The sequence below is a fragment of the Cupressus sempervirens genome, chromosome 9 (genome assembly GCF_028749045.1).
Source record: "Cupressus sempervirens isolate cs-2001-9-10 chromosome 9, ASM2874904v1, whole genome shotgun sequence".
NCBI classification, from domain to species: Eukaryota; Viridiplantae; Streptophyta; class Pinopsida; order Cupressales; family Cupressaceae; genus Cupressus; species Cupressus sempervirens.
In genome coordinates this window covers 551,857,784-551,929,872 of record NC_143126.1, presented here as the reverse complement: position 1 = coordinate 551,929,872, position 72,089 = coordinate 551,857,784, and positions in this window count along the sequence as shown.

Genomic DNA, 72,089 nt, shown 5'->3' with positions numbered 1-72,089 from the left:
GGTGCTAAGAAAATTTCAAGTGTCGAGTGATAAGTGATACCAAGTCACTATAGGTGCTGAGAAAAGTATAGATGTCGAGCAAGACAGAGTTACTATAGGATCCAAGCAAGACAGAAATCCTATATGTGTCAAGCATCAGCAATCAGCAAGTGTACAATAACACAGAATTAGCATATGAGTTTGTGCCTTCAAAAACTCAGATGTAAACCATTTTTGAGCCGACTCAACACACTTAAGAAAATTCTAAGGTTGATGCCGAGTATAATATAGATGTTGAGCTACAGTATGGGTTGAGCCAAAAATTCAACAGGTGCCGAGTTATTCAAGTGTCGAGTGACAATTAATGTTGAGCCAATATATGTGTCAAGCAAAGTATAGGTGTTGAGCAAGATAGAGTTACTATAGGAGCTTAGCACAAAAAAATCATGTATGTGTCGAGCATCAGCAATCAATAAGTGTCAAGTAACATAGAATCAACATATGTGTTTGTGCCTTCATGAACTCAGATGTAAACTATTTTTGAGCCAGTTCAAGATGAATCTTGAAGGATCTAAAAGATAAGATCAAATCTATTACATTTCCTATATAATTAGCATGCAACCAATCAGAAAAATGGAGAAAGCATGCAACCAATCAGAAAATATGGAAAAAATTGAGCGAAAAAGATGGATGAATGAGTGAATGCTAGCGAATTTTTAAGGGGTGTAAAGACTTAAAGGAAGAACAACATTGTAGAATCAAGTTGTTTAGAATAGAGTATCAACACTTTGAATAGAGTTATATCATATCAAGATAGATCATATTAGATTGGACAGAACAAGGATCTAGAATCAACAATTGAAGATTGTAAGTCATTTAGGTCAATACATTCTACTATACTTTCTAGTCATTGTATTAGGAGAATGAAAATCCTATGAAGATAGGTTGGTTTAGTAGCCATATTGTAAATCCTTACCAGGGTTGTAAATCCTTTAACAGGGTGACATTCCAAGTGAATTTTTTTAAATCCTTTAACCAGGTCACTTTAAACAGGGTGTAAATCCTTTAACAGGGCAGGCCTTTCACAAGGTAGACCATTAATGGTGGTCAAAATTTGTAACCTTAGCTAATTACATATTGAATTGTAGTGATAAGTTGTGGGTGTCATCCCCACCCTAGTTTTACCTTCTCATTTTGGAGGGTTTCTAGGTGACCAAATCTTGTGTTATCTATTTTCATGCATGCCTTTACTTTCATCTTAATTAGATATGTTAGATGCATGTGATTAATCTCAAATAAAAATTTTAGAGGTTAAATCTTGTTGCTTTTGATTTACCCCACCTCTCAGAAGTAAATCTTCCCACTTGTAAATTCCAACAGAAACTACCTCCTTCTTGATTTCAAAAGTGATGTCATTGACAGTGACCTTCGTATCATTTCATAAGTTCACAAATTGGGTAAAATAATTTTCACTATGTCCTTCCATAGATTTGATGAAAGGAATGAGGCATCCCTCTTTGATCCCCATCCAAGCACAATGGTCTTCCTACATGGTTTCCTCAATTTTTGGAGGCTCAACCCGCACTATATCTCCATCCATTTTGAACTCTTCCTTAGACCCCTTTGAAATCTCTAGATTGACTCATGTTATAATTCTCACGTCACATAAACCCTCATTCTAGAGAGATAACAAAAAGAAATCTATCAATAGTTCTTAACTCTTAAGAAATATCTTAAATCATCACAATTATTAGCAAAGGTGGTAATAAAGTGTCTATCTAATTACCAACTCAAAGCTACATGCAAGAAATTGTCTCCACTTTCAATTATCATCCACACACCCCTTTGAATTTTGTGAGAATTAATCCTTTCCATAAGAAAATATTAATAGAAATAAATATTTTAATTTCCTAACTTTTTATAATATGATCACAGAAAACCACATCCATAATCTTTATAGAACTAGAAATAATGGCCCAATAAATAATAAACAGAATCACTTTCCCATCCATCATAAAACCTTATCTTTTCATGATGATACTCAACTTCAAATTCAATATAAAAAAAGGTGTCCCATATAAAATGCAACACTACTCCTAACCTCCAATGAGAATTCAAAGAAACTAGGGAATTATAATAGAGTTTTGTTCCCTTTCAAAAAAGAATTATATGTGTTGATATATAGGCCATCTTTTGCCAACACATTTGCAAGCCCAAAACTTCCAATGAATCTGCCACAACATTTCCCTCTCTATAAGTGTTCTAAATGGTGTTGTTCTCACCCATGATTGTGTTGTTAGCAAGATGAAATATCTAGCTATCATGTTGAAACATGGAAAATCTCTCAGGTGGTAGGTTATCCTAAAATGAGAGATAAATCTCTGGATTTGACCAGTTACTAAATAGTGATCTCCTACAAACCTAATTTTAATGTGAGAAAGGGGATAATAAAATGAATGGTAAAAAAAAAATGCTAAATTGTAAACTAGGTGATACACCAATAGTTTGTATGCAACTTCAATTCAATCAACATGAATTACCCAAGATATTAAAGACCCACAATACTTAAACAAGCATGTTACAGAACCATTTCTAATGCAAGGATCCAAGATCTTTTTTTTTTAAGGAAAACCTAAGTTTATCCAATTTTCTACAAAAAAAAAAGGAGATCACGAGCATAGATCTGCAACTACAAGTATCAACATTTGAATATGCAATAAGGAATAAAGTCAAAGTGAAGGATAACACAACACAAAAGAACAAAATTTGAAATATTGCAAAAAATAATCAATGATAAGGAACCAATATATTTGTATAACCAATGCTGGAAAAATCTCTACTACAATTGCCCCAGAATAAAGCTCACAAATTTTCAATATGCAAAATGTATGAGCCAAAATGAAGAGACCTCAAAATGAGTTGAAAAATCAATAATATAGAAGCCTCAAACCCTAGATTAGATATCAGAAATATACTTTAAAAAAATGTCTCAAAACTCCTCAAAGTGTGAAGAAACCCATCAACACTTCCCTCAAGTACCTATCCAACTTATATCCAACTAAAATTTTCCTCTATCTACTCAAAAATATATGTGAAACCCTAGCTCAGATCTATCAAACAAGCCAAAAATATTGCATGTTCAACTGATCAAAAATATGTAAAAGCGTGCTCAATTAGGGCCCTCAAGGGATCTGCATGTATAACTGGCCCTAGCTACATCATAACTCATCTAAAATAGCACTTAGTTGCTCATTAAGTGCATGAAAAAAAGAAGCTACCCTTGAACTTCCAATGAATTCCAAGTGACGTTCAGTTGATTGAAAACGTCTTCCATTGCTGAAAAATGAACTCCATGCACTTACTTAAAAAGACTTGGAGTCTTAAAAAAATAACATTGTAGCTTAACTAATTTATTCATTCCCCCTTTTGCATGTAAAATAATTAATAAATATCAAGTATTTTATAATTTTAATACTTGATATTATTAATTTTATAATAATTATGCAAGTAATTCATATTTAGTTATTATTTTTATTTATGAATCACAATATTTTTAATATTTATCAAATAATTAGTAATATTATTCAATAGATACTAAATATATTATTATAAAATATAAATTGATAAATTAAAAAAATTATTAAAAATGAGACTTTAATATTTAATTTACATATACTAATATGTTAAATAAAAAGATATAACATATGCAAACTAACAAAAGTCCTTAAGAGGTGCAATACATCTTCCATTTGGGTGGACCCAACCCCTTTATTTGTTGGATTATAATTATATTAGGGCTTTGGATATGCAAAAGGGAATAGAAACCCTACATTTTTTTATTTTGTAAGTTTATTTTTTCTGGAACTTTCACCGTGTCAATGGCCATTGGGAAACAATAGTTTCATGTTCTTTTTTTCATGGAGATTGACCTTCGACCCAAAATCTATAGCTTATTTGGTTTTCATATTCATATTTTCACCAATTTTATTTTTCTTATTAAAGAAAGTTGATTAAAAATATAAATAAAAAATAGAATATACAATGTCAATCAAACAAAACCATGCTATAATCAGCTAAAACGCTTAAAAACTAGAAGAAACTAACAAGTTGTCTCAAATAATCAGTCGAAAGGCCTAAAAACTAGATGCAGCTGACAAGGTGTCTCATTTAGAAAGTAACGGATTTTACAAAAATATCAATCAAACTCAAAAACTAAGAAGTTGTCAAAGCTTCCTAGAGCATTTTATTTCACCTCCCTACTGCTGCAAAAGTTGTTACTTGATCTCATCCCATTGTCTCTAATATCTCACTCCATCTTTATGCTTAATCTTTAGTTATGAACATAGGAAAACTAATTCAAACAACATGTCTAAGTAAAACACTAGAATATCTATTTCCTGATGCAAATAATTATTAGTAAAAAGTGCTCGACATCTACTTTTCCAGATATGTAACAAATGCATTTCCACATAGAATCTGAAACTACATTCTTATGAAGACCAATCCCGAAGATTGCCTCCTTCCATCTCAAAGTATGGTAAAAAAATAGCAAGAAAATGTTGAAATATGACATTCCATTTCTTTCTAACTCTAGGACAACTCCAAAAGATATGTTTCAAATTTTCAAATTGATGAGAAAATGGGCATGAATTGGCTTTCAAGGACAAGAATGTTAATCTATCATCGACTAGTAATTTCTAGTTTAAAACTTTCTAAGACAAAATCAGTGCATTTGCCTCCGTTTTGGATTCCCAAATTTGTGAACTCAAGTTGATCCATTTCCTCTCCAAAAACCTACAATTCCACTTATTGTTAAGTCATGGATTCAATTTAAAGGTTGGAAGAATTTGTACGTAGATTTTTTTTAAGGGGGAGCTAGAAAATGAGAATTTCTCCAGCCACCGCCAATCCTTGAAAATTTTGCATTGCAAGGGAGTACATATCTTCATTAGGAGATCTTAAGGCACTAGTGACCTAACAAACATTAAAAATCCTTCAATCCTTTTATGTAGACTGAAGCAGTCCTTGATATCTGGCCAAGAAGCCCAGTCAAGAGTTTTAAATTCCCAAATGTCACTAAAATGTTTAATGCCTTTGTTGAAAAGATATTGTCCCTTTTTAGGAAAATATACAATTAAGGGTTTTCCATGGTAATGTACAAGCCTATTCCACCAAATTGAAGAACTGGCAAAGTTGAAACCATCTTGTAAAGAGTTTTTTCTCCATTCTAAACAATTGCAAACCAACTACCAAGCCTGCCAAATGGATTGTAAAGATAGAAAACCTATGATATAGAAAAAAGGGGCAAGTAGAATTTTATCCAACTAGCCCATGAAGTGCCACCTCCTATTCATATCAACAAGTGCAATTTTGTTACACACCAAGATCCTCCATAGTTTATCACCTGAAACAACTTTAACTATTCATTTGGTAGATAAACAAACCCCTTGCATCTTAGGATCCAATAGTCCCAACCCACCTCTAAATACAATGAATCCATGAGGAATCCCTAAAGCCATCCTTGCCATCCCACTTAGCCCACAAAATTTGGTAGATAAGCTTGGTAAGATCCTCATACGTAGACGACATCTAGCAAGAAGAATAATACATGTGTGATGCTAAAAAGATTTGATTAGTCACTTGTATTTTCCCAACTAAGGAAAGATATTTGTTGCCCTAATTTAAAAAAAAAATCTTCAATTTAGTAAGAAACCAATTCCACATGTCACAAAGAGTGACCTCCAAACCAAAGGGCATACCAAGATAACATATAATTTGACCATGTTTAATAAGCTTTCATTGATTTGGAATCCAAGGAGGTACATGATCAAGTTGTATCATCAAAAAATTTGTTTTGTGTTGCATAAGTTGAGAGCCTAACACAGAACAATACAACTCTAACACCTCCATCACATGCTCAATTTCAGATTTAGAGTTTTGAATAAATAGCAGGCTCTCATTATCGAAATGAGAATTGATTACCACTTAATCATTGGGAATACATATGCCCTTAATAAGACTCATTTGATTGTATTTATGCAAAAGATATCCAAGAGCATCGACAGCTAAAACATAGAAAAATGGAGATAATGGACAGCCTTGCCTTATAGAGCATTGTAAAGGAAATGGATCAGATAACAAGTTATTGACCCTTAATTGAGCATTTGCATCTCTAAATAACATTTGAATATGCCTCCAAATCTTGGGCCCAAGCCCCAACAACTGTAGCATCTTTATAATAAAGCCCCACCACATTCTGTCTACAATTAGATTATTCCTTCTATCTAATTCATACTTTAAAATTTGAAGATTAGTTGCATATGTAGAGCTATTTTTTTATAAATGCACTTGAAGTTCAACAATTAAATGGCAATTGAAATAAATTTGGGACTTTATTTATTCAAATCTTCTCAACCATAGGTATATCATGCATTATAATTTTGTTTCATGGTAACTTTAATAGTCATGTTCCTATATATAGTTGTGACTTTCTAATCAAGAATGTGGGCTTTATTTATAAACCCAAGATGGGTATTTTGTTCCATGCTGGTGTTTTAAAATGTAAGTTCTATTATTTGTATCTTGATAAGTAGTCCCCTTAATAAACTTTGTCTCGTTTTCTATCTCTTATACCCTTGTGAGGGTTTCAGGCTAGGTGGTTCCATAATTTTATCATTGTTACATGTCAAAACCCTATGCATACTTCCATGGGAAATGAAGTTTTTTTGTAAAAAGAAACCCCACATTTTCCTTGGGGTTTTAATATCTATCAATTTCCAATTGTAACTCTATTAAATGCACTGAACTTTTTATGAGCTTTTAGAAAATGGCTTCCTTATCGTTTGATGTATTTAATATTGTTGCTTTGTAATCAATTTTATAAGACTCAAATTTTTCCATATCTGCGAAAAATGCATAATTCATCCTATAGCATTAAGCATAATATAATATCTCCCTTATTTTTCTAAAAATGGCTACAATTCCATTCTTGATTTTTACATTATTTATCCATTTTGAAATTGTGGTTGTTTGTACATAATGTGTAGATCATTTGTGCCTTGATTAAAATTTTATATATATATATATATCACTCTGTCATGTTGGAGATCATTGATTTAGTTGTGTTGAGTATCTTTCTATTTTTACAATACAACTCCTTGTTATAGACTTGATGATTTTTGTTATTCTCAATAGATGTTTGCCTTCAACTTATTTGTGAACATGTTTGTTTCCCATCTTGTACAAACAACCTTCAACACAATTACTCATAGCATTTATTTTCTTTGTTCCCTTTTCATTGATGTGTAGATTTTATTGAAATGTTTTCCTCACATGTCCTAGTTTTAGGTATCATTGACCTTTATATTTTTTCATTTCCAACTTTTACCTACTTATATACTTTACTCTGTGATCTCGAAAATACATAAGAGCTTGAACTTCAGCTTCTTATAAATACTTTGATGTTACTCTATCTCCTCTAACTTTAGCAATGATAAAATTTATAACTTTAAGAGCTCCTTTATATATACAAATTGTGTTTCATTTATAAACCCATACTTATTTATAGTCAAAAAACTCTACTTAGAAAAGATATTAAAAAAAAAAAAATCTTGAGTATAGTATTTTTAAAATTTGTAATTATATGGCTATTCACTTGAGCACCCCTATTATGATCATGACTAAAGACAATATTTAATGGTCTTTAGTTCATGACAATTATACATTTCCTTGTGCTGATTATCACAATCTTCCATTACAATGTTGTCATTTACCTTTCTATAATCATGTTGTTCTAAATTAATATATAATTTCTTTTTAAGCTGAAGATAGGCTAATATCCTTTAGTATTGTGATGATTACACATGTTAATTAGTCTATAAAATCCTTGCATATTTAGGCATAAATATATTTTCTTTAATATCTTTTCCAAAAAGATGGAATATCTCTTATAGTTATTCTTGGTTGATTGTATTCTTACACTTCCTGTAAGATTGGCTTGTTCATTCCATGCTAAGAATGACCCCCTTACTAATCATGTTGGGCACTATCCTTATATATTCCAAATGTTACCTTTTGATTCTGGATTGTATTTAAAATGACATTTTCAAAATATAATGTCCACTTCAATCGTTCAAAAGGTGTGTATAAAAGAGTCTCACCATGAATACATTTCCTATTGAATGTGCTAAAAAATTATACATAGAGTCCCAAGTGGCTTTATAACTATGAGCATTTGATATGATGAACCTCAAAGTATTTTTATTTATTTGCTCACTGTTGAATTTGTAGAAGATCTACAACTTTAGTACTTCCATAAGAGTAATTCATATTTTATGTATTTCTCAATATATTTTAATGCACTTGCATCTCAGGAAAATTATAAATAGTAAAGTAGCATATCTCTGATTGAAAGTATTTACCTTTAATTGCTCCTACAATTGATTGATTTGAATAGGCTTCCATATCTTCTCTCTTTGGAACTAACTTGTGACCCTTTTGCTATACCAAGTTATCAAAAGTGTAGTCTTTTGCAATCTCCTTTATCATAACAAATTCTATAAAGTTTATCAGGCTCTCTTAACATGATCCAACACAATATAGCTTGGGTTTAACAATCTTTGTCCTTTTTTTTTTAAATAGTAATCATTGTGGTTTCTTTCAAATCTCTGTTTAGATGATATTTTCTATTAACGTTGAAGGTTGTTTGAAAAATAAATACAATATTGTTATAATAAATCTTGCATCTCAGATGTACTTCATAAGATCTGTGAGTTGTATTTTATGTAGGCTTTGAGTATTCTTCAAGTAAATCTTCATAATCCATTTGTTATCCTTGAGTTGATATAAGCCTTTGAATCAATTTTTGTTATGCATACTTTAAATTGATGTAGAATCTCTCTTAATTTTCATAAATTTGAATTCTCTTGAATTATTTTATTGATTTTTGATCATAATGAAAACTAATTTTCATGTATTCTATTTTTGTGAAGTCATGATCAACACTTGATCACATATTGAAATAATTTTAGAATATGTAGATGTAGTTTCCACATATTATGTAAACCATTATGCACCAAATTATTCACTCTTTTGATATTGTATATTAAAGTTGGAATATTCATTTCCTCTTCATAGTCATAATTTCATTTATGTTGTTATGCTTTTCCTTTTATCTAAATTGGCATCCTCTTTTAAACATGTTGATCTCTTTTCCAAAAGATAATTGTTCTCTATTTTATTTATACATTTGGCACCTTTAAAACCTGAATAACCTTTTTCTTGGAACTTTGAAGCATTAAACCCTTTGAAACATGCGTTATCTATGCTACAAAACCTTTCACATTTTTTGTCATTTTTTATGCACAAATTTATTTATGTTTTTAAGCAAGTTGCATTGGAACACTCACTCGAAATTTGCTTGAGTTTACAAGATATAGCTTGATGTGAAATAAAATGTGTATATATAATGGAAAAAAATTTGGAATTCCTTAATAAATTATTCGCAAAACTAAAAATTCCTCCTTGATTGAAATTTGCAACTTGTATGGCTAAAAGGTTTCATAATGAAATTTGTGTCCCTTCAACAGTCTTGTGTTTCATGTTTCTTCAACATCTAATTGATTTGATTAAAAGGTTTCATACCTCTAATGAATGTATGTTCATTCTTTATTTGACCAGAAGGTTTCATGCTTGTATTTAATGAATGTTCCTTCCATGATCTCCTCAGTATCTTCAATCAGATGCTTTGGTTCAACTGGAAGGTCTTGTACTCGTAACTTATGTATGCCCCCTCAATAGTCTCCCAAAAATATTTGATCGTCATACCTATATTTGAACATGAAAAAAATGTATTAGTATAAAACCTACTTTATTTTTAGGTATTTCTCTTTCCTTTGCATCTTTGAATGCATTTATCTGAATGGGCATGTTATAGATACACTTGGTATTGCAGACATTTTTGGAATGGTTTCCATTGCTCAGTTCATATGGAATGAATCCCCTCTTTATATTTTGCAGGTCTACTCAAAGTTGGATATGCAGGCCAAGGTCTTCTTCAAAATTTAAGTCAATGACCTTCCATTCAGGAAATGGAGGCTTTTCCCCTTATATCTCTAGTACTTTTCTATTTATGCAATGAATTTATTTAGATAGTGTATTAGGAGATTCTATGGTTTGTGTGGTATTCAAATGCATTTTATCAAATATTGTCTAAAATTTGAACATATTGTACCTCATAAAACAAATACTGAAATATATTTCAATAAAAATTTATTGTTTTTGTCTTTAGTTGTAAATTTGAATTAAAATGATCAAATTTCTCTTGTTTAATGAATTTTTTACTTTAATTTTTGCATCCAAATCATTTTGTAATATGTATGAGCAGTAACTCAAAACACGGTCCAATCTATTAGCAAATTAGGTGTAGGCTAAATTGATAATATTTTTTGAGACCTCTCGAGGGTATCTGTGATGTAAGAGCATCCTAGGGTAGTTGGTAATCATGCATGTTGGGGGGATTTTGGCTTTGAAGTTGTGGGCTTGGTCACAAAGGAGTGGTGTTTGGTCATTATTGGGTGTACAAGGTGTGTGATCATTGAAGGGGCTCAATTGCTGAAGGAGCTTGGCATATACTATTTATCAGCATATACTATTGCTCAACATATACTATGTTGTTTGATAATGCTTGTTGGAGCTCGGTGATGCTTGTGGTTTTAACTAATCCCTCAAGATAGGGCTGGTCATTTTGCTAGATCTGAATCTCTATTGAAGCTAAAGCATAAATAGATGTTTATAATTTCTCAGGTAATTTGAATCCTAAAGACTTGATTACTTGGATTGGAAAATTGGAAGACTACTTTAAGTTCAAGGATATTGGAGATCCACTCAAAATGAAGTTGGCACAGACTAAGCTGAAAGGGCATGCAACTTTATGGTGGAGAGAATGGCAAAATATCGAGAAGCAAAAGGTGAAATGATGATCACTCATTAACTGGATTTATTTAAGAGGTTGCAAAATCAGAAATAGAAGGATATGTCTATGAAGGATTATACTGAAGAGTTCTACAAGCTGACTATTTGGTCTAGACATAGAGAATTGTCTAAGGAGAAGGTAGCTCAGTACATTAATGGTTTGAGATTTAATATCCAAGATGAGATTGGTATTTTGAATATTTCTTTAGTTGAGGATGCTTATCAATATGCTCTAAAGGCAGAAGATAAGTTAAAGAGAAGTAATCAAGGTAGTTTCTAAGGGAAAGAGAAGCGGGATCACTCAAAAAAGGATAAACAAATTGTAGAAGATGAACCAAAACCTGTAGATCCAAGGAAGAGGATGGGTAAGGTTGTCTTTAAAGGTAATTGTATTTGTTGTGGTGAAGAAGGATGTAGAGCTTATGAATGTCCTAAGGCTGGTGATAGAAGAGTTGATATTGTGAATGAAGCTGAAAATTGTATCAGTAAACCTAAGGAGGGGGAGAGTTTTTTGGCTTAGCTAGTATTGTTTGGTAAGAGGGCATTGGAACCTTGTCAAAGGAGTAATTTTTTTAGGACTCATTATAATTCAAATGGTAAGATCTACAATGTGATTGTGGATGGTAGTAGCATTGATAATCTTATTGTTGACAAGATGATTCAAAAACTTGGTTTGAAGCAAATGAGACATACTTGTCCTTATATGATTGTCTGGTTACAAGATGATCATGCTTTGGAAGTGAGGGAGCAATGTCTTGTTGATTTTTAGATTGGTTAGTATAAGGATCAATTGTTGTGTGATATTGTGGACAAGAGTAGTTGTCACATATTGCTAGGTAGACCTTGGAAATATGATTATAGAGCTATGCATGGTTGTGTCAAGAATGTGATTAATATTAAGAGAAGTGGTGGAAAGAATTCCCTGATTCCTTTCCAGAATGAATTACTTGGTAGAAGGAACCTAAATATTAGTAGCTAAGATGAATTGAAGGATTTTGAGAGGGTCAAAGATCAGCATGGAAAGAAAACCGGTGGCACACCAAGGATGGATGTGAAGAAGCAAAAGTGGTACAAGGGAAAGAGTATGAAAGTTGAAGACTTGGAGGACATGTATGCAAAGAACCAGTTTGGGATTTATCTGTTGAATCCTAGAAGATTATCTTCCACCTACTAAGAACATATTTTCACACTTGGGGTGTTTGATGTAGGACAATCCTAGGGTAGTTGACAATCCTAAATGTTGGGGGGATTTTGGCTTTGGATTAGTGGGCTCGGTCACCAAAGGATTGGTGCTCAATTGTTACTAGGTGTAGTGTTCACTAAGGTGCTTGGACACTAAAGGGGCTTAGTCATTGGAGTAGATCGGCATATACTGTGTTGCTCAGCAATACTTTTTGGAGCGCCTCATTGATGCTTGTGGCTTTTGTTGATGCTTGGCAGTGGGGCTTGTGGGATGGAGTTCTCATGGATTTTCTTCGCTATCTTGGTGCATTTATTGTTAGGATTAAACACAAACAGAAATAACAATTACATGCAAATATAACCAATAACAAAATAATAATAGATCACATAGAAAAGAACACAAGGCACCAAGATTTAACATGGTTCGCCCAATCCCTGGGCTACATCCACCAAACAGCAAGTCCAATATTTTTATGATCCAGTGATTACAACCTGATTTCAATCCGTAATCCCTTAGAGTTCAATACCGCCACAAGAACCAATTTTGCATCACACCTTATGAAACAATCCCTAACCCTAAGACCTTTTATACAAGTATTTTAACCGCTTTAGGGTTATAATTAGTAATTACATGTCGGCCCAAAGAATTTATGAAGTATGTACAGTACTTTCTTGATCAGTCACCACAATCTAATAATCTCCCACTTGGGGACTGATCAGGCTCCACACTAAACAACAATCTCCCACTTGGAGACTGATCCTGTAGCAATACCACTACCACATGGGGCTCCCACTGGATCAAACCACTCTAGACTCTACTATTCTTTTATTCATATTCAGTCTAAAAGACCAACCGAAGCTGAAGAGGATTTCAGCTTCTCCCTTGTTACTACCTTTGTCAACATATCTACTGGATTTTCATTTGTATTTATCTTCTCTAGCTTTAACTATCCATCCTCCAAAATTGGCAGAATGAAATGGTACCACAATTGTATGTGTTTGGTCTTTCAATGCAGAGCTGAATTCTTTGCAAGATGAATGGTACTTTGACTACCTGTGAACAAATAATTATCCTTCTGAGGATGTCCCAATTCTTGCAAGAAGAACTGAAGCCATATCATCTTCTTGGCTGCCTCTATATCATCTACATACTATGCCTTTGTAGTGGATAAAGCATTAACCTTTTGTAATCTAGAAACCTAGCTCACGACTGACCCACCAATAGTAAAGACATAACTTGTAGTACTCCACCTGGTATCAATATCCCTTGCCAAATCTGAGTCAACGTAGCCTTGTAAATTAGTAGTAGAGCCCCCAAAGTGTAAACACTTATTGGATGTGCCTCTCAAATATCTGAGAATCCATTTGACTGCATTCCAATGCTCAATTCCTAGATGACCCATATACTTGTTAACAACTCCCACTACATGTGCAATATCTGGCCTAGTACATACCATAGCATACATCAAGCTTCCTACAGCTGAAGCCTAGGGTACCTTGGACATCTTATCCTCCTCTTCTTGTGTCTTGGGACACATCTCCTTAGTCAATTTCAAATGACCAAGTAAAGGTGTGCTGACAGACTTGTTAGGATTAAACCATGGACAGAAATAACAATTACATGCAAATATAACCAATAACAGAAAAATAATAGATCACACAGAAAAGAACACAAGGCACCAAGATTTGGCATGGTTCACCAAATCCCTGGGCTATGTCCACCAAACAAAAAGTCTAATATTTTTATGATCCGATGATTACAACCTGATTAGAATCTGTAATCCCTTACAGCTCAATACCACTGCAAGAACCAATTTCACATCACACCTTATGAAATAATCCCTAACCCTAAGACCTTTTATAAAAGTATTTTAACCACTTTAGGGTTATAATCAATAATTACATGTTGGCCCAAAATATCGATAAAATAGAGCCCAAAAAAAAAAATTTGGCGAACCGCAAAGAATTTATGAAGTATGTACAGTAATTTCCTGATCAGTCACCACAATCTAACATTTATTGTGTGAGGATTGAGATCATGATGTGGATCAATCATGGGAGCTTGTGTGGACCAATTTGGGTCTTGGTTATTTGTTCTATGTGTATTCAATTAGTGTTGTAAGCCTTTTATCTGTTGGAGGCTAACATGTGGCTCAACATGTATCTAATGTAAGGGTTAATTTAATTTGTAACTTGCTACGCAGACTTGTGGCTTAGTTGGGCATAAGAAAGGGGTCTTGTGGAGTCTCAAGTCATAATTAACCAACTTGGAGAAGAGGATGTGGAAGAGGAGAAATTTTTGAGAAAGCTAGTAGTTGGGGCTTGGGAAACAAAGAGATTTCTTGGTGGCTTGTGAGCACAAGTTTACATCTTTCTTAGAGGTTTTTACCAGTGTTGTGCCTCTACAAATCTAGACTAGCTAGGATTTTGGATTCGATCTTGAGGGATCTTACTGAACTATTACTTTTTTTGTATTTGGTCGTAATTGGGAAGGCCTTACATCTTGACACATTGCATGTAATTAGTTATTTTATAAATAAAGAGCTGTGTTTGGTATCATATCTTAAATCTTGTGTTCTGTTTCCATCGTGTGGTTATTTGTTGGGGCTAGGACATCTCCTTTGGGGATTCTCTTGCCTTGTACTGTGTCAGTTTGTTTGCTAAACAATAATAAGCTAGATGCCTTATGCATATCCATTGGGTACATAATCTTATTCAACATTAGAAAATGGAACCTTCTCAAACTTTTAGAAAACTATCAAACTTAGAAAGATTGAAACACTCATTTTGAAATAAACACACCACACCACACAAAATGAAATTAAAAACTTCAACTAAATTTGTAGGCTTCCATAAGATTTTGTAGTTGTTTATTTCATGATCATGATATAGTTGTATCATAGTAAAGAGATGTATACATTTCCTTCTTTTATGTTCTCTTTACTATGACATAACAGTTTTATCCGGGTTGTGAAGGCTAGTAGTTTCTAGCTATTATGAAAGCTTATAGATTTAGGTAAAGAAAAAACTCAAAATTATACGTTGTGACATAACAACAACCTAGTGTGTTGTTTTTGTTTGTATTTAGGTGATATGCTACTTGTCTTGGAGTGATCACACCTCATATTTTTTGGTATATTTTTTTTCTTACAGCGGTATATTAGTCAAGTATGAGTAGGATTAATTCATTAGATTGTTTGTGTGCCTCAAGATACAATTTTGAGACAATTGTAACTCAAAAATAAGATATAGTACTTTTTTTTAGAATGATTTAAAATAATTTGTACTATCAATATGCATGATTTTTTTCTATTTCCTATATAGCTGAAGGGCTGAAAACTTGACCATGTCATTGTGAACTTGTTATGAATTCATAGGGTATGTATGATTTGAAGTGTTAGAATCTATTCCATGCTTTGTGTGATATGTATTTCATGCATTGATGGTAGATTGATAATGGAGTTTTATGGTTTTCAGATTTATTAATGGCAACTAACAAACTGAAATTTGAATCTAAACATGTTGAAAAAATACTTTATTGAAAACTGAAAACTTATCAAACTCTAATCTAATGTGCAATTGCACTTATTTGCAAATCTTAAAAATACCTTGAAAGCAATATTTGAGGTGAAATTCCATTGATAGGGATTGTCGATTCCTCTCCTTCAAGTGTAGACAAATGGAAATCATTGTGTGGCATACTAGCTATTATGGTATATGGACAAACCCACATGGCATCAAGCTTAGTATTATTTTGAGTCCTACTTTTCCATTCATTGCATTTCAATACAACGTCTTCTAGCTGAAAATTCTTGGGAGAATCTTTCTTATCAAAAGTTATCTTCATTTGATCTTGATGAATCTTAATTTTTTCTAAGGTTTCTTTCCATTTCTCTTCTAATTCATTGAGTTGAGCCAGCCTTACTACCATAGGCTCCTCATCAATCATCCAATTGATGCCTAAAATCTAGTGCTAGAAACTCAATTGAAATAGGTAATCTAGCTTCCTTGCCATAAACTAGCATCTAAGGAGACATACCAGTTGATCTGTTAGGAGTTATTCCATCAACCCACTATGTTGATTTCAACTTCTCATGCCAAGAGCATTAATTCCCCTCCAATGTTTTCTTTATCACACAAATCAGGTTCTTATTTGTGGATTCAGCTTGCCAATTACCTTGTGGGAAATAATTTGATGAAGTATTCAGAAACACACCTCTTTCATATAAATGCAAGTGTGTTTTCTGAAATAATTGAATCTAGTATTCCCAATCTACAAATTAAATCATCATACAAAATTTAAAATTGTACTCTCATTTGCATCTTTGAGATAAATTGCTTCAGTCCACTTCGTAAAATAAGTTGTGGCCATCAATACCCACTTATGACCTACAATTGAAGGTGGATTAATGACATCAATAAAGTCTAGACCCCGTTTCATGAATGTCCATTTGAATAGGTTGCAAAGTCAGTGTTGCTAATTTCTCTTTACCAACAAAAATTGAACATTGTTTAGACTTTCTTACCTAAGAATGTACATCCTTAAACACACTTGGCCAATAATAGTCTACGTTCATCACTGTAAGAGTTGTAGCTCTTGGTGAGAAGTGACCTCTAGCTGGCCCTTCATGAAACTAATGTAAAATACACTAAATCTGATCTATTTTAATACATCTCAATAAAACACCTTGCAAATCTTTCTTAAATTAAATATCATTCAATAAACATTGAGGAATAGCATGCAATCTATAGTACCTTCATTTTGACCTTTCCAAACCTTTAGGATAGCATCCTTTTTATAAGAAAATAAGCATATCATCCACCCATTCATTTTGAATGTTTGGAACAACAAGTTGTTCATCATCAATTAAAGCAAAAATAACATTAGCATCATCATTTAAATTATCATTTCCATTTCCAACAAGTTGTTCACACAAACCTTTACCTTTAACCAGATTAGTCACCTTAATTTCAATATCATATTCCATAGCCTTGGTAATCCAACTTGTTCTTTTGGTATTTAATCTTTATTTAACAAGAAATCCTTAACTAAAGGATGTGCAACCATTAGCTTTATTTTATTGTCTAAAAGCATGTGCCTAGATTTCTTCAAACTCCTTATGACATCAAACACATGTTTTTCAACAAATGAATAATATAACTCATAATCCTTAAGTCCTTGATTGAAAAATGCTAACACTTGCTCAAAACCTTCATTATTTTGTTGTACTAATATATAATCAATACTATCAATGTTCCCATTGTTGATTGATGGAGGAATAAACAAGATAAACTAGATATTGAGAGGGGGGGTGAATCAAAATCTATAACTTTTCAAAAATTCATCCACATCTATCAATAACTTATGCCTGTAAAACGTGTAATGTAAATTTTTTGTAAAATATAAGTCTGATCAGTCACATGAATGAAATTAAAACATATAAAATAGTATTGGTTACCTAGAAACCCTCCATAGTGAAACTAAAACTAGGGTGGAGACGACACTCACAAATCTTTACTACTCCAATAATAAAGTTAACATGTTAAGGTTATAATGTTTGACCATAAAATATGATCTATCTTGTGAGGGATATGTCCTGTTAAAGGCTTAAGAGACTACTAGGTCTCACCTTGCTAGAGGATTTAACACCTACAACAAAGTAAGGATTGCGTTAGGAGATTTGCATAGTCCTATTAGGATCACTTTGTTAATAGATTTACCCTATCTTAATTAAAAAATAATTGATTCAGTACTTGACTCTCAATTTTCTCTACAACTTGATTTTGAGTCTTCTCCTTGCTAAATGATCCTCTCCTTTGATCTGATATGCTTGTTTTTCCCTTTCACTTTATTGCCATGATAAGGTCACTTGCTCTATTAGATGATAATAGAACCCTTCGCTAATTATTTCTAATATGTTCTCAATCCTTCTTTTATTTAACACTTCAATTTCACATGCATATACCTCTCTTCATTTGCTCTTCATCTGCATGCTTTTGATCTAGGTTAAGATCATCGCTATCTAACAAGTTTTCTAGATGGTTCCATCTTTTGCCTCTTCATCTTGATTGATGAACACACAACATAGGGATATGTGACCTACGTCATGTAAATGTTATGTAATAACCTATGTAGGTATTAAATATTCTGTAACAACCTTGAAAAAATTTAAATGTTCCTTCCAAGTCGGCCTAATAATCATTTTGCCTCAAATTTTGTTCCATTCTAACTTATATGTAAACTCTTCATTTCTCGGTCTTTAATTTTTTGTAATGCTTAGCATTGTTGTTTCTTGGTTTATTTTACTCTTCTGATACTTGGCATGTGTTGTGCGTAGCACACATACTATAACTTAGCACCTGTATACTTGGAATTTTCTCCATCGCTGATGAGCTTAGCACATATAGAAAATTACTCTATGATCAAAAACTTACTTGACTCCTATAGAGCTCAGTACATACTCGTTTATGTACATAACTCAGTCTACATAGTGAAGCTCAGTCGCAATGATGATCATCTGACTCTGCCTTGTATATGACTAAATGGTTGAAACCAAAAGACAAAAATAGTTAGAGATATCAACATCCATAAGCGTATAAAATGAAATTTCTTGAAATTAAGATTTAATAATGTGGGAGCAACAGCTAATGATTCTTTTATAAGATCAAAACTACATTTTCTTTCTTTCGTCCATCTAAATGTTATCTTTTCTCTAAGCATAGTTGTTAATGGCATTAATAATTTAGCAATATTTGGAATGAATCTCCTCAAAGAAATAATCCTACCCAAGAACTTCTAAAGGCCTTTCTTATGAGCAGGTAATGGCAATGCAAGAAGGACACTTATCCTTTCAAGTTCAATTGTAATACCCTCCTTAGAAACAATAAATCCCACTAACTTACCCTCATGATCAAAAAACACACTTTTCTTTGGATTCAAAGAAATACCATATTCCCTACATCTTTCAAATATAACTTTTAAGTGTTGAAAATGATCTGATGCATTCTATGAAAAATAGTAATATCATCAAGATAAACAAGTACAATCCTATACATTAAGTTTATGAAAGCCTTGTCCATTTCATTCTGAAAGGTCACACTCGCATTTGATAAACCAAATAGAATATTTTGATAAGCCATTGTGCCCCATTTGGTTTTAAATGTTGTTTTAAATATGTCTTCCTCTTTTACCAAAATCTAGTTATAACCAAAGAAACCATCAAGTAATGAAAATTGTTCTAAACCTAAAACAACTTGTAAAATTTTCTCCATTAAAGGCAAAGGATATATTTCCTTCAAGGAAGCTCTATGTAAATCACGGAAACCAATACACAATTAGATTTCTCCATTCTTTTTCCTAAATGGAATCAAATTTGAAACCCAAGAGGTATGTTTGGTTGGGAACATTATTTTGTTCTCAATGAGTTTATTTATACATTTGGCACCTTTAGAAGTTCAACAACCCTTTTCTTGGAAATTTGAAGTATTAAACCCTTTGAAACATGTGTTTTCTATGCTAGGAAACCTTTCACATTTTCTTCCATTGTTTATACATAGATCTATTTTTATTTTCAAGCAAGTTGCATTGAAACACTCACTAAAAGTTGATTGAATTCACAAGATATAGCTTGAAGTAAAATAAATTATGTATATATAATGGAAGAAAATATGGAAGTCCTTAAGAAATTATTAGCAAAACTGGAAATTCCCCTTGATTGAAATTCGCAGCTTATATGGCTGAAAGGTTTCACAATGAAAGGTGTGTCCCTTCAATAGCATTGTATTTCAAGAGTTTTCAAAAGCTACTTGATTTGATTGAAAGGTTTCATACCTGCAATAAATATACATCCCTTTAACAACCTCCTCAAAACCTTCATCTTCACCCCTTCTTGATTTGACCAAAAGGTTCCACACTTGTAATTAATACTTCCCCTTCTATGATCTCATTTGTGTCTTTAATCAACTACTTTGGTTCAATTGAAGGTCTCATAATTGTAACCTATGTAAGCCCCCTCAATGTTCTCCCAAAAATCATTGGTCTTCATACCTATATCTATAAATGAAGCAAGCTTATTAGTATAAAACCTACTTTGTTTTCAGATATTTCTCTTTCATTTGCACATTTGAATGCATTTATCTGAATTCGCATGTTGTAGGAACACTTAGTATTGCAGACATCTTAATTTTGAAAGGTTTTCATTGCTAAGATCATACAAACTGAGCCCCCCTCTTCACATTTTGTAGGTCTACTCAAAGTTGGAGATGCGGGCCTAGGTCTTCTTCAAAATTCAAGTCAATGCTAGTCCATTTAGGCAATGGAGGTTTTTCCCCTTATCTCTCCACTACTTTTTTGTTTATGCAGTGTGTTTATTCATATAATGTATTAGGAGCTTCCACGACTTGTGTGGTATCTGAACACATTGTATCAAGTACTATCTAAAATCTAAACATCTTGTACCTTTTAAACAATTCTAAAATATATTTCAATAAAAATTTACTGCTTTTGTACTTATGTATAAATTTGAAAAAAAAAATGATCTAATTTCTCTTGTTTACTGAATTCTATACTTTATTTTCTACATTCCAATCATTTTGTAATATGTATGAGTAGTAACTCAAAACACATAGTCTAATCTATAGGCATATACAAGACTTGACAATTTAAGTAGGCTAAATTGGTAACAGCCTGTATATCTCTCCATGCTTGCAAAGAAGCATCCATATGTCACCAAGGATGTTGGAAATTGACCAACATGGTTCCATATTTCTTCTAACTAATTCCACAATAATTATAGTCTTTATCCCGTAATGACAATAAATTTGAGACCCCAATACAAGGCTAGGGCCTCTCCTACATTGTTAATTGTGGAGCCAAAATTCACAACATATGCTATGAGAAGAATACCAACAAATTTCCTAACCACTCCTCCACTAGCAATACAATCATCTCTCACAACACCATTTAAATTGAGTTTCAACACAAGCAGGGGTGGTGGTAACCATTTGGTGTTTAACCCAATCCTAATTGTAGAATTATCAAAGACCTTGAAGGAATCTGAGAGGTCCAAGATAAAGAATTTTTCTAATCACCAACAAATGGGGGGTTAGGGGGAATTATCCATTTTCTTACAATAATATTCTCTTGCAATAGGTTAACAACAATGCAGGCCACCACATCAGTTGTGCATTCTCCTCTCTAAAGGCTCAAGTGTTTATCTCCTTCCAAATACCCCAGCAAATATGTGGTGGGATCATTCTCCAAAGAAATCTATTAAGAGGGTGGGTAAAATGGTGAATCCCATTTAGGATAAACTACTACAAATTGTTCATAAAATCCCATGACATATATATATATATACATATATATATATATATATGTATATATGTATATATATATATATATGTATATATGTATATATATATATATATGTATATATGTATATATATATGTATATATGTATATATGTATATATATATGTATATATGTATATATGTATATATATATGTATATATGTATATATATATGTATATATATATATGTATATATATATATATATGTATATATGTATATATATATATATATGTATATAAATATATACATATATATATATATACATATATACATATATATATATATATACATATATATATATATATATATACATATATATATATAGATGTATACATATGTATACATGTATATACATGTATACATATGTATACATGTATATACATATATGTATATACATATATACATATGTATACATATATATATATACACATATGTATACATATATATATATATGTATACATATGTATACATATATATATATACATATGTATATATATATATGTATACATATGTGTATATATGTATACATATATATATATACATATGTATATATACATATGTGTATATATATATATGTATACATATGTATACATATATATATATATGTATACATATGTGTATATATACATATGTATACATATGTATATATATACATATGTATACATATGTATATATACATATGTATACATATGTATATATACATATGTATACATATATATATATATACATATGTATACATATGTATATATACATATGTATACATATGTATATATACATATGTATACATATATATATATATATATATATATATGTATACATATGTATATATATATATATATGTATACATATGTATACATATGTATACATATATATATATATATATATATACATATGTATACATATATATATATATATATATATATATATATATATATATATATATATATATATGTATACATATATATATATATGTATACATATGTATATATATATATATATATATATATATATGTATGTATGTATGTATGTATGTATGTATGTATGTATATATGAATGACAATATCCCACACTCCCTAGCAAATACATAGGAAAGAAAAATGTGATTAATTTCTTCCTCCACGGCTTTGCATAGGTAACATCTATTAGGTATCTAGAATCCACTTTTCTTGAGATTGTTAATAGTTAAAATCTTACCATAGAGAGTAGCCCACCAAAAGAAGTTAATTTTAGGGAGTAACTATCCAATCCAAATATTTTTTTCACCACTAAGGGTGGTATCATTCTTAAACAATTAGAAGTATGCCAATTTGACAATGAAATTTCTAGAAGCATTTTTATCCCACACATAATTATCTTTCTTTGAAAAATTCATTATTCTTGTTTCCTTTGGGGGATTCTAAAGTTTATCAGCTAGAGGTTCAAGATGTCCAGGCATAAGGACCCCTTCTAAAATATTTCTCCACTTCCTTCCTAGGGTAAAGTGGTCACTTATGTTTTTTTGGACTAGCCATGATATGACCAAACTTACTCATCATTAAAGGATTCCACCGAAGCCAATAGTCCTACAAAATCTTATTCTATTTCCTATTCTCGTCATCCACCTAAGACCTACCATTAGGATATTTCCTTTTTTTATTGAATTTTTCATATTTGAGAGCCTGAGGGAAATCCATTGCCACTTTAGTAGTACACAAAATGAGTATTATTAAGATTTTTTACTTTGATGATATCTCCCCATCTAACTAATTCAGTAGCGAGATGCCACCCAATTTTTGTGATAAGAGATATATTAAGATCATTGATTATTTTGATTCCTAGTTCTCCCTTGACCTTGGGCATGTACATCATCTCTTGATTTACCAAACTAATATAGTTTTTTTCTTCATTTCATATGCAAAGGAAATTCCTCTAACTTTTCTCAAGATTCTCCATGATGCCACAAGATATATTAAATAAAGAGAGAAAGTAAATAGGAACACCTTGCAAAGAGATGGAAAGTAGTTGGAGCTTGCCAACACTTCTTATCACTTTACCCTTCCACCTAGCTAACTTCTTATGCATTCTCTCAAGGATGGTGTTCCAAAATCAGGTGAAACTTTTTTCACTGTGAGAGGGAGGCACATGTATGTGTCTAGAAGACCAACAGATTGACATTCAATCACAATAGTAAGTATTCATTGCAGATCCATATCAGCGTTAAAAAAAATATTTTACTCTTATCATAATTAATTTGTTAACCAAAAGTAGAAACATAATCATCTATCAAGTTGTTCCAATTCATAACAGAAGAACAATGAAAGAGAAAGGTATTGGACAACCTCAGGAGTTAGGGAGGTGAAAGTGTACTGAAGGATCTTCTCAACATCTCATCCAACATAATGAAGAGGTAGGGGGATAAGGGATGTCCCTGTCTAAACCCATGCCAAGCTTTAAAAAATCCCCAAGGAGTACCACTAACAAGAACTAAGAAGTTAACACATTCCACTGTCATCCTAATTATTCTAGCAAATTTATTATTAAATCTAATTATAGTAAGGACCTCATAGAGAAATGACCACTCCACTTTATCATAAGCCTTTGAAATGTCAAGTTTCATAGAAACTCTTAGGTTTATGCTCTTCTTCATTGAATGAATAACCTCATGTGTAGTTATAGCCACATCAAGAATCTGTCTTGGGACAAATCATTTTTTAGCAGGCCTAATAATTTAATCCAAATATGGCTTGAATGTGTTAATTAAAACCTTGGAAAAAAATTTGTAAGTAGTTTTATAGAGACTAATGGGCCTAAAGTCTGAAAGTAAGTTAGAGTTGGGAACTAGCACAATTCAGGTGTTATTCAGTCTAGTTAGGAATTTACCTATTATGAAGAAGTCCCTAGTAGCTCTAACCAAATTTGTCTTATTAAGGTCCTAGAAATGTTAGAAGAAATCTAGCAAAATATCATCTAGACCAATATCTTTGTATGCGTTAATGGAGAAAATCACCTTCTTAACCTACTCTTTGGTGATATGACCAACAATAAAATCATTATCCTCTTCACCAACAACTCTGGGTAGGGATATAATTATTCCATCCTTGATATTACTGTCAATTATTCTATTTGGTCTATAGTGTAATCCTTAAAGAAAAATTGAGCAACCCATCTACCAATATTCTCTTGTTTTGTCAGCTAGTTGCTATTATCATCCATCAAGGAGTTGATATTATTCCTCTTTTTATGTTTGTTGGTGGTAGAAGATACTCTATTGTGGGTGGAGCAATATAATTGGTGAGTAGTGATGAGAGCCAAAATATTGGCTACTACCACCAAATATAGTTAAGCTCTGTCAATGCACCCCTGGTGGGCTACCAAAGCTAAGCAAGGGTCAAATAATAAAACATGAAATTTTTGATAATGCAAACCTCAAACTAGAGCCAGTTTCACATGTAGGGATGAAAAATAAACATGGGGAAGGCATCTCAACTTAGCGTACCAAGGTTTTAGGGTCAAATTTTAGAAACTTAGGCACCCAAAGTCCCAACTCCATGCTTCAACAGGATGTAGGGAAACACACAGAGTGCACACAAAAATGTGCTCTATGACTTAACTAGCTAGGGTATAGGGCCCTAATTAACAACAACAAGAAAAAGAACACCAAAAAGTGGGGATAACAGTTATCTATAAAGTGAAACTAGGTACCATGAATTTGAGTTGATGAATGCGCTTGAATTTGTGGTGTCTAGTAATTTACAGAGTGAGATTCTTCTGCTTTTGCCAAAAGATTCATGGAGCAAAGCTACACAGTGTTAGGAAAATTTTAAAAATAGGCAAAGACAAAAAGAATGTCGAACAAAGAAAACTAAAAGATACAAGGTGAAAGGAAACAATGAAACTCAAAATAAAATGGAGGTAGAACACCACCAACCTCTAAACCAGCATTAAGATCTTACACGACCTTGTAGAGGAGACAACCAACACTCTGAACCCCTAAACCTCCAATTGTGAAAGCACCATGAATTGTGAAATCTCTAGGTAAAAAGGATCATGCCTTGCCTCCCCATATTGTTGAATGTGTAGCTGATAAAATGTAGAAAACCTTAGGGTAAAGAAAAGGAGAAGACTACATATATAGGTAAGGAGAAGGAACATGAGGTAGAAACACAAGTGGCCTCTTCCCATACTGCTAATGTCACTCTTTCACCATGAGTAGGATGCCAAAGTGTGTAAGAGTTATGTATTCAATGGATAATAGAGCCAATTCTCATCATTTCAAGCCACGATGTTTTGGGTATGGCAATCGAGAAGCTTTAATTGATCCCTTCTCTCTATTTCAATGGATCTTTTGTGAAATTAATGGTTTGAAGATAAACAAAATATCTATTGTAAGTAAACTTGAAGTCATGGAAAATTCAATTTTAGGTCACCCTAAGGATAATACTAAGGGGATACTTCTAGGATATGCATTACTAGATGGGACAAAATTTGTGGATGGAAGAGGAGAATCTAAGTGATTTATGTAGACTATCTAAAAAAGACTATGCATTCCCTTTAGAAAATTAAGAAGGATCATGAGAAAAACATGTTTCCATTGGAGGAGAAGGTCTAAAAATAGTGGGAAAGACATCCTTCACACTATCTTGAATCAAATCCACAAGACCACATCAAGCTCATAGCATAAGCAATGAACAAGTTAGTGGAGAACTTGGATAAGATGCATCAAGAGAAGAAGATCATTTAGTTGGATCAAGACAAAGGCTAAGAGGCATCTCGACCCAACAATAGGACCAATGATAATCTAAAAAGAAATGTTAATAATTCCAGTTCAGAGCTAAAGGACCTAAAAAAGGTTCTTGTGCACCAAGTTAGAGGTGGAAGTTTCCAAGGTTCTCAAGAATCTGACTTAATATACATCCTTTCTTTTCCTTTATTTTTCTATTCTAATTGTTGTTGTATGTTTGCTAGCTTCATACTACCAATTTCACTGTCTATCTTTAAGGTAGCTATTTTGGTTTTTTTTGCATGTTATGTCTTTGGTACTTTTGATAGTGTATATTTAAATATTTATATTCATCTTTTGTTAAAGGGTTTTTGGTCCCTTCAAAACCTAATAGTTTGACAAATGTTGTACAATATTGTTGATGGGTTATATTTGACCATGCTCCATATTAACTACTCTTAAAAATGTCAAAGTGCATTACAATATGTCTCTTATGTATTATGTTTGTGTAATTATAAATTTTAAGCATGTGAGGTGAATTATGTATGATAATAATGGTTTACATTTGATTGTGATCAATTTTCACAAATTTAAACAATGTGTGCTAAATTGTAGGTTATATTCGACATGTTTCATGCTAACAAACCTTTAAAATGTCAATTAATTTCACTATTCCTATTATACATTACATTTTATTGTGATGTATAATTAAAAAATTTATGTATGTCATGTAGATTAGTGCTATGGAAGCCCTTTTTTCCCTTGGAGACATCACACTGGATGTCATGTTCCACTAAGACTCTCCAATAGTAATAAACATGACATAATACAAACATAATGATGATAAATAAAAGTACCCAATCCCATATCGCCACCCACTTCGGATTGTTCTTACACTATTTACTCCCAGATATTTAAATACATTTCATTTGGGTTTCCGGGTCCAAATCAAATAGCAAAAATCCAACAAGTTAATCCACCCACTTTCTATTGTTCTTACACTATTTACTCCCAGATATTTAAATACATTTCATTTGGGTTTCCGGGTCCAAATCAAATAGCAAAAATCCAACAAGTTAATCCACCCACTTCGGATTGTTCTTACACTATTTACTCCCATATATTTAAATACATTTCATTTGGGTTTCCGGGTCCAAATGAAATAGCAGAAATCCAACAAGTTAATCCATCCACTTCGGATTGTTCTTACACTATTTACTCCCATATATTTAAATACATTTCATTTGGGTTTCCGGATCCAAATGAAATAGCAGAAATCCAACAAGTTAATCCATCCACTTCGGATTGTTCTCACACTATTTACTCACAGATATTTAAATACATTTCATTTGGGTTTCCGGGTCCAAATGAATTAGCAAAAATCCAACAAGTTGTGTTGGCATGTGACTTAGCAAAGCAGGTTTGAAAAAAGTAGCGAAAAAGATGATGCAAGTGTGAATACCAATGCAAGATGAGATGGATTCAAAACGCTGCAGGTAGGAAAGGGGCCCTTCAAAAAGTTTTAAACAGGAAGAGCTATTTCACAATCACATCAATCGATAAAAAGGTCAAACGCAATTCGCAAAGGATTCAACTGTAGAGAAGGGATACAAATAACTTTAAGATTCAAATAGACAAAGATCTGAGTCTTCCCAATAATTTTCGCTGACAATATTTTCAACCACGATATTGGCATGTTTTATAAATCTGTAAATAATGTATTGCCAATAAAATCGAGCATAATCAGCGGACCAAAATCAATCAACGGTTGGCTTTGCCTCTCAAAACGCTAGTATCATTAAAGGCTTTTATTTTCAGGATTAAGGAAGAGATCTAGTAGCGGTTTCAGGACTAGGGAAGAGATCTAGTGGCTGTTAGGGGTTCAATAATAATCGAAGTGTTAAATACTCAAAGTTGACTTATCTTTCTTAAACTTAATTTTTTTTTTAATGTGTGACGTTTAAGGATGGTCTTTCTAATAGTCAATTACATATGTACTAATAGTTGATCATTTTTTAGCTTTTTTAGTTGGTATCGATCAATTTGTGCACCACTATTGGGACATTTCATAACAGGTATAAGGCGAGTGTTTCAAAATGACAAGTTTCAACCACTTTGCACTCCATGGCCTCTACAAATGTATTCCTAAATGCCCAAACGTCAAAACCATAGCTTTAAGCTCTTGAGTCACCAGAGATACATCGAAAAATTCAGCATAATTCAACTTATAGTTTAGGAGATCTAGGTGCACAAAGTTAGCCTGGACGGCTAATAGGACTTTTCCCTAAATTAAAGACTCAAAATAAAATCGAAGTTGGTTAGTATTGAGGCCCTTTTGGGTAAGCTAAGGCTCCAATACAAAACATATTAATTTTCATTTAGTGAGTGGATTTTTAAATATGGTGGTTGTTACTCTTCATACAAACAAGATATGCGTAAAACTATAATTTTGTATAATATAGAATTTTGTATGATTTTTATTGGTTTAAAAATATAAAAGTTGATTAAACATATTGAATTATGTTGATTTGTATTTTTAAGTCTTGTTATTTTTTGTGAAGAATAAGTCAAAATTAACAAAATAACATCTTAGATTTCTAGAAACTAGATGTAATGAGTATTAGATAAACTTTACGTATGAATTATGTATAAATATAATGAATAAAATATTAATTGAAATTACATAGATAAAACTTAATCTCATTACAATTTTAAGAAGAGGGATAACTTTTGAAATAAAATAAGACGTAAAAATTTATTGACGGGTAATTTTTAATTAAAAATATCTAGATATTTAACTATTGGTATCTTGTTTTTAATATGTTAAATGTTACTTTATATGTATCTAATGTTATATTTCATATGTTGATTATGAGTTTATTAAATATGCATGACAAGCTATTGTTGAAGTTAGCAAATGCAAGTACAAGGAGGAGGAGAAAAGGATTAAAAGAGGATAAGAAAAGGTAGTAAAGCAATAAGAGCTTCGAAAATTAGAGTCTCAATAAAAGGGGGTCTAAATGAGACACAAATTTAAATATATAATATAACATATATCAGACTATATAAAATAGATGTCTAAATAATAAACTAAAATCTATATCTTACCAGTTTGATATCTTTTACATTTTAATTTGTTAGAGTCACTACCTACACAATGCTCCTAAACACTTCCTCTTTTCAAAAAGTCTGAAAATACAATTTCTCAATTACTCACAATTTCTATCCACTTTATTGACTTGCTTTCCAAATTTTAAATAGTGTAACATATAACATGATACAAATTATTAACATTTCATGACTCATAATATGGACTTGTACCCTTATGCTCATGCTTAAGTGTGTAACTTGTAATTCGATCACACTCACTCCAAAATCATAATATAACATGAGTAGTTTGTAAAAAATGCGAGCTAAGATGTCAATTTCCAAAATGAGTATCTAGTGGGGGTGATGACCAACATGAATGTCTTATCATTCCTCCTTTTTGAATTATGTACATCAAATATGATCATATAGAGATTATCTTAAGTGTAATATTTATTTGAATAAAAACTTTTTTATTGTGATTATTTTGGCAAGTAATCTATTTATAACGAAGGTTTCAAGGTCAAATCATAAAATATGGTACTTATTTCACATTGCTTTGGTGTCTAGATCCTTAAAAAATAGTGACACAAATGCTTATACATTTAAGTCATATTTTATTGTTGTGTTGATATGACATCACATGATTGTTCTATTTTTTAGATTATAACATTTCAGTAAATTATACATAGTTATTAGCATAACAACTTTAAAATGGCACTCCTAACAATTAGTACATGTGATATCACAATTATTAAGATGTGCTCAATTAAATCATCTTTTATGTATATATATTTGAAACAAATAACACATTTATATAAATTATATATATGTCTTTAAAGATGTTAGTTTAGTTAGCTTTGGAGAGTTGTTTGTCCATTTGTTATTATTTAGCAAGTAATTGTTTTTCTAACTAATTGGTTAGGTTAGAGACAAATATTTGTTAATTAATTGACCACTTTTGGAAACAACTAGAAACCAACTTGGTTAGGGTTGTTAAGTTGTTTTAATCTGGACCATCGATTGAGAATCAATCTCGGCTATTGGTTTACCAACAGGAGTAGTATAAAAGGAGGTCAGGGGGGCATTTGGAAAACACGAAGTTTGGAGAAACATTTGCAGTGCTAGCAAATGAGTTTGTAAGTTTGCAGTGTTAGTAAATAGTCTTGCAGTGTTAGCAAGGGCGCAGTATTAGCGTGGGAATAGCAGTGGGGAATATTAGCGAAAAAAATTAGGAGGTTGTCAGAGTTCTGCCAGTGAGAGGCAAGGAATTTTGTATCTCTTGATTTGTTGAAGTTTAATATAATTCCTCATCTGTAGAACTGGTTTTCCATTAGGGGTTTTTCAAGGGACAATTTGTCCAAAAATATTGTGTTCATTATGTTGCACATTTCTTTCCATATTTTATAAGTGAAGTTGCAATTGTGTTATTTTTCGATATTAGCTGGTAATTTATTTTCAGCAGTTTAATAATCATTTACGATAGGAGATTTATAATTAGTGACTGCAATAGTTAATTTTTCACATGGTATTAGAGCATTGTTAAGGGTAGAAGAGTTTTACCCTAGGAAAGAAATTTTGATCTCTTTAGATTTATTATTGCTTTAATCCCTTGAGATGGCTTCAGCTGGTTTGAGAGATCAGGATAGATTGGATGGTGCGTCAAATTTTGGTGTCTGGAAGGCTAGAATTTCTTTATTGTTGGAAGAGAATGGTATCAAAGGTCATGCTACCACTGTTGTACCTATACCAACGGATGCAACACAACTTGCAGCACATAGGAAGGATGATGCCAAGGCGAGGAGGATTATTCTTGATGGTGTCAAGGATCATATTGTTCCACATATTGCAGAGCTAGATACAATGAAGAAGATGTGGGACATCATTCTGAATCTGTACCAGAATGCTACCACCAACAGGAAGTTGATTCTCAGAGAGAAGCTAAAGAATACCTGGATGAACCAGGGAGAAGATGTCACAAGTTACCTCACTAGGCTCAGACTTGTCAAGGACGAGTTAGCAGCTATTGGAGATAGTCCTAGTGATGATGAGCTAGTGAGAATAGCCCTAAGTGGGTTTACTAAACAATGGAGTGTCTTTGGTCAAGTTGTTAGTAGACGAGATACTTTATCGAGTTGGGATCGACTATGAACTGATTTCACTCAAGAGGAGTTTAGACTAAGTCTTGTCAATGGGGCCAACAAGAGTCAAAAAAATGAGGTGGAACAAGAGAACGTTGCCCTAGCAGGTAAAGGGAAAGCAAAGAAGGGATCTAGCAAAGGATTGAATTCAAAGAGTGAGAAGAAGAAGAAGGACCTTTCTAAGGTCAAGTGCTTTGGATGTCACAAGTTTGGCCACTATGTCAGTGATATTCCAAAGAGGAAGACAGGTAAGAAGCAGGTGGCAGCTTCAGCAAGTGCGGAAGAACTCTTTAGTAGAATGGAAGATGAGTTTGCACTCATAGCTTGTATGGTTAGCTCAACCTCACAGTGTGTTTGGTATATAGATAGTGGGGTGTCATTTCATATGACAGGAGTTAGAGAGTACTTCTCTAGTTACAAGGAGGAGGACACCAACATCCAAATTTCTATGGGAAACCTGTCCAAACTCAACCCAGTTGGGAAAGGGACTGTTCAGTTTCAGAGGGAGAATGGAAAGATAATTTCACTTCATGATGTATTACATGTGCCAGGCTTAGGTATGAATTTGATTTCTGTATTTTTTCTTTAGGATAGGGGGTATAATGTACTCTTTAGAGGGACAAATGTGTTGATTAAGCACAAGGATTGAAAATCACCCATAACTATTGGAGTTAGGAGTGGTCACCTTTATAGTTTGTAGTTTGATACTCCTAAGGAACTCATGAGCAGTAGTAATCCTAGAGATCTTGGAGAGCTATGGCATAGGAGGATGTGTCATATTCATCATGGAGCACTTAGATTGCTTCGTGAGACGATGATAGTTGTTCCAAAAGTGAGCACAGAGCATGATGATGTATGTAAGGGATGTGTGTTGGGGAAGTTCGTGAAAGCATCTTTTCCAAGGAGTGACACTAGATCTAAGAGTGTTCTTGATCTAGTACATTTAGATGTTTATGGATTGATGTCGATGAAATCTCTTAGAGGAAATGAGTACTATGTTACTTTATTGATGATTTCTCTAGAAAGACCTGGATATACTTCTTGAAGACTAAGGATGAGGTTTTTAGTCGATTCTAAGAGTTCAAGGCTCTTGTGGAGAATTTGATAGGAAAGAAGATAAAGGTTCTTCGGTCAGACATGGAGGAGAATACAAAGGAAATATCTTCCAGGAGTTTTATACCAGAGAAGGAATCAAGAGAGAATGGACTATTCCTTACAATCCATAGCAAAATGTAGTTGCTAAGAGGAAGAACCATTCTATTTCGGAGGCAGCAAGAGCTATGTTACATGACCAGGACATGCCTCGTCACTTATGGGCAGAGGCGTGTAATATAGTAGTCTACATCCAAAATAGAGTTCCACATAAGGTACTAGGGAAGATGACACCAGAGGAGGCTTTCAGAGGGAAGAAGCTAGATGTTGGTCACTTCAGGATATTCGAGAGTTTGGCATATTGTCATATTCTTAGAGATACACATACAAAATTAGATCATACTGCAAAGAGGGGGTACTTTGTTGGGTATAGTGAGACCTCAAAGGCATATAGTATTTTCATTCCAGGGACTAAAAAAATTATTGTCAGACTAATGTTAAGCTCATGGGGGACAAGGCATTCAGGAGATCCAGAGATTTGCCAGCAGATGATCAAAATGAGCAACCAACAGAAACTCCAAGATCGAGTCAAGGGCAGCAAAGCTCAAGTACAGTTACCAATATGAGTGTAGACTCAGGTAGTGAAGATTCACAGAGTATGGAGCAACAAGTGCAACAGGAAATGCATCTAGAGGACTCAGAGGTTGACATTTTTTTCCTCTACAATTGGCAGCAGGAACCATGAGGTTCCAGATACACAAAGGGATACTCAGGAGTTTGTGGGAGCTCCTAGGAAGAGTACTAGACAGCAGAGACAACCAGCCAAGTTCAATGACTATGTGTTATTAGTTAGTGAATTGTTAGATAGTGAGCCTTCTAGCTATCAAGAGGCTACAGAGCATCAGGTATGGAGAGATGCTATGGTTGAGGAGTATTCCTCAATAATGCAAAATGATGTGTGGGAGGTAGTTCCTAGACCAACAGATAGAACAGTTGTTGGATCACGTTGGATCTATAAGATAAAGCACGGTGCAGATGGTAGCATTGAGAAATACAAGGCGAGGTTCATGGAAAAAGGGTTCTCTTAGAAAGAGGGAATAGACTATGAGGAGACATTTTTTCTAGTTGCCAGGTATACTTCTATATGATCTGTAATCTCACTTGCAGCACAGATGGGATGGCAGATCCATCAAATGAATGTCAAGACAACATTCCTTAATGGTGAGTTGAAGGAGGAGGTATACATAAAATAACCAGAAGGCTTTGTAGCACACAGCAAAGAGACCCACGTGTGCAGATTGAAGAAAGCATTGTACGGACTCAAGTAGGCTCTTAGAGTATGGTATGGCACATTGATACATACTTGCAGAAAATGGGCTTTATGAAGAGTGAAGTAAATGCTAACCTCTACTACTTGATGGTTGGGGGTGAGATTCTCATTCTTGTTCTTTATGTGGACAACCTATTTCTTACAGTTTCACTAGGGTTCATAGTGAACTACAAGAGGAACCTTGCAGAAGAGTTTGAGATGAAGGATTTGGGACTTATGCACTACTTTCTAGGCATGGAAGTGTGGCAAACATATGGGGAGATTTTCCTTGGTCAAGGAAAATATTGCATTGAGATCTTGAAGAAATTCGGGATGGAGGATTGCAAAGCCATGTCTACACCCATGATCACAAATTGGAGGAAGGTAGATACATCCAGGGAGAAGGATGTAGATCCCACTTTATATAGACAGTTGATTGGTTTGCTTATGTATTTGGTCAACACTAGGCCAGATATAGCATTTGTAGTTAACTCTCTTAGTCAGTTCATGGTTGAACCAAAGAGAATGCATTGGATAGCGGCCAAGCATGTATTGCATTACTTGCGTGGTACAGTTGAGTATGGGATTAAATATGTTTGAGGTGAAGGTATCAAGTTGATAGGCTATATTGACGCAGATTGGGCAGGAAGTACAATGGACAAAAGGAGTACTTCAAGGTGTTGTTTCAGCTTGGGATCAGGAGTTATTTCTTGATTCAACAGGAAGCAGAAGTTTGTGGCTCTGAGTTCAGCAGAAGCAGAATACATAGCAGCTAGCATGGCGACATGTGAAGCTATATGTCTTCGAAAATTGTTAGTAGCTTTGTTTGGTTAGAAGGTTGAGACTACTGTGATACATTGTGATAATCAGAGTTGCATCAAGTTGTCTGAGAATCCAGTGTTTCATGAGAGGTCTAAACATATAGATATCAGATATCACTTCATCAAAGATTGTGTACAATGGGGAGTTGTCCAGCTACAGTACATACCTACGGAGGAGCAGGTAGCAGTCATTTTGACTAAGGCATTGGGGAAGGCAAAATTTATTTTCTTTAGAGATAAGTTAGATGTCATGCAAAACAGCTTCCTCGCTAAGAGGGAGTGTTAGTTGAGTTAGCTTTGGATAGTTGTTCGTCCATTTGTTATTATTTAGCAAGTAATTGTTTTTCTAACTAATTGGTTAGGTTAGAGACAAATATTCGTTAATTAATTGACCACTTTTGGAAACAACTAGAAACCAACTTGGTTAGGGTTGTTAAATTTTTTTAATCTCGACCGTCGATTGAGAATCAATCTCGGCCATTAGTTTACCAACGGGAGTAGTATAAAAGAAGGTCAGGGGGGCATTTGGAAAATACAAAGTTTGGAGAAACATTTGCAGTGCTAGCAAATGAGTTTGTAAGTTTACAATGTTAGCAAGGGCGCAGTATTAGCCTAGGAATAGCAGTGGGGAATATCAGCAGGAAAAATTAAGAGGTTGTCGGAGTTCTGCCAGTGAGAGGCAAGGAATTTTGTATCTCTTGATTTGCTGAAGTTTAATATAATTCCTCATCTATAGAACTGGTTTTCCCTTAGGGGTTTTTCAAGTGACAATTTGTCTAAAAATATTGCGTTCATTGTGTTGTGCATTTCTTTCCATATTTTATAAGTGAAGTTGTAGTTGTGTTATTTTTCAATATTAGCTAAGAATTTATTTTGAGCAGTTTAATAATCGTTTACGATAGGAGATTAATAATCAGTGACTGCAATAGTTAGTTTTCACAAAAGATCAATGAATAATGAGTATACTTTAAAGATAGATGAATAATAGGGATGGAAAGAGGGAAAAAATTGATGCATGTTTGTTGGATTGATGATTGACCTAGCTCGCTTCCTTCCACTGTATCTAGGTTTGTATTTTTTTCTGTTTTCTTTCCATTTGTATTTTTGTCTGGAAAAAACATATGCTCAAAAGTATTTTTAGCTATCATAATATAAATATATAAAGAGAACATACAAAATGAGAGATTGGGAGTTGAAGAACATAAACCTAATATATGAAAAATAGAAGACTGATATACTAAGAACATAAGTCTGAACTAACTGATCTGACGAGATATACAATTACAAAATCGTCTCTTATACAAAATATTTAACCATTACCTGTGCTCACTAAACCGTATTTTAAGAATTGAATCTGTTTATATAATTTAAACGTGTAATTTGATCTGATAGAGATCATAATCTAGTCTAAAAGAGATTGCAGTCCTAATAAATCTTTTAAATGGCTAATGTGAAAGGAAACAATCGATCAACTATCAATTAGAATCAATAAAATTTATATTTTTTAATTTCGATAGCATCACAATCTGATGAAAATTTTATTTTCAAAAGAGCGTGACTGTACATATATATCTTCATGAAAAGTCGACCCAGTAAGCTCTTACATATAGTCTATTTATACCAAACAATTGTAAATTCCTCGCTTTTACAATTAACAACTATTTTCCTTATTCACTACTACTAGAATGCCTAATGAACTAATCTTGAATCTATTAGCCTTTCAGGGAGTGTCAAACACAACAAGTTTTCATAGAGCCATCTGCATGATTGATCTCCTAGCTATGAATGAAGCATTGCTTGTGACATAAGAATCAATGTTAATCCACATGGATATGAAATACATTTTAATAAAAATGTCTGATGATTACTTCAACAAATCTCAAACTACAGTCCTTTGCTACAGAGAGATATTCTGAAATGATGTTTCTTACAAAGCTGTGAGATAGACATAATTTACTTAGTAGCCACTGCAACAAAACAAAATGAATACTATTGAAAGGTGAGGAAGATAATTCCGAATAATGTAGATAGCAGCGTGGAAAATGATGAAAGACCCACCACATAGTACACTACATTCAATCAAGCAGCATTTGTAGAACGTAATATAGTTATAAAAGGAACAGCCAAAAAAGACAGTCTATAACGTGATAAGAAAGCATAGTAGGGCCAAGGAGACAAAGGAGGCCATAAACCCAAGGCCAGTACTGATGTGAGGAGCAGCACAAAGCACTGTAATGATGATTTGAGTAAGATATGTAAAGGGGAAAAATAAATGGTCTTAAACTCTAAGAGACATTATGTATAGTCTATGGAGGATATTTCATTCATCAAGTCTTTTAGCTATCTCTTAGCTATCTAATAAGAGGGTATATGTTTAAGGATCTAAATCATTTAGGCTAAGAGTTCTTGGATTAAGAGTCAAGGAGTGAGAGATATTCGTTCGGTCAAATTTTTCAAGGGTACAATCTCAGTCTCATTTTTTAGAATGTTGGAATCTTGAACTATGAAGACTTCTTTTCTAGTAAGTTTGGTATAGTATATAGTCTCTTAATATAAAAATTGAGATATTTGTTCGTTTATAAATATTTTATATTAACAATAAGTTACTAGTGTTTCAAGAAAATAGGGAAAAAACAAAGGTATTATAGATGATAAATTTCAATTTTCTTATTTCTAGAGAGAGTTCAAATTGTTTGGGCTGATTTAAAGAAGGAAACTAATAATAAATATGGTTATATTTTATAGGTCAAAATGTCTTGAAAGATTGAAATTAATCATCAAAATGATGTCTCCTCCAAACGTATGTGTTAATGCTTCAACTTAGTATTCATGATCCAAGTTGTAGGCTCCAAATCCTTAAGGCTTGATAATCTCCAAGTGTAGGGGTGTCATGTTGGCGAAATAGTCAGCGCTCTCTTGGGATTCACTACAAGGGACTAAGTTCCTTATGTGGATTCTGTAAGTCTAGTGATTGTATCAGGTATTGATAGGTCAAATTGCAACCACACTTGTAACATGTCAAACCTGGCAAGATCGCTAGTCTAACAAGTATTAATGTTAGGCAAGTGAGGATCAAGGGTCACGATGGATTAGAACTTAAATTTTAGCTATGCATTTGACCAAGGTGGGTTTCCCTTCAATTTAAAATTGAAGATTACAAAATTAAACACTTCCCTATGAGAATGTGCACAAGATGTTGAACAAAAATGGACATATAAGTAGTCATTTTTTTCCTCTAAAATCGACTAAACCTGAACTTAAAGGAGCAATTTGAAACCCATGCACTGAAATATTTGAACATACTAATCGAACATGAATATAGTACTCTAAATCTAGTTTCTAAACTACTAAAGTTTTAGAAAATAGATAAAGATTAAGGGGGTCAAATCCTAGACCAACAAAAAAATTGGCTCTATTTTTTCACAAAAACATAACATAGTGTTTTATGTGTGTTAAAAAACATATAATTGTATATAGTACAGCATGTATCTGATTGACTAGCCATCCAAACCGATGAGTATATCAACTCTAGATTTGGTCTATCTTTCTTGTGTTGCAATTATGTCATTTGTGTAATTGGTTTTATTGAGTAAATAATTTAATTATAACACTCGAATAATTATATGATATTTGGGATAATTAAACAAATAAAAGAGAACATTAAAGTAAAATGATATCTAATTAATTGAGAATTAATTATATATGTGCATTTAACTCTAAATATAGAAGTTGAGAAAAAAAATATTATTAAAGGAAGAGTGATTTTTTATCTATAATTATTTGATTTATAATAATAAATTTAGAATTGCACATAACTAGTGAACTATAAATATTATTATTAAGAAAAATAAAAATTATGTTATTTAAAAAGTGTTTTGCACAAATAAATTGGATAAATAAAATAAAGCAATATGAAAAAATTTTAAAACACTTTAAGTGTGCATAAAAGAATTAGTATATTAAATATTTAATATTTAATTAAAGCGAGTTGCTTTTTATAAAATTGCAACTAGAAACCCTAACTAGGGTTAGGTTTTCTTTATTAGTGTATGTTTCATGTTTTGAGCACACACAAGTTTTGGAGAGAGAACATAGTGAATTGAAGTTAAAGAAATTTATGAAAGCTAAGGAATATTTTGGATCGCATGATTCAACAAGGTTACTCCATAATTCAACTGTTGGTTTTGAGATAGTGTTTGAGAACCTCTCTCTTTTGTGTCTGTCAAGGTGTTTATAAATTGATCGTTAAAATATTATTTTGATTTTAGATCAAAGAATATGTTTGTGCAATTTGGAAAGAGAAAATTCGTTTGATCTTGTTAGAAATCAAACTTGATTGGAAAACCAACAAGTCCACGAAAGTGTAGAGGAGTTAGAAAACTATCAAAATTGTATTCATTTAAAAATCCTATTCAATATTAGAAAATTCAATAGTAAACAATTGGAGCTAAGCAAATATTATACGAGGTAGGGTTTCAATTAAAGTTCTACCTTTGATTTTAAACATAACAATTCTTCAATGGAAAATTGGATATATTGTCCTCTCTTTTTTAAATGATTTTCATTTGCTAAAGAAGAAGAGAAAATTAAACGAGTCTATAGAAATTACCTTATCATGCACTATGAACAACAAACTGATTTAAAATTATATGTATAATTAAATTATATTTTAAATTACTCAATTTTTTAAAAATAAAATAAAATAATGAATGGGAGGGGAACATGGCCCCTCTTGGGGCATGTATGCCCTTGGTCACACACAACTATTAAAGGTAGCCTACGGCTACCAAAGGCATTTACAATTGTCAAGGTTACCACATGGGTTTCATACACAAGCACCCCTTTATTAGGGGTTAAATATTTTTTTAAAAATTAAATTAATTTTAAATTATAAAATAAATATAATATTTATTTATTTATTTTTAAATTTCATTTCATTAAGATTTATTGAGAGTCACTACTACATTTGGGCTCGAATTGTGATGGCAAGCTGTCGCAATTACGATGGTAACCCATCAACCAACTGACATCAAGAGGAATTGGCTCTCATCAAACAGGCGTCAGACTTTTGTTATCGTAAGTGGTGACAAAAAGGGCAACCATCGCAATTATGACGGCCATAGGTGTCATAAATTGAGCTAACGTACTAGCAAACTGATCATTTCCACTGTCATAATTGTGACAAAAATCTATCAAAGACATCGTCGCAATTGCGATGTCTGTGTGATAGAAATGCTATGGATCTCACAGAAAGTCATCAAAAATGTCTATCATAATTGAGACAGGCATTTGGCAGGAATACAAAGTTTCTGTCACAATTGCGACAATGTGTTGTATTAATATAAAATGGTTGGCAGCAAATGTTGAGTAGCTATAATGCAATTATAGGTTAATATTGAGCTTCACTTGGTTTCAAGAATAATTTAATATTCTCTACTAATCAGGGCCAACCACGTGAAGGTGGAAGCTCATTTGGCCCCACCCCCCGATGCCCCCCCAACATCTAAATTGCCCATTAACATCTAAAATCTTTAAGAAAGGATAAATCTTTAAAGTACAAAAAAAGTTCTAGACCTGCAAAAGTGACATCATTTTTCCATCTTCTGGTGCATGTCATTTTTCCATCGCATTCAAAATAAGATTCTACCACTCTGAATTGAGAATGCACATGCAAGTGCATTTTGTATGCATGGACAATAGAAGGAGCTGAAAAAACCCAGCACGTTTACATTTATTTAATAGGTCTATGCAAACATCTAACAAAAATGCAAACTTGTTGGGTGTTTTTAACTCCACCCGATGTTGTATGCATATGAATTGAGATTGCATATTGAACTATGGCATCCTTCTGCATTGCCTGAAACCAATAGATTCACATAGTTAGTTGTCATACAATCATAGGTTAATGTTGAGCTTCACTTGGTTTTCAAAATAGTTTAATATTCTTTACTAAGAAGGGCCAACCACGTGAAGGTGGAAGCTCATTTGGCCTCACACTCACCCCCACCCCCCAACATCTAAATTCCACATTAACATCTAAAATATTTTTAAAAGGATCAATCTTTAAAGTACAAGGAAAGGTTCCAGACCTACAAAAGTGACATCATTTTCCCATCTTTTGGTGCATGTCATTTTTCCATCGCATCCAAAATAAGATTCTACTGTATATGAGCAATGTTAGTATGCTAATAGAAACCAAATTTAAATAAAGCTTCTACAAACTAAACAAAATTCATAAACTTCAAGATAGACTAAGATGAACTCTCAATTGAGAATATGAGCTATTAATGGACTCTCTCAATAAGAAGCTCTCTTGTTGAGTAGCTTTATCTAAATGGATAGGATGTATGCTCAATATGCTTCCAAAGGCTTCAATGGATGATTGTGGATTTTTAGTCTGGATAGATGGCTTTAGTATGGATTTGGCTCTCAAAATAGAATTATAACTTTACTTCATGGATTGTGTTATTTTGCAAAGGGGAAGGATCCAATTTATAGGCAAGAGGCTTGAGGGATTGAGGGCTAAGATGCAAGGATGGGAAAAAGCTTATGGAGGGCTCAGATTGCATGAGAAGAGAGCACATGGATTGTGCTTCCTTATAGCCAATCAAGGAGTGACACATGTCACAGGGTGAGAGGATGGAAGAAAGGGGAAGGATGAGTCAACAAAGGAGGCTCAAGGGATAAAATCTTCATAAAGACCCTCATAATGGCTTGTAAGAGCAATAAAAGGGCTTGGAAGAGTCATTTATGGCCTAGTGGGCTTCATAAAGTTTTATGGTTGAGATATTTTGAGGGTGATGAGAGCAATTTCGACTTGGACTTGATTAGAAGGGTTTTAAGCTTGCTTAGGATTGTGCAAATGATTAGAGGATGGATTAGGATGGTTTAGGATTGGCTTAGGGATAGGCAAGTGGATGGCATTTAATGAGGGTGGGTGAAGGAGGAGATATTTGTTAACTTTGGCTTGGGTTAGTAATTCTTAACCCATGTTTAGGGAATGTGACAAGGTTAGGAGGGGATTAGGATTGGGTTTAAAGACATCTTCTAGAAGAGTCTAGACTTTGGATGAGGATAAAGACTTTCTAGAATAGTCTAGAATTTCCTAGGATGAGGATGAAGACTTTCTAGAAGAGTCTAGAACTTCTTAGGATGAGGATAAATTAGATTTTTAGGAAATAAATAAAGTTTTATTTATTTCAAGGGTTTGGGTTGAGGAGATATTTATTAAAACTTTTTTAATAAACATGAGGATTAATATTTAATCTTAATTAAATATTTTGAGTTGGGATTAGGGGTAGGAAATGATGGGATTAGCCTTTAATCAAAATTAAAGAAGGATTAGAAGATTTTGGAAGAGGTTATTGGTCTTAAGGAAATTGGCCAACTTTTGGGAAAAAAATAAATAAATAATTTATTTTGGGATTTTTGGTCAATTTATTAATTAAATAATGTTTAAATAAGGAAATAATGTTTAAATAAGTTTTAAACATTTTTGGGAGGGATTCCTTAATTAAATATTTTTAATTAAGATAAAGGGATTTAATGGCATAAAAATAAATTAATTAATTAAATAATTAATTAATTAATAAATGATGATGTCATTAGGAATTTTTTAGAAAATAAAAATACTTTATTTTCTAAAGGTTTTTTAGGTGTCTACATTTTGCCCCTCTTTGATGTGATGCCGCAAGTGGCATGACATCAAAGATAAGAAAATAAGATGCCCAAGGCTAGAGCAGAAGAGGAGAGAATGGACTGTGAGATGCCCCCTCAAGAAGGCGGTGGGGAGAGAAAGCGAGGCTCGATGACTTCTTGAAAAGTACAAGAATCCGAGATGAGTAAGAAGACTCAAATTTGCTTAAGAGAAGAGGTTTGGTTAGCTCAAACTCTCACTACGGGAGAATGATAAAGGGAGAATCAGAGGCACAAGAGGAAGCAAGCGTAAGATCTCAGGGATTGCAGAGGATGAAGGAGCAGAGCGCTATAAAAGGAATCCAGGATGGAGAGATGGATGAGGGGATTAAAAAAGCTGATGCAACAGGATTTCAAAGAGTCAGATTGGCGGAAGATGGGTTTCGGAGATCCCTAGGACTAGGATTGTGGATCTCGAAAGATGAGGCTTGGTGGATTGATTTGGATTGGTGGATCCCTAAGACTAGGATTGTGGATCCCTAAAGCTAAAGGTGAGGAGTGATTCAAAGAGATATTGATGCATAAGCTGGGGTAGGAGAGACGGATGCTGGATATGGATGGGGGATAATGGAGATGAAGGAAAACCATTGAAGCTTTTTGAGCGGGCAGGATACTTCAAAGAGAAGTACCACCATGTAGTTGAGCACTAGATTTGCTATAGGACTGTTGGTTAATTGCCAAGGTTACCAAGAACATCAAGACCTTTTCACCAACTGTCCAGAGGACTGACGAACTGACTCAAAACAAACACGTAAGGATTGCCCCAGTATCACACATGAATCCCAGAGGAAGCAGTGTGGAAACGACACTGGGTAACCCACAAGAAAAAAAGAAAACAAGCAAAAGACATGATCAAGACCTTACGCTCTGATTGCCCCATTCATAGTATACCATGATATGGAAGATCATGGCAACCTTGAGGAGGGAACAAGGAGATTGCTTGGAAAAGATATTTCAAGACCCAATAGGGAAGAGTCCAAATCAAAAGAAAGCGAAAATCCAAAAGAGAACCGTTTGCCAACAAGATGAGTAGGATGAGGTACTAACGGACCAAGATCAGACATGAGGAAAGCTATATCCTGCAAGGACCTATCGGAGAGCACCTAAGCTGGTGGATTTGGATGAGTGATGCGTCTGGCAAGCTGAACTAAGAAAGATAACACTTTGGTGATAGGAAATCTAGCTAAAGGATGCATTGGAATAGCTAACCAAGATGTGCGATGGGTGCAAGATGCTGATCAAGGACGAACTGACACGAACGCTGGATAGATGCAATGGTACTAGGCTAAAGAGGATGTACAAGCTGACAGACCAAGATATTTAAAAGTGAGCTAATCAAGATATGGTACAAGCTAACGGACCAAGATAGTTACAAGCAGGCAAAAGCTCAGGATGATAGGATAGCGAGATGGTTCAATGTTGTGCAAGATGCGAAAGCTAAGGGTGGGGTGATAGCGAAATATATGGATTTGGCAGGATGCATCCAATGATGATGAGAGATTTTGTGACCAAGGATAGCTAGAGGAGCAGGATGAGATGGCTGGATAGGATGGTAGATAGTTAGGATTATGATGGATATAAAGAGATGACATTGGGTTTGCATGAGGATAGCCTAGAGCTAGATACCAATGACAAGGGAGGATGGACAAGACAAGATCTCCAAGGAATATAGTGCCCCCAATCAGAAGATAACATGCGGAAGGAGGTCTTATGATGGATGTGATAGGATTGAAGCTAGGATGGAAAAAGCTGAAGGGGCTAGGGAGATGGATGATAGCTGAGATGATTGGTTGAAGCTGCATAAGATTAGTGGATGGTGTGAGATGGAAGCTGGAGGATGGAGGATAGGTGGATAGATTGGAAGATGGAGTTGGATATCAAGAGATGACCAAAAGAATTAGGGTGATAGGCTAAGCTGGGGATGGCGGGATTACGCATGATGCTTGTCTGCCAAGTTTTCATCATGGTACTTGTCCAAGGCACTTGAATTGCCAAGTTTTCACCAGTGGATACTTTATTTTTCTTTTCTTTTTTGACTTTTTGACTTTGGACTTAGTTGGAATGATTTTGGCTTTCTTCAGCTATTTTGGCTTTTTTGGGATTTTTCACTGGCTGTTGGAATGTTCAATTTTGTTGCTAGCTGTTGGTACACCAGATGTGTGATTTACGCAATAGATCGGATTAGATGGGATTGATGGTAGGAGATGGAGGGATGAAAATGCTAGAAAGGAGCATGAGATGGGGATGCTTGCAAGAGCAACATTGGCACATGTTGGAACGGGTGTGAAAAGAGCATATGGGGGATAGATGGTAGATGCGAGCGTGATGGAGGATTTTTGGAAGCGTGCTTGGGGATATAGGCACCCAAGATGGAGTTAGGAGATGGGGGACATGAGTCACTAGATGGGGGATTAGCAATGGTGGATGCCATTATGCATTGGGTTTCAACTTTTTTCTTGGGGATCCACATGGTTTTGGATTTTCTTTTCATAGGCTTTTGCATTGTTTTGCATTCTTTGATTGAATTTTGCCTTTTTGGAGTATGTCTTTTAAAATAGACATATGATTGCCTAGGATGTGGATTTTTAGCTTTATGCATTTTGAAGTTGGCATTCACATTGTTGTGGTAAGCTTTGGGAAGATGGTTAGGAGAAGCTTTGTGAGATGGAGAGGATATGAAAGAGCATGTAGGGGGATGATGATGGATGATGTGCCCTGATATGTGCTTTTGTTGATCTTGCATAGAAATGGATGGAATAGGATTTTTATGATGGCTGATAGGAGGATGGAGGATGGTAGATTTTGGGACATAGGGACCCAAAATGGATTTAGCGGATGAAGGGGGGATATGGTAGGTTGTTTTGGGTTGCAAAGATGGTGGAGGGGGGATGACATAAGATTTCTTGAAGGAGTGATGGGAGGCTGGCATGGTGGGCTTGGAGATAGGCTTGGTTTGGGGGTGTGGTGTACCAACACCTTTAGATGGTGAGCCTTTGGATACATATCCAAGACCATGAAATCCTAGATTTTTTTGTGCAATAATAGGCTCTCTGATTCCTTGCTCTTGTTGTCCTAAACCTTGACCTTGATAATGCCATCGATTGAGCATTTGAACAAGCTGAGGAAAATTTTTGCTTGCAGAAAATCGTAGAAGTGATTTATTAGGTGTATTGCAATGGGGAGATACTGTTCTTAACTCTTTTGCTAAGAGAGGGCCACCATGGATGAATGTAAGTGAACCAAGAGGGTAGATTATAGATGGTGGAATAGCTTGGATAGGTGGTAGGATGGAAGCATGGAGCGGGGGAGATGGAAGGACAGGATCTTGATGTAGCTAGTGGGATGACAAGATATCTTGTAGTGGAGGAGATATGGCTCGAGGTTTTGGAGATGGAGGAGATGGTGACTGCACTATGGATGGAAGAAATGGTATGATGATATCTTCATTTATGCTTTGGGGGATGTCAACATGCTTTTGGGCAGGATCTTGATAGGATTGGTTTGGAGTGGATGGTGCGATAGGAGGTGAAGGGATGGATTCTTCAAAGGCAGCGGATGGATAGATGGGAGATTCAGTAGTGGAGATGGGTGAGTAGAAGATGGATGCATAAGGGTCATTACGAGAGATTTGGGAAATGCTTGGAGGTGATATGGATAGGATTTGGAGGGATTTGACAGGTGGTATGATTTTGATGCTTGCGGGAAGTGGAAGGATTTTAAGCAATTTGATGGATGGTATGGGGATGATAGCTATGGGAGATGGAGGTGATATTATAGATGGGGAAGCTTCATCACTGACTACTTCACATGGTTGGATTAGATGACATGGCCTATCGACTGTTGGAGGTAACTTTTCTTGTATTTCCTCTAGGAGATTCCTTGGAGACTCTTGTGTCGAAGGTGGAGGTGGATTGACAAGAATAGCTAGTGTGATGGGGGTGGAAGATTGGAAGCTTGGTTGATGGGGTGATGGAGGGGAAGCTGGAATATCAGATGGCATGACTAGATAGTTTGGAATAACTCTTGGATTTTGGGGGATGCCTGGGGGAATGTTTCTAAGGCTTTCAATATACCCATCATAGTCAACAAGATTTTCATCATCATTGGAATAGGAGGTGGCAGGAGCAAGGAAAATGCGACCAAACACATCATGATAGGATTGGTACTTCATGCTTTGATGATGAGTTTGATGGGGATGGGGTCTTGCATATGGATGAACACGGAAGCTCATGGTTGGATTTGGGTTAAGCACAGATTTTGGATTGGCTGATGAAAGATTTCCTAGGGAGAGTCAAAGCTACATGACAGACCTAAGGAGGATTGGCTAGAGATTTTTGGCTTTCCTGTGGATGGACGACTTAAAGGATATGCTATCAAAAAGTGAGAGTTTTGCTTTCCTATGCGCTAGATTTGGTGGTGGCTATGTCAACTTGAGGATAGAATAATGATCCTATGGGCATGACACGAGATTGACCACTTGTGGATCCCAACCTTTAGCTCAAGGTGATGAGGGATGCAAGTGACAAAGCGAGATTACCTTAGACAATGCTCTGTCAGAGGGATAACCTTGGTGAGATTGGTTGATTGGTAGGATTGATTGGATAGAAAACTCTGGCAAAGTAACAACAACTCTTTAAAGGCTTGGGTGATTTTGGATTGGGTTGCTAGCTGGCTGGGGGGATGATTTGGATGGACTTTGGATTTGGGATTGTTCTAAGGCAAAGAACTAGATAGATTCGGTTGCAGCGGGGGAGCTTGGATGATTTTCTGATGAGGCAGTGACTACGCTAAGTATCCCTTGAGCTGGAAGATTTTTGCTTTTCTGGGATTTCGACCAAAATTGGCAAACATTCATTCAAAAGCTATGAACAAATAAGTAGACAAAAGTTTTGAGCAAGCACGTCAAACACACCAACATCCTAGGAAGCTTTCTACAAGGATGAAATTTGTTATAGCTAGGGAGTCCTCGATATACGCAAGGTACGTGAGGCCCAAATCCGTAGATGAAACCAAAAAGATGTCACACAGCCGAGAGGAGTGGTAACCCACTTCTCCTCTTTCACTTCTCAAGGGTATAAAGTTCCTTGAGGCTTAGCCCGAGTGACAAAATCTTGATCCCAAGAGAGGTGTCTTTGGATTCACCTCCCGATCTTTATACTCCGCCGGAACGCTAGAGTTGAGGTCGTCCCAAGGGGTGATGAAATCCCCAAGCAGGCCTCCTAAAAAGCTAAGACAAGATTTTGGATCCTAATCTTATGCACCCAAGATGGCCTCGAAAGACGACAAGGGGAGAGAAGACTTGGATGATCTTGGGCTAAAAAACACGCTTGTTCTTTTACCAATTGACGCTTAAGTTTTCTGATCTAGACTTTGCAAGCACTCATGTTTAAGATACAATGTTTATTTCAACTTTGAAGCGTCGAAAAAAATAAAATTGATCGAAGAATGCGAACAAGAAGAAGAGTTAGGGTCAACAAGAAGGTAAACCCGTGCGCCCGAAGGCCCTCCACGTCAAGTATCGATTGATTTTTCTTTAAGGCATTCAAGATTGAGTGTGAGTTTATTTTAAACCAAAAACAAAGGTGTGTGAGATTCGATTTCAAGCGCGCGCCCGGAGGCCCTCCACGTCAAGATTTGTCCAATTTTTATGCCCAAATGAAGTGTGAGCGAGATTAATGCGCATTCAAGGAATTTTCTAACTTAGAAAAACCACTAAAAACCCAAGTGAGTGGAGTTTGATTTGCGTGGAGCACTTAACACCCTCTTACATGGACCCATCCCCATAGATGGCACTGAGATTGCAACCAATGGTTAAATTGATGGGTGATTAAAGAGGGTGAGTCCAACGACAAACTCACTCAAAGCATTTTTATTTGTTTTTATAACTTAAAAGATTACAAAAATGTAGATTCTTTTTATGCTCCAAAAGATGATTATTTGATCTATGGCATTCAAGATTGGATTTGTTGTTTTAATCATGCATTCATAAAAAAACAAACTTTGATTTTAATCCATGGCACTCAAGAGTGATTTTAGCAACATGCATTCAAAGACAAGTGATTAAACATTCAATTTTTTTCCTTTGAGCATTCAAGATTGAGATTTTTTGTGTTGCTTTAAGAACTTTGAAGTGCTTTGTTTTAACCTTAGATCATTCAAGATTTTTTTTTGGACTCAAAAGTGAAAATGACTCTTTGGACTTTGCTTTTCATTCAAGATTTTGTGTTCTAATTTGCATGTTTTAAGCCCAAAAATGATATTCCTAGATTATTTTGATGCATAAAAAACCTAAGAAACATTCAAGATTTTGCAACAAGACATTTGTTTGGAACAAATAACAAAGCTTTTTAGGACAATTTTGGCAACCATTTAGGACTCTTAGTTTTCATGAGATTTTTAAAAGAACTTTAACATATTTGCAAATGAGGTTCATTTTATCTTTGATTGATGATTTGAGTTTGATTTAGATTTTAGTGTGCACTTAGTGTTGATTCTGAACCTTTTGAAATGGAAACTTGAAGTTCTTTTTAAATTCCCAAAAATGAAGTGTTCCTAACTTTGCATGAATGCATCTAAAACCTTGATGTTGCAAGGATGCAAATGATTAGATTGGTTTAGTTTCACTTTGTTAAAAGATTTTTTCTTTTTTGCAAATTTTTAATTTTTTAATGGATTTAAGTATGATTTGGGGGTTCATTTTAAGCACTAAAAAGAAGTGTGTATGATTTTGCTTCCTTAAAAAAAAAATGGCCAAGATCTCCCACAAGAAGAAGAAGAAGAAGTAGATGGAATAAGAAGAATATAGACAAGAAGAGGAAGAAGAATTCCAAGTGCTTTGTCCACCTATAAGCTTGAAAAATTTGCAAATACTATGAGATAGACTATGAGTTCCTTTGTCTTCTTCATGCTCATGTGGACCTACAAAACCAATTTATACAATCCTACCAATCACAAAAACAAGCAAAATTAGCCAAAATCAGCAAATGACATACAAAACTTGACTAAAAAAGCTAATGAAGATGACCCATGCAGGGTCCCACCGGGCGTGCCAAAATGTATATGAGCAATGTTAGTATGCTAATAGAAACCAAATTTAAATAAAGCTTCTAAAAACTAAACAAAATTCATAAACTTCAAGATAGACTAAGATGAACTCTCAATTGAGAATATGAGCCATTAATGGACTCTCTCAATAAGAAGCTCTCTTGTTGAGTAGCTTTATCTAAATGGATAGGATGTATGCTCAATATGCTTCCAAAGGCTTCAATGGATGATTGTGGATTTTTAGTGTGGATAGATGGCTTTAGTATGGATTTGGCTCTCAAAATAGAATTATAACTTTACTTCATGGATTGTGTTATTTTGCAAAGGGGAAGGATCCAATTTATAGGCAAGAGGCTTGAGGGATTGAGGGCTAAGATGCAAGGATGGGAAAAAGCTTATGGAGGGCTCAGATTGCATGAGAAGAGAGCACATGGATTGTGCTTCCTTATAGCCAATCAAGGAGTGACACATGTCACAGGGTGAGAGGATGGAGGAAAGGGGAAGGATGAGTCAACAAAGGAGGCTCAAGGGATAAAATCTTCATAAAGACCCTCATAATGGCTTGTAAGAGCAATAAAAGGGCTTGGAAGAGTCATTTATGGCCTAGTGGGCTTCATAAAGTTTTATGGTTGAGATATTTTGAGGGTGATGAGAGCAATTTCGACTTGGACTTGATTAGAAGGGTTTTAAGCTTGCTTAGGATTGTGCAAATGATTAGAGGATGGATTAGGATGGTTTAGGATTAGCTTAGGGATAGGCAAGTGGATGGCATTTAATGAGGGTGGGTGAAGGAGGAGATATTTGTTAACTTTGGCTTGGGTTAGTAATTCTTAACCCATATTTAAGGAATGTGACAAGGTTAGGAGGGGATTAGGATTAGGTTTAAAGACATCTTCTAGAAGAGTCTAGACTTTGGATGAGGATAAAGACTTTCTAGAATAGTCTAGAATTTCCTAGGATGAGGATGAAGACTTTCTAGAAGAGTCTAGAACTTCTTAGGATGAGGATAAATTAGATTTTTAGGAAATAAATAAAGTTTTATTTATTTCAAGGGTTTGGGTTGAGGAGATATTTATTAAAACTTTTTTAATAAACATGAGGATTAATATTTAATCTTAATTAAATATTTTGAGTTGGGATTAGGGGTAGGAAATGATGGGATTAGCCTTTAATCAAAATTAAAGAAGGATTAGAAGATTTTGGAAGAGGTTATTGGTCTTAAAGAAATTGGCCAACTTTTGGGAAAAAAATAAATAAATAATTTATTTTGGGATTTTTGGTCAATTTATTAATTAAATAATTAATAAATAAGGAAATAATGTTTAAATAAGATTTAAACATTTTTGGGAGGGATTCTTTAATTAAATATTTTTAATTAAGATAAAGGGATTTAATGGCATAAAAATTAATTAATTAATTAAATAATTAATTAATTAATAAATGATGATGTCATTAGGAATTTTTTAGAAAATAAAAATACTTTATTTTCTAAAAGTTTTTTAGGTGTCTACATCTACCACTCTGAATCGAGAATGCTCATGCAGTTGCGTTCAAATGCATGGACAGTAGACGGAGCTGATAAAACACAACATGATTACATTTATTTAATAAGTCTATTAATTTTTTTTTAAATTATAGACCATCATGAACAATGTTTGTGATGGTCTATAACTTAAAATACCTAATTAAAGACCTTTAACAAAAAATGTAAACCTATGTGTTTTTCAGCTCCGCCTGATGTCATATTATGCATATGAATTGACATAGCATATTGAACTATGGCATCCTTCTACATTTCCTGAAACCAAGAGATTCACACAATTAGTTGTCATACAATCATAGGTTAATGTTGAGCTTCACTTGGTTTTGAGAATAGTTTAATATTCTATACTAATCAAGGACAACTACGTAAAGGTGGAAGCTCATTTGCCCCCTCCCCCCAACATCTAAATTTCTTGTTAACATCTAAAATATTTAAGAAAAGATCAATATTTAAAATACCTAGAATGTCCTCATTGCCTCCTGCTACTCTTAGGAGAAGTCCATCTTCATTTCTCACGAGAAATTCATCACATAGGTACATCTAGGAATGTATGCATCGCCTCTTGCATAAAATGAATCCAATATTAGAAAATGCCCCATAAAAAATAATAGTTCAAGTGAAATAAACACATGAAAAATGAGAGAGAGAAAGAGAAATCTACTTACCAATAGGCATTGCCATCACATCTGTGGCCATGCTACGTGTTGAGTGAGTTTTATTGTCTTTTGTTGTGCCAAGATCTCTTTGTTTATATACATACATACATATACACACACATATATATACATATACATATATGTATACATACATACATACATAAACACATATATATACATATACATATGATACATGTATATACATACATACATATACAAAGATCACAAGGGTGCGGCAACGAGATGCAGAGATCACAAGGGCATGGCAATGAAATGCAGTGATCATAAGAGCACATACATACATACATATATATACATACATACATACATGCATGCATGTATATATATACAGAGAGATCTTTTTTAGGGTGCTAAGTGACTTACCTCAAGATCCTCCACAAAAATAATGCAGACCAAAAAAATGGGCAGAGTTCACAAGAAATTTTGCAAAAACATATCATAGCAGATATTTTTAGAAAGAAACAAGCCATAACCTGGTTAAATGGGTCTAGTTGCTAATTAGTTGGGTTGATACATACATATATTTAACTGGGTTATGGCTTCTATAAGGGAATGAGTCTTGTGATTATGGCAGTTACACAAAAGCAGAACTTGCTTCTTCAACTCCTTACACTCAACTCTTCACTAAAGTTATTCTTCTAGCAGTGAGAATAGTTGCTACAAATTCCTGGGAGCCAAGGGACCCTGAACCTATGCTATGTTTTCTAGTGACATGGGATAATTTACTCCCAACTTTAGTACTTCGTAACATTCTGGATCATATAGTGATGCCCAAATTAATAGCAGCAATAGATACTTGGGATCCTTGTAGGGAGAGCGTGCCAATACATGCATGGTTACATCCTTGGCTTCCATTGTTGGGCCAGTGTATGGAGCCCTTATATCCAACCATTTGTTATAAATTGTGGAATGTGCTTCATGCCTGGCATTCAAGTGATGCATCTACATATGCAATTTTATCACCTTGGAAAACTGTATTTGATCCTGTTAGCTACGAATAGTTGATTGTTCATTTTATTGTACCTAATCTAATCTAATGACAATGCTACAGGAATTTGTAATCAACCCAAATAATTGGCAACTAGACCAATTTAACTAGGTTATGGCTCAGGCATGTGCTATTCCCATTTATCATATGGTTACAATTTTGGAGGCAACATTTTTTGTTTGTGTAGGATATGGAGGAAGAGCAGTGGTGTTGGAAAACATGAAAATTTAATAATGTTAAGTCACCTTGAGGAACTTGTGTATTCTCTTGGAAAACATGTCATCAAAAATGTTCATCATGACCTTTTTTGCTTCTACATGTTTTTGCATGGAGCCTTCATACACCTAGTGCTCACAAATGTCTACTTAAGAATGTATGTGAACCTGCAATGCACTACTATGTGGTGAAATACCTAGAAAATACCCCAAGTTTGCATTTCAAATCATGATTTATCTATTTTAGGCTTAAGAACTAGTACAACAGCCTAGAAAGTGTACCTAAGAAAAGATGGATCTCACATTCATTCATTAATAAAATATAGCATTCATTCATTATCACATGAAGTAAAAAACAATTATGAGCATCCATAAAATAATCCCATAATGTCCAAAGCTAACATCTGACATTAGTTCATCCTTTAACATTCATTAACAATAGAACATAAACACATAACATTCAATAACATGTGAAATAAGGTATTTAAATATGCCTCAATCAATTATGATTTAATTTTGGATCACCTACCTGATTAGTTTGGAATTTTTTTCTCACCAAAAATCATAGAATGTAAGAACAATTGTGCCAAAAATAGCATAAAAAGATGATTATCGTGCACCAATCATGTTTTTAGCTCTTTTGGCACAATTTTTCTTACAATATTTTGGCTCAATCTCAACTAGTCAGTATGTGTTTTGAAAAATTATTCTTGGACTTTGAGTCAAGAAAAAGAGAAATATCAAACTTGAAAAAGATGTATGTATAAATACAATTAATTTTTAAACTTTAATTTTATAAACTTACAAAGAGAACCATAGTAAGAGAATATTGTGGTTTGTACTATTTGAAAATTATAGCTACAAGTGATAAAGTTATATACCTTTGATTCAAACAACACAAATAATGGAAATGAAGTATTGCAGAAGGTGCAAGCTCAACTGCCCCCTACATGTGGATGGCACTATTAAGTAGATAATAGTTACATCTATACATACATACATACATACATACATATATACATGGTAAGTGCTACCTAACTATGTCCAAGGCATCTGCACACTGGAGGGATACTCCAACTACCAGGCTGCCTACATACATTTATACACAAGATCAAGACTCTTGAACTACTCACTGTAACGAATATGTAGTTATGGTTTATAATTATTTTAATGTAGTTGTATTCCTATAACCAGTGGTGAGCTTTACTCATCTAATACAGCTCTTCACCATCATACACCCACTCGGGCAAATCAGGTAGTTTTCTATAATTACAATACTATAATACCCTAGTGCAACCTTTGTGTTGTACTTTTATAGTTAATGTAAGGTTAAAATATATACATCCTAACTTACTCCTTATAAATTTATGTTTAAAAACTTGTAACAATAATCAATGGGTCTAAATAGACCAGTCAAGTTAATGCTAAAACACAGTGTTTAGCCTTCTATTTTCAAAAGCCAAGTAACCTAGGTAAATATAATTTCTTAAAATATAAGCCTCATGAGTTAACATATAATTTCTTAAGATAGTTGAGTGCTACCTAACTATGTCCAAGGCGTCTGTACACTGGAGGCATACTTTGCCTACCAAGCTACCTGCATACTCATATCCACATGATCAAGACCCTTGAGCTACTCACTCTAACAAATATGTAGTTTTGGTTTCTAATTATTTTGATGTAGTTGTATTCCTATATAACCACTGGTGAGCTTTACTCACCAAATACAGCTCTTCTCCATCATACATTCACTCAGGTGAATTAGGTAGTTTTCTATAATTACACTATTGTAATACCTTGGTGCAACCTTTGTGTTGTAGTTTATAGTTAATGTAAGGTTAACCTATATACATCCTAACTTACTCCTTATATAGTTATGTTTATAATCTTGTGACAATACTCGTGGCCATGCTACCTGTTGAGTGAGTTTATTATTTTTCTATTTTGCTAAGATCTCTTTGTTTACATACATACATACATACATATACACATATATACATATACATATATAGGTATATACATACATACATACATATACTGAGATCAGAAGGGCATGGCAACGAGATGCAGAGATCACAAGGGCACGGCAACAAATTGTAGCAATCACAAGGGCATGGCAACGAAATCCTAGATCTCCATTGATCTCCACAATCCACAAGATCTCTCTCTCTCTCTCTCTCTCTCTCTCTCTCTCTCTCTCTCTCTCTCTCTCTCTCTCTCTCTCTCTGTGTATATGTACATATATATGTACATATATATGTATATATATATATGTACATATATATATATATGTACATATATGTACATATATGTACATATATATATATACATATGTACATATATATATACATATGTACATATATATATATATACATACATACATATATATATATATACACATAAAGACATATATACATACATACATCCGCATATGCAATTTTATCACCTTGGGAAACTGTATTTGATCCTGCTAGCTAGGAACAGTTGATTGTTCATTTTATTGTACCTAATCTGATGACTGTTCTATAGGAATTTGTAATAAACCCTGCTAATGATCCGAGGGATATTTTCACCAAAAATTGAAGTATCTCCAAAACTCCAATAAATGGCATAAGTTTTAAGTCCTCAAAATTATGCACCCAATGCAACTCGAATAGGCAAAAAAGGAGATCGTACGCAAAAGTTATAGCTTGTCAAAGTTTGGTCAAACCAGGTATAGAGGTCATCAAAAGGTGAAAATAAAATCATCTCAAAAGTGGTCAACAATGGATTTCAAATTGAAGAGCTCATCAAGAGCTTTCCAACGGCGTTCATTTCATCAAAAATGGAGTTTGTATGCGAAAGATATGTTCGATTGAAGTTTGAGATGATGAGGTGGAAAAAAAATATAATAATAAATTTTATTTTTTTTTTTTAAATATATATATATATATATATATATATATATATATATATATATATATATATATATATATATATATATATATATATATATATATATATATATATATTGTGATTATTAAGCGATGCCAGGTTTTGAACCCGCGACCATCAGCCCCTAACCGGTGATCGTTACACCACCAGCGACCGTTTGAAACATATACAACCGATGTTTATTTTATTGTTTTTGAACATCACTAAATTTGGTTAAAAGCCAAAGGTCGGTGTAGTGGTTGGAACCACCGACCTCCATATAGTTTGCGCCCTTTCAAAGGCCTTTTACCATTGAGCCATGTCGTTGGCTTAAGTCATTTTTAGCATAGACTTTATTTAAAGTCTAATAAACTAGTTTCCTCCTTGCCTAAATAAGGGCAATTATTAAATATTAACCCTTAAAAAGGGCATGAGGACAAATTTCAAAAATAGGAATGAATCTTATTTTGAAGATAGACTATTGTAAAGATCTAAATATGTAAAATCTTGTTTTGCCCTATTACTAGGGAAATATTTTGTATAAAAAGAGGGTTTAGGGGCCTTTTCAAGGCATGAAAATTAAGGGAGAAATGATGCAAATGGTGAGAGAGATTTTGTGTATTTGGAGACTTAGTGACTTTTCCTGCACATAGAGGAATTTTTCTGCGTGTGCTTGAAGGGAATTGTCACAAATCATTTGTATTTATTTATTGGAGTTAATTGTATCGGTCCCCCTATTGGAGCTGGACCCAGAGACGTAGTCCTTCTCAAATGAACTTCGAAATCAAATGTGTTGTGTCTCTATCTCTCTTTCTATCATCTCATTCTATGTTTTCTTATTTTCAATTACATTAATTTTGCTTTATTAAACTTTAAAATTAACTTTATGTAATTGGTTAGCATTCTCTGTAATAGTCCTAGATCCTAGAAATCAGATCAAATTTGGTATCAGAGCTTTGTTGGACTAGTATTGTAGATTTGAATGTTAACAAGATCCAGGTTGAATCAAGGTGAAGGTGATCTTGAAAAATATAATCCTGAGATTGGAAAATGAAGAGCTAATCCACCGTTTCAGATGGAAGATAAAGGTAGTGGACAAGGTTCAGAAGATCAAAATGTCCAAAAGATCCTCCAGAGTTTGCAAACAATGGTAGAAGTTTTGTTACGAGAAAGAGAAGAGAAGATGCAAAGGCGTGCAGCTCATGATGACAAAGGGAAAAAGAAAGGCGTTGATCATGATCTCCATCTCCTCCCTCTTCTCCCTCTTCTCCATCTCCTCCCTCTTCTCCCTCTTCTACACATTCTGAGTCTTCTAATATTTTTAAAGTTGGACATAAGCCTTGAATTAAGTTGGATGTAAAGTTTGTCTTGCCAAAATATTGTGGGGAATTAAATGCCAAGAAATTAGATGACTAGATTGAACAAGTAGAAGTCTATTGTAGAGTCCAAAATCTTGTAGATGATGTTGATAGAATTCAATTAGCCACTCTTCGGTTAGGTGATGTAGCTCTATCTTGGTGGGAGAGTAAGACTCGGCATGAAACTTCAAAACATGGTAAGTTAAATATATCTTGGTTAGAATTTGTTAGTGCTATAAAGAAGCAATTCTACCCCCTAGGCCATATGCAGCAGTTAATGATGAGTTGGCAACATTTTAGGCAACGAAAAGGTCAAACTATCCAAGAATACACCCATGAGTGTCGTAAAAGGGCTATTTCATTAAATGTCCCATTGTATACCCAGGACACTTTACTCAAGTGTATAGGTGGTCTTCATTCTTACCTAAGGCACTCTATTCTCATCCTGAATCCTTGTAATTTGGATGAAGTATGTGTCCAAGCAACACATTTAGAGTCAAGAGGTTAGGGTACCTTCATTGATAAGTCTGACAAAAAGTCATCTAAGTCTGAGGAAAAGTCCAAAGGCAAAGTAAAGGGTAAAAAAATAGCTACAGTAAAGAAAGAGGGTGAGAAACCCACATGCTCACATTGCAAGAAAGAAGGGCATGATGATTCTAAGTGCTGGAAGTTGCATCCTAAAAAGAAGCCGAAGCGATTTGGTGGAAATAAAGGCAAACAAAAGACTGTTGTTGTAGCTCAATAGGATCTTGGATCTGACTCCAAAGATGAAACAAAGATTGTTGCCACCGGGATCCAAGGTAAAGGAAAAGGTATTTCTCTTTCATCAGCTACCAGTTCTTCTAGCATAAGTGCAAGTACAAGTGAAGATTCTTTTCCTAAGAATGATAAGAAAAGGAATGAATTGTTTCACATTCGAGTTGTCATCAAGCAAAATAAGGTTGATACATTATTTGATATGGGTTCTCAAGTTAACTTGATATCTAAGGAAATTGTTAAGAAGCTTAATCTGACTACAACACCTCATCCAAAGCCATATCCTCTTGGATGGGTTTGCAATGATGCACAATTATAGGTAACCAAGCAATGTAAGTTAAGATTTTCTATCACTGCAAACTTTGTAGATGAGGTAGAAGCTGATGTAGTCCCTCTAGATATTTGTGGTCTTGTACTTGGGAGTCCCTATTTATATGATCGACAAGCTATCTTCTATAGGGGGGAAAATAAGTATCATTTTTTTAAAGATAAAATTGAATACATTGTACGGGCACATAAGGTTAAGACTAATCTGGCACTGGTTAATGCTGGTCAAATGAAAAGGTTAGTCAACTCTAGTAAGAATTTTGTGTTGATGATTGTAAAAGCTAAAGAAGATGAAACATCTAAGGCATTTAAGGGATGTGATCCAAAACATAAAGATGAAATGTTCAAAGTTGTTTTCTCCTATGATGACTTGTTTCAAGAACCAAAGGTATTGCCTCCTGAAAGAGAGATACAACATGAAATTCAGTTGCAGCTAGAAGCACCACTTCCTAATATCGACATGTATCACTTATCAGTCTTGCAGAATGAGGAAATCAAGAAGCAAGTTCAAGAGCTCATGGAGAAAGGAGTTATCCATCCTAGTACTTCTCCTTGTGGTTCTCCTATTGTGTTGGTTCCAAAGAAAGATGGGACTTGGAGAATGTGCATTGACTACAGGGCTTTGAACAAGATAACGGTAAAGAACAGGTACCCTCTTCCTAGAATTGATGATTTACTTGATCAGTTGAAATATGCAATTTATTTCACTAAGCTAGACTTACGTAGCGGATATCATCAAATAAGAATTATAGAGAGTGATATTTGGAAAACTACTTTTAAGACAAAACAGGGACTTTATGAGTGGGCTTTGTAATGCACCAGCTACATTCATGAGAGTCATGAATGATGTCTTTCATCCTTTTATTGATGATTTTGTCATTGTCTATTTAGATGATATTCTTGTATTTAGTAAGTCTTGGGATGATCATGTAATTCATGTAAAAAAAGTACTTGGTGTATTGAGAAAAGAAAAACTCTATGTAAAGATGTCAAAATGCGAATTTGCAAAGACATCCTTAATGTACTTAGGCTATGTCGTAGGAAATCATCAATTGAAAGTAGACCCTGCAAAGGTTGAATGTATTGTAAAATGGCCTAGGCCAAGTACAATTACAGAAGTCAGGAGCTTTTTAGGTGCAGTTCAGTACTAGAGAAAGTTCATTGCAAACTTCTCTTATATTGCATCACCATTGCATGCATTGACCAGTACCAAGGAAAATTTTCAGTGGGGAGGCCCACAACAGAAGGCTTTCGACACTTTAAAGGAAAAGTTGAGTACCGCACCAGTTCTAGCTTTACCAAATTTACATCAACCATTTGAGATTGAGATAGATGCAAGTGGGTTTGCCATGGGAGCTGTACTCATGCAAGGAGGTAAACCAGTCTGCTACCACTTTAAAACTTTTTCAGGAGCAGTAAGTAACTATCCTACTTATGATAAGGAACTTTATGCTTTAGTTCAGAGTGTTAAAAAATGGAAGCACTACTTAATGGGAAAGGAAACTGTAATCCACACTGATCACCAGCCACTACAATATTTGCACTCACAATCTAAGTTGCAACAAAGTAGGCACTTTAGGTGGATGGGTTTTCTACAACAGTTTCATTTGGTAATTAAGTATAAAAAGGGTTCCCATAAAAAAGTAGCAGATATGCTCTCTAGGCCTCCTATTAAGAACGCTTTGATAATCCTTCAGAATAGTTCTATGGTTCATGAAATTTTTCAAGAACAACATGCTAATGATGAGGACTTTAAGGATATCTATGCATCTTTAATCCAGGGTAAACATGTGGAAGAGAAAGATTACTATGTGCAGGATAATTTGTTGTAACACTTGGGAAAACTATGCATTCCTAAAGATGAACAAGCACATGTAATCCATGAAGCACACACCTCTTTGATTGCAGGGCATTTCAGGGTAAGCAAGACATTAGCTCAATTGCAGAAATATTGTTATTGGCCTCATATGCAGGAAACTGTCACCAACTATATAAAAGGATGTGTAATGTGTGCAACTAGCAAACCAAGTAATAAGAAATTGGGTTTGTACACACCATTAGATGTACCATCCCGTCCATGGGAAAGTGTAGCAAAATGTGTATTTTAATGCCTTCTAAAAAGTAGGTCACTGTTGAATTGACTGCTCATTTGTACTTTCAAAATGTATGGGTTTATTTTGGGTTACCTACTTCTATTGTATCAGATCGAGATTCTTGATTCTTAGGGGAATTTTGGTCATCTTTGTGGGGACTCATGGATACCAAGCTGAAGAAGAGTACAGCCTTCCATCCACAAATCGACGGACAAACAGAGGTAGTGAATAGGACAGTTGTGCATCTGCTTAGAGGTTACTGCAACAAGCATCCTAAGTTGTGGGATGAAAGTCTTCACTATGTGCAACACGCTTACAACCATGCAGCACACTCTTCTACAAAGATGTAATATCCTCCCCTGATTTGAACTTTGACTTGTAGAAATTTAACTTAAGGAATATTGTCAAACACTTTGTATGCAAACTCATAAAGCTGATTTCCTCAATAAATTATTTTCCAATGAGTAGATTGACGAACAACTATGAAGTGACATTAAAATGCATAATACACATCATAACATTTTCACAAACACTTGGCACACATTCAACAGTATATGAAAAATCTGGAAACTCTTTCAATCTACTGATAAAGGGTGATTTTTAAATGTAGATGTGCACTTACAGCTGCCTTAAAGGCTGCAACAACTATTCAGACTTGTATTCAACAATTATTATGCAAAGTATCAAAATTTGACAGAAGAAACCTGGAATTAGTTGCCGTAGTATTTTGCAGATGTAGTCAGCAGCCCTCCAAACTTCTAATCAGCCGAAAAAACAAGTAAACTTGATACCAACACTGTTCATGCCGTATTGTAGCAAAATACTGTTCATGTCGACTGTAGCAAAATATTGTTCATGCGGCACTATAGCAATAACTAACTTCATATCTACATCTCAAACCCTTGTAAATTTCTTTATGCGAACGCCCCAAATGAAACCCAGTGTGTTTCCTGAAGTGAAAACACCCTTGATCCTCCTAACTGTGTCTTCCAACAGCGAAGAGAATGCTAGCAAAGAGGGATTCCGTCCTCCAAGCCCGATAATCAGATATCCAGCAACATAACATTAATCTTCATCCAAGCATACAAAAAAAAAACTCTTCCATTTCTTTTATAGTGTTCTCACAAGAGCTCAATCCTTCGTTTTCTCAATGTGAGATAAAACATAACTCCCTTTATGTACCTTATGTCTCCAATGTGTTATAAAAATAAAGGGAACTCTTTTAATTTAAATATTTCCCACAAACTATAGTCTATGCATTAATAAAGTTAAATATTTAAATTTAAGTTTATAAAATGGCTTTATCAATGCATAACAAATCTTATCAATGATAAATAAGTTTTCCTGTCGATTTTAAACAATTACCATCGACATACCACTATGACTGAATGTCCGGCCATGTCCAAGATGACTTACTATAAATAGTAAGTATGCCCAAAGTTGCCCTAGAACCCCTCAGAAAGACCTGCAACTGAAACTGTCTAGGCCAAATGGCCTCTAAGCCCCTTTAATGTCCTAGTTAACCTACGGGACTGTGGGGAAATAGGCTATCGACAACATCATGCTATGAATGTTAGAAAGGGGACATTACAAAAGAGGTCTCCTTTTGAGACTTGCTTTGAATATTTGCCAAAAACACTAATGGATTTTGCTTTTGGAAAGGATGACATCATCGATGGATGCCATGATGCAGAAAGGGATTTGAAGTTCATCCAGAAGGTCCAAGTAATTCATCAGGTAGTAGAAGCACAGTTGGAGCAGAGCTAAGCAAAATACAAGGCTTGCCATGATAAGCATCGCATTGATCATCAGTTCCAAGTTGGTGATAGAGTTTGGTTACATATCAGTAAGGAAAGAATGCAAGGTGAAGGAAGGAAGCTCAGGCCTATCAGGTATGGTCCTTTTGAAATCTTGGAAAAGATTGGTACTAATGCCTTCCACCTTAATCTTCCTCCATACTTGCAAATTTACTCAGTTGTCAACGTTGAGAATCTGAACTTGTATGAGCCTCCAATGACCCTGGATGAAGACATCAGTGTTCAGGTTCCATCAGTTGATGATCTTTCACCAAAGTATATGACAGAATTGCCAGAAGATGTCATCCTTGACAGGAATGTTAGAACTTCACGAAGAGGACCAGTTGAATACCTCCGAGTGGGATTGAAGGGGATGCATCCAAGCAAAGCAAGATGGATGGAGATTGGTAAAGTGAGGGAGAAATACCCTCACCTTCTTTCCAAGTAATCCAAACTTTCAGTGGTCTGAAAGCTTCTCAGTGGGGAGGCTTGATCCGGGGGATATTTTCACCAAAAATTGAAGTATCTCTAAAACTCCAATAAATGGCATAAGTTTTAAATCCTCAAAATTCTGCACCCAATGCAACTCGAACGAGCGGAAAAGGAGATCGTACACAAAAGTTATAGCCAGTCAAAGTTTAGTCAAACCAAGTATAGAGGTCGTCAAAAGGTGAAAATAAAATCATCTCAAAAGTGGTCAACAATGGATTTCAAATTGAAGATCTCGTCAAGAGCTTTCTAGTGGCATTCGTTTCGTCAAAAATGGAGTTCGTATGCGAAAGATATGTTCGATTGAAGTTTGAGATGATGAGGTGGAAAAAAAATTAAAATTAAAATTAAAATTAAAAATATATATATTGTGATTATTAAGCGGTGCCAGGTTTTAAACTCGCAACCACCGGCCCCCACCGGCGATCGTTTGAAACATATACAACTAATGTTTATTTTATTGTTTTTAAACGCCACTAAATTGGGTTAAAAGCCAAAGGCCGGTGCAATGGTTGGAACCACTGACCTCCATAAAGTTCGCGCCCTTTCAAAGGCCTTTTACCATTGCACCACGCGATTGGCTTAAGTCATTTTTAGCATAAACTTTATTTAAAGTCTAATAAACCCGTTTCCTCCTTGCCTAAATAAGGGCAATTATTAAATATTAACCCTTAAAAAGGGCATGAGGACAAATTTCAAAAATAGGAATGAATCTTATTTCGAAGATAGACTATTGTAAAGATCTAAATATGTAAAATCTTGTTTTGCCCTATTATTAGGCAAATATTTTGTATAAAAAGAGGGTTTAGGGGCATTTTCAAGGCATGAAAATTAAGGGAGAAATGATGCAAATGGTGAGAGAGATTTTGTGTATTTGGAGACTTAGTGATTTTTCTTGCACATAGAGGAATTTTGCTGCATGTTCTTGAAGGGAATTGTCACAAATCATTTGTATTGATTTATTGGAGTTGATCGGATCGGTCCCCCTATTGGAGCTGGACCCTGAGACGTAGCCCTTCTTGGACGAACTCCAAAATCAAATGTGTCGTGTCTCTATCTCTCTTTCTATCATCTCATTCTATGTTTTCTTATTTTTAATTATGTTAATTTTGCTTTATTAAAGCTTTAAAATTAACTTTATGTAATTGGTTAGCATTCTCTGTAATAGTCCTAGATCCTAGAAATCATATCAGCTAATCAGTAACTAGACCAATTTAATTAGGTTATGGCTTGTTTCTTTCTAAAAATATCTGCTATGATATTTTTTTCTAAAATTCTTTGCCCAATTTTCCTAGTTTGCATTATTTTTGTGCAGGATCTTGAGCTAAGTTACTTAGCACGAGTTAAGTGATTTTTATTGCTTTATTATTTGGATTTTGGAATATGGGCTTTGTTTTATCATTGGCTTTGTTCAAGTCCTGATTTTAATGAAGTAACAAAGTGGTTTTTAGGGTGGAAAGGACCATATAATGAAGGGGAAACTTGAATGTTGAAATGTTGAATTGAAAGCTATCGAGGATCAAACACCTATGGCAAAGTTACAACACAATGAGAAGTTGATTTTAGATATAAACAAAAAAACATGACATAAATCATACCCCATTTTTTTTATTGTAGAGAGTTGTGTGTGAAAGAGGGTGGAGAGCTCTGAACAAGGGTGGAGAGCTTTGAACGTTGGTGGAGATTACATTGTCATGCCCTTGTGATTGTTTCATTTCATTGCCATGCCCTTATGAGCTTTGCATTTCATTGGTGTGCCCTTGGTGGAGATTAGTGGAGATCTAGGATTTTGTTGTTGTGCCCTTGTGATCTCTACATTTCATTGTTTTTCCCTTGTGATCTTTGTGCCCTTTGTAGCACTACAACATTTGGGGTCAAATTGCGACGACAATTTATGATGAAGGTGTAAGTTGTGGTGTTCATGCCCAAATGTAGTAGTGGTTTCTCTACAATCATCTTCAATGAGAGAAGAGGTACCTATGAAAATGTTCTTTTCTTTTCCTTCTAAACATGTATCTCTTTATATTTCCCCCAATAGGTGATTAGAGAATATTCTCTTTATGTATATGTATGTATATATACATACATACACACACATATGTGTGTCCATGTATGTATATATACAAAGATCTCTATGTTTATATATGTACATACATACATAGACACATATATGTGTGTATGTATGTATATATATACATACACATATGTATATATATGTATATACATACATACATACATAGAGATCACAATGGCACGACAACAAGATGCAGAGATACGTACATACATACATACATACATACATACATATATATATATATATATATATATATATATATATATTGGATATGGGATGATTTATTTGTGATGCCAATATATCCTCCTCCATATTGAATTTCTATATCATCAATTTGCTAGATACAAATCACTAGACTTGGTCTTCTAAAATGGTGGGACTAAGATATAAACCTCAAACAAGGGTTGCATGCTATGGTGGGGTAGGAGGAAGATGGTTGTGTGAATGGATGATAGGGCAAGTTGCAGAAAATCAAGGTGCCAGTTGCAAGTAGTTTCATTAATTTGATAAGGGAATCGGCTTTGAAAGCAAGATGATTGAAATTGGCATGTCCACCCTTATGATAGATGTCTCTATCTCATAATAGAGAATTACCTCAAATGACAAGCGACAAATTATTTAATTTTTGTTAGAAATACTTTAGAATAACTGAGAGGGGGGGTGAATCAGTTATTCAAGGTCCAAATGTCCAATTCAAACTTTTCATCAAGTAAAGTAGCCCTATTAAACTATTCATTCATCCAAGCTTTAAACTTTCCTACTTAACAAGTTACTGTAAATCAACATGCAAGCATAACACATAAAAAGTTCAACACATAACACAGTGATTTACGTGAAAACCCAATTTGGGAAAAACCACCAGTAACACGCTACTCAATTCTCACTCTTTTGAAGTGATGCCCTGTTAAAGGCTACAACACATTTTTAAATGTGACTTGGTTAAAGGATTTATCCATCCTGTTAGAAGTGGGCCTGGTTAGAGGACTTTAGAACATTCACTTGGAATGCCACCATGTTAAAGGATTTATAAATGGTTGTTAAACCAACCTAAGTCCATAGGATTTTCCTTTACCCTAACTGATACAATTGCTAGAGAGTAACAATAAGGGGTTTTGACCTGATTACAGCATACAACTTAACTTGCAGATTTCAGATCACTCTTCAACTCATAACATTGCCTGGCTTTCAGTCTCTCTAGCTCTGACAGCTTGTCCTCCTTTCAAGCTTTGTCTCCTTGAGTCTTCATGCTCAATGTACCAGTGCAATCATCTCTCTCTGACCACTCATCGAAGCAGAGTCTTTGTGCTCTATTCTTCCTTCACCTAGATGTCTTCTCCTTGACACCCTTCAATCACTTTGCAATTTGGCACTCTAGCAGCTCTTGCTTCTTGGTCTGTGACTCCTTAAATAAAAGTCTCAAATTGCTTTTCCCACTCGATTCTTTCTTCTTTTGATTTTGGTTTGAATGTGTTAGGTAGGATTCATTGAATCTAGCCCACATTTTGTTTCTTTTAGAAACATCTTGAAGAATCTTCTTGAAATTGCTCAAAAATAGTTTACATAGAATTTTGTGCCACCAACTCATCATCCTTATCTTCCAATTAGTTCACAACATTCTAGGTAACAAGTATGTCGGCTCAAATCTAGCGAATCTTTGACTTTTAAAATAATGCCGCAGCTCAGCACTATTGAAATTCTGGTGCTCGGCACATACTATGTTACTCGGCATCAACTATGTTTTACTGATATTCGGCACCTACTATGGATTCACTCAGCATCCACTAAGCTTTCTATTTTCTCAGATCCTTCTATATCATTCGGCGCTTGAACTTCACTCAGCACCTGAAGTTTACTTAGCACACACTAGATTTGGCAGTTGCTTGGCTCCTACTGAAAATTTGCTTGGCTTGAACTAGCTTGCTCGGCACCCACTAATGAACTTAGTTCAAGCTCTGCAATCAACCTTGTTCCAAATTACACTTCTAGTGTTTCTAAGTGTGGCCAACCTCTGTTTCTTTGAGTATGTTATCAATACATCATTTAACCATTGTCTTAGTTGATCCTTGTACTTCATTACAAAACCATAACTCAACCTTTCCCTTAGGTGCTCTTGTTACATCTTGTTGATTAAATCCTCTTCATCAATCAACTAAGTGATAGTACTTGGATCATATAAGCAATTGTTATTCCAAAAAATAGCAGGTTTGACATCAATGACAAAACAATGATTGAAAACATTCTTTATCAATCAACTCCCTTCTTTGCAACAATCTTTCTCTTTGATCTTCAACAATGATCTTTTCAATCAGATTTCCAACAAATATATGGAAAATCAAAAGAACATTCACCTATAATATTTTTGAAGTACAAAAATATAATAAAATATAATTTGGTGGAAAAATCCATTAGCTATGTGGCTCCACATTATGGCTATTCCACTATCCAGTAGTGGAAACTCTTCACGTTAAATATGAAGATCTTGAAATCAAAAAAAGATAACTATCAGAGATCTATATTTTTGTTTTAGTGATAACAAATATACAATCTAATTTTAAGAAAAACAATAATATTAAAAGTATATGATTAAATAAAATAAACAAGAGTACTAGTTGTAGTTATATAATTCTAGTATTACTGATTATGTTAAACAAAATGTTCAATAAAACAAGTATGAAGTAACATAAATGGATTATCTGCTCCATCCTATTATGACTTAATGTGAATGCATCTATGCACGAGATCTTTACTCAATCACCAAGAGATAATATAATCTATAAGTACAAATTTCTACATACTTAGTTTGGTATGAATAAATTCGATTGAATGCAAGGATAATTGTTTCTGTGAGTACAAGACATGAATGATCAATTTAATTTAGCATAAGTACTATGCATGTGTGTATGTATGCATGTAAAGAAGTTCGCATAGTGAACTGATTTACATACATGCATGCAAATATGCATACAATCATCATAATTAGTTATCCTTGAATTTGACCAAAGCTATTATATATGAACAAGAGATACATGTTTAGAAGGAAACAAAAAGAACATTTACATAGGTACCTCTTCTCCCCTTGAAGAAAATCATAGAGCAAGGGCACAGAGATCACAAGGGAATGAAAACAAAATCCTAGATCTCCATTGATCTCCACCAACATTCAAAGCTCTCCACCCTCTTTCGTGTGTAGCTCTCCACAATCAATCAAAACAAATGGAGAATTATTAATGTCATTTTTTATTTTCTTATTTGTTTATAATCCATAATGCACCATCCACAAGATCTCCGTGTGTGTGTGTGTGTGTGTGTGTGTGTGTGTGTGTGTGTGTGTGTGTGTGTGTGTGTGTGTGTGTGTGTGTGTACATGCATACATACATACATATATGAAAATAACAATGAACTTTCTAAGAGTTTACAATTGTTCAACAAAATTATTGTTTTATATGAAAATGCATCTAAAGAACTATTGCTCAAAAGCAAGAATATGGTGTTCAAACAGTACAAAAAGTGCTTGACGTGAGAGGTCCGCAAGTGAGGGTCTTGACCAATCTAAAAAAATTGAATGTTGAAATGAAAGATATCAATGATCAAATACCTATGTCGAAGTTACAACACATTGTGAAGTTAAATTTACATAAGGTAGAGGCAAATATTCAGAAGTTTGATAATCAAAATTTAAGGCACAAGAGTGAAGGAGAAGCAACGGCTTTAGAAAGAGAACAAGGAGTGACTGTAGAAAGAGACTGCACAACAAAAAAAATAGCTAGACAACATAGAGGATATCATGGGAGCCACTAGATAGAATCTAAGAAAGTATTGCAGTAGGTACTATGACATTGGAAATAGCAGTTAAATTGTTGTAGTTGATGATTTATTGGGTTGATTACTTCAATATTATATGATCCAATGGTAATGTTAATTATTATTTTGACATATACGAAAATATTGTTATTATTCATTATTATATATACATACATATATTAAAACAACAATGCACTTTCTAAGAGTTTACAATTGTTCAACAAAATTAATGTTTTAAAAGAAAATGCACTTGAAGAGCTATTAACTTAGAAGCAAGAACATGGTGTTGAAATAGTACAGAAAGTGCTTGAAATGAGAGGTCTACAAGTGAGGGTGTTGACTAATCGTAAAAACTTGAATGTTGAAATGAAAGCTATCAATGATCAAACACCTATGTCGGAGTTACAACACAATGTGAAGTTGATTTTAGATAAGGTAGAGGTAGATATTTAGAAGTTTGATAGTCGCAATTTAAGCCATGAGAGAGAAGGAGAAGGAGTTCCTTTAGAAAGAGTAGGAGTAGGAGTGGCTTTAGAAAGAGACTACAAGATAGAAACAACAACTAGACAACATATAGGATATTATGGGAGCCATTGGGTAGAATCCAGGAAAGTGTGGCAGTAGGTACTATGACATTGGAATCACTTACAAGTGTCTTTGAGAATTTACAGTCCAAATATCAAATGCTTATAAGAGTGCTTCAAGTATTGTAACAGTCTCCTTACGATGATCCCAAGAATCAAATGCTTATGGGAACCACTTCAACAACATTTGCATGGTTTAAAGGTAATCACATTATGGAAGAGGCTTCTGCAAGGGAATGAGCCTTGTGATTATGGCATTTACACATAAGCAAAACTTGCTTCTTCAACTCCTTACACTCAACTCTTCACTAAATTTATTCTTCAATTCCTTGCATATGCAATTTTGTCACCTTGGAAAATTGTATTTGATCCTGATAGCTAGGAACATATGATTGTTCATTTTATTGTACCTAATATGATGATAGTTCTATAGGAATTTGTAATCAACCCAGCTAATCAGCAACTAGATGCATTTAACTAGTTATGGCTAGTTTCTTTCTAAAAATATCTGCTATGATATATTTTTGTAAAATTTCTTGCAAACTCTACCCATTTTTTTGGTATACATTATTTTTGTGGAGGATCTTGAGGTAAGTCACTTAGTACAGGTTGAGGGAGTTTTATTTTTCTATTATTTGGATTCTAGAATATGTACATGCAGTTGGATCAATTTTTTTGTTGTGCTAAGATGTAATAAGCACCTTTTAAAAGATCTCTAAATATACATGTTCAAAAGGAGATATAAAGAGATACATGTTTAGAAGGAAAAGAAACCAACATTTACATCCCCTTGAAGAAAATTGCAAAGCTAGGGCATGGCAACGAAATTGCAGAGCAAGGGCACAACATGGCAATGAAATCATAGAGCAAGAGCATGGCATGGCAACAAAATTGCTAAGCAAGGGCATGGCACCGAAATCACAAAGCAAGGGCAAATCAAAAAAATGAAAAGATGACAAGAGCATGGCAAGAAAACACATAGATCACAAGGGCACGACAATCAAATTGTAAAGCAAAGGCACAACAATAAAATGCAGAGATCATAGCAACAAAATCACAAAGAAAGGGCACGGCAATGAAATGCAGAGATCTATCACAAGAACAAAATGCACTAAGCACAAGGGAATGATGATGTTCAAAGCTCTCCACCCTCGTTTGGAGCTCTCCACCTTCTTTCATGCATAGCTATCCACAATCAAAACAAATGGGGAATGATTTATGTCATATTTTCTTTTTTTTTGTTTATACTTGTTTGGGCATCACAATTATGACACTTATGTTGGTATTGCGATGGCGTCGGGAAAAATTGCAAAAAAATAACATGAAAATCACCACAAATTAGACCGTCATTCTAAATTGTCGTCGCAATTTGACCCCAAATGTTGTAGTGAGTGGTTATATTGGAATTGATTTAAAAGAAATTGTTAAAAAATAATTTAGTTACTTTTTTTTCATATTAACCTTCATTCTATTAAACTTAATTTAATTTAATTATAATTATAATTTGACAGGTTCTTTTGAGGAAATTTGATATCGAAAAACCTTGAACAAAATTGTACTTATATTTTTTTCTGCATATACATTCTTATGGCTAAAACACATGATTGGAAATTACTAAATTAAATTATGTTCCTAAACCTTATGTGTTATATATTGTAGATTTTGGAGTTTTGTGGTGTTTATTTCATGATGGGTTTTGGGCCAACTATTTGGCCAATTAGGATTGTGCACTAGAGGCTTGTAAAATTTGTTTTTATAGTGAATTGTTATTGATATGATATTTGTGTGTTACTTAAGGCTCGTGTTTATGATAGTTACTTTTGAGAGCATTTATGATGTTTTGGAGTTTGAGAACCAATGTAGGTTTTGGTTGTGTGTCATGGAACCAAACTCAGTTATCATTCTTTTGTGGTATGGCACACGTTTGTGGTTTGTGAGCTCAAGGGAGGTTATCTAGGTACATATAGGAGTGGTCGGTAATAGGAGCCTAGAGTTCAAATTGGTCAGTGTCAAGGTAACCTATTGTAAGTTGTGTAATAAGTGATAACCTAGTAATTATTATTTGGGATAAAACATTAAAAATATAATTATTGATGTTGTCTTGCCCATGCCTTCAGTGCTTTTATAGGCTAAGGATGTGAATGGGATGATACTTAGGGAGAGTTATTGACCAATACTCCTCATCTTCATAAGATGGTATTTTTGTTCCCCATGGGTCACATTGAAGGTCTAGGGTTCAAAGTAACTAGTGTAGGGCAACTCAATGCTTAAGATTCTAAGGTCTAGTGAGAGACAAGTATAGGGTAACTCAAGTAATTTGACCATGTGATGACATTCACCTACCTAGGATTTGTTTTGTGATTTGATATATGTGTTTGCATCGTACATTATCTCCCTAGCATAGTGGGAGTAGGCATGATTAGGTTACCACGAGGTCAAAAGGTAGTGACTCTCTTACCATTGGGGTCCTCCATAGATTTGCACTTATGTTGGATGTTCCATTGATACAATTGCGTCATTCTTATTCTTATATTGGAGATTTTCCATTTAGTTGATGCATCTATATATTCATGTATCTTGTATTTGTATCTTCATATCCTATTTGGATAATGGAGTGTGTTCTATTGTACTTGTATTATCGTTACATAGAAGTTGCTACATGTGCAATAGGTATGGTGAATTAGATGTACTCCATTATATCAAATATACTCATTTATTTATTTCAAGATTATGTATTTGTTATTTCACCATAGTTATGGACATTGTAATTAAGATTAATTCTAATTTATAGAAAAAAAATCCATATATGTGACTCGACGTTAAGGAGCCCTTGAGAAATTGAAATTGTATTTGTATTGCTTATGTGTATTTGATTTGTATGAGTTATATTGCTTTCGCATTGTTATCTTGATGTTGCATAAAAATTTAAGGGGAAAAATGGCTCAGTAGACATTTTACCATAATAAGCTAATTCCTCTTGGGTTTCCTAGTGGGGCATTACACATTGAGAACAATGAAATAAGTCAATGTGAGAATATTAAGAATGGTTATGGTTCACAATGGAATATGAAAGAGTTAACCAAAATGCCTCCTTATGAAGACA